This window comes from Amphiprion ocellaris, chromosome 17, assembly GCF_022539595.1.
Source record: "Amphiprion ocellaris isolate individual 3 ecotype Okinawa chromosome 17, ASM2253959v1, whole genome shotgun sequence".
NCBI classification, from domain to species: domain Eukaryota; kingdom Metazoa; phylum Chordata; class Actinopteri; family Pomacentridae; genus Amphiprion; species Amphiprion ocellaris.
In genome coordinates this window covers 21,047,768-21,118,508 of record NC_072782.1, presented here as the reverse complement: position 1 = coordinate 21,118,508, position 70,741 = coordinate 21,047,768, and the positions used below count along the sequence as shown (strand labels likewise).

Below are 70,741 nucleotides of genomic sequence, written 5' to 3'. Positions count from 1 at the left end.
TCTGTACCTCTATGGAGATATTCCATTAAAAATCAGCCATTTGCAGCTAGAATAGTCATTTACCACATTAACAATGTCTAGACTGTATTTCCGATTCATTTAATGGTATTTTCATTGACAAAAACTTCTTTTCTTTCACAAATAAGGACATTTCAAGTGTAAGAACTACCAACGTTTTACACAATTTCATTTTGGTTGTTTTGGATGATATTGAGGTTACTATAACATGCAATTTTACAATCTTCAAAAAACTTTAGGGCCCTAAACTTTTAGAAATTTTGTTTGTTTTTCCTGGTGTCAATTTGACCCAGAACATAATACATGTTACTTTTCTTGATTACAGAACTTGTTTTCCATTCCAAATGTTATAGATAACAAAAATTTGTACTTTGAAATAATATAAAGGCATTAGAACACCAAAAACATATCTTTTTCAATTTTAGGTCAGCCAGTTAGATTTTACTGTGATCTGCAAATGTCTCCATAGTTGTGTACCAGGCATTTTGGATGTATGAGGGGAGTGGATGGGAGGTTGTTTTATTGAAAGGGCTGCTTAGGTAGTCAATTAACACACATAAAGTACCTGACACATAAACTTCCATCCATTATCTATACACCGCTTAATCCTCACTAGGGTCGCGGGGTGGGGGGGGTGGGGGGCTGGAGCCTATCCCAGCTGACTCGGGTGAAGGCAGGGGACACCCTAGACAGGTCGCCAGTCTGTCGCAGGGCTACATATAGAGACAAACAATCACTCTCACATTCACACCTACGGGCAATTTAGAATAATCAATTAACCTCAGCATATTTTTGGACTGTGGGAGGAAGCCAGAGTATCCGGAGAAAACCCACGCATGCACAGGGAGAACATGCAAACTCCATGCAGAAAGATCCCGGGAAAGCCGGGACGCGAACCAGGGATCTTCTCACTGCAAGGCGAAAGTGCTAACCACTACACACTGTGCAGCCCTCACATAAACTTTGGGAACAATTTTATTTATAATAATTTTCTGGAGGTTTAAATTACTGGAGTCAAATTGACCCCAAGGATAAAAGATGTTTGTAAATTTGAAGGCAATAGGAGGGTTACAAATACTTTTTCTTTCCATCTTTCTCTGCCACTGATGGTCTTTGTGAAAGCTGCTGCTGCTAAAAATAAAAATAATAAAAAAAATTACTCTAGCTCCATCTAGCGGTTCAATACCAGAAGTACAGAAGTTATTCATGAACTTGCAGACTCAGGCTAAGGGTTATTTCAGAAATACAGTTGCTGTAACATCTCAGATTTTCCAGAGTTTTCATATTTCTTTATCCATCCATTATCTATCCACCGCTTAATCCTCTTTAGGGTCACAGAGAGCTGGAGTCTATCCCAGCCTACTTGGGGTGAAGGCAGGGGACACCTGGACAGGTCACCAGTCTATCACAGGGCTACATATAGAGACAAACAATCACACTCACATTCAGACCTACAGACAATTTAGAATCACCAAATAACCCCAGCTTTATTTTTGGACTGTGGGAGGAAGCCGGGGTATCCAGAAAAAACCATGCAGGGAGAACATGCAAACTCCATGCAGAAAGATCCCAGGAAGGCAGGGACACAAACTGAGGATCTTCTAGCTGCAAGGCAACAGCGCTAGCCACCAATCCACTGTGCAGCCCCTTATTTCTGTATTGGGCACCCAAAACATATGGAATTCTTAAAATTCAGCCAAAAATATTTTACAGAAGTGATGCAGTTTTAGGTTCCAACATAGCAAATGAATAAACTCTGAGCAACACTTTTATCTGAAATGACCCATGTTGAGATGTGTAAACATTTCCCTGAGCTGCTTTTTTGAGATGACAGAAGAATCATCCTGATGTCCTCACCATAGTCTCTAATGTTTTCAAAGCTGTTCTAGTACTTTTCTTTCTTGGTTTACCTTTCTCTTCCATTAATGACCTGATGATGTTTTTGCCAACAAAAACACACCTGTAGCTCCATCTCTCAGTTCAACCTCAAACTGCAGAGGTTGTTCCTGAGCTCACAGACTGACGGGGAAACATGAAATGAGCATTTTAAAAAAAGCTCCTACAGCTGATGGGACACCAATGACTTCCACCAAGCATTAAAACTCACTGATCTCAACACCATTAAAGATGGTGTTGAAATCTGTTTACAACTAGACTTTGAATCAAAGCACCAAGACAGGGTTTCTGAAGAAACCTGAACACATGGCAAATATGTGGCAAGGTTTTGTGCTGCTTTTACGTTTTTCTAAGAAGAGCTACAGCTGCGGCTTTATGTGGCATGTACATCCTGTGGTGGGGCCCCTGTGAATTTAAGAGTATGTATTTGTTCTTTGAGAAGCAGTAAGGCTGTAAATTGAACCCCCCGCAAGGAAAGGTATGCAGGAAGGCACAGATACAATGGAAAACCAAGAGCTGAACTTAATTCATCAAACATATATCAGTGACATGACAGAAATATCACCTCCTTCAGTCAACAGAAAGAGCAGGATGCAGGAAGCAGGAAGGAGGAAGGAAATCTCAATCAGAGATTCAGTCTCCTCGCTTTAACCTTTGACATACACATACATTTTGTTATTTTATACAAGAAGTCATTTCAGTGCTACGTCTGTGTTCTCACATGTGCAGAAGTATGTTAACCACATTCACCCTGGAGGCTGCAGGACACAGAAAAACACACTGTTCTCTAAAGAACGTCAGATTTTGATACCAGATTCTGTGTCTGTGTCAAAACTGTTGTCTACTACACTGATCAACCACAACATTATGACTACTGAATTGTCCTCAGTGCTGTTCTCCTCCTGAACTCTAAGGGGTTACAATAATTATATGTTTTGTGCAATATTGTCTCATGTGCAATATTACAATATCATTGTCAGATGGAATCTTACTTTTATTCTGTGCAATATTACCATTCTGTACATTCTGCTGTTCAATCTGCTGTTTTAATTGCCGCTTTTAATACACTTGCTGTTTTTAAATTTTAATTTATTTTTGATTTATTGCTGTACAAAATCTGCTGTTTTGCATCGCCGACACTTACGTGGACACTACTGCCTTTACTACCTCTGCAGCAACCACTCATACTGTTACTGGCAACAGGCCCCCACTTCACGTAATCTGCTGCTTTCACTGCAGATTCTTTCTGTTGCTCTTTTTTAATGTGCCGCGATTTGCCCACCTATAATTAATTCATTAAAGTTATTTTCTGATTCTGATTCTGAATAATGTCAACCATCTTGTTATAATGCAATGTTCTGCTGGGAAACCTTGAATCCTGACATTCATGTGCAGGGATGAGAATGACAAATGGAAAAAAACTCGGAAAATGTCTGCCGAAGCCGTCCACCCCCCCCCCCCAAAAAAAGCGCGTTGCAAAGCGCGTTGCAACGCGCGTTGCAAAGCGCGTTGCAATGCGCGTTGCCGAAAGATGTCGGCGGCGGGATGGCCATCACGGCGGGCGGCCATCACAAGCCTCGGCTCGCGACGCGTCGGCCGGCCGGCTGCTTGCCTACCCCTACCCCCCTACAATTTTCTCAACGGATTTACACGATTCACAAAAACTATACTTTCGGCGGAAAAAAACTCGGAATTCCGCGGATCCACGGAAAATTCTCATCCCTGCATGTGGATGTTTGACATGTACCACCCACCTAAATGCTGCAGGTCAAGCAACCCACCAACCCCACCGCACATGACAACAGCACTCCTCGATGTCAGTTTGCCACCCTCAGCAGTACAATGAACCCTGACATACTGTAAAAAACTGCTCAGGAGTGGTCTGGGGAACACAACAGACCTAAGGTGTTCACCTGGGTTCCACACTCTCCACATCCAAATCTTATTGAGCATCTGTGGGATGTGCCAGGATAAGCCTGATCTAGGTCCCACCCTGCAACCCACAGGACCCACAGAATTCACTGCCACCATCCCAGTGCCACAGGACATCCCCAGATGTCCTGTGTCCATGAACCACTGGGTCAGAGGAGGTTTAGTAGCATAAAGGAGACCAACACAATATTAGGACGGTGGTTATAATGTTATGCCTGATCGGTGTATAGTCGTAGACTTGTGAATGTAGCTTCTGGCTGTGAAATAGAGAAGCATCATGAATGAGACAGTATAAATTATGTCACATGTTGTAAATACACTAGCGTTCAAAAGTTTGTGTTCCATGAAAACTCACACTTTTATTCATGTGCTAACATAACTGCACAAGGGTTTTCTAATCATCAATTAGCCTTTCAACACCATTATCTAACACAATGTAGCATTAGAACACAGGAGTGATGGTTGCTGGAAATGTTCCTCTGTATCCCTATGGAGATATTCCATTAAAAATCAGTTGTTTCCAGTTAGAATAGTCATTTACCACATTAACAATGTCTAGACTTTACTTCTGATTGATTCAATGTTATCTTGATTGAAAAAAAGTTTTTCTTTCAAAAATAAGGACATTTTTAAGTGACCCCAAACTTTTGAAGAGTAGTGTATCTCAGTGTTACCTCAGACTCCATGCTCAGCTTTAAAAAGCACATTAAACAAATGAGCCAGACACTGAAATATAACCACTTTCATTTCAGAAGTATCAGAAACTCTCTGATTTTTGAAAGTGCATAAACATTTTTTCTGCTTTGATTATGTCATATTTCACATATTGTATCTCATCACAAGCCAACACAACAACTTTGAAACCTCTCGAATCCTTTTATAAATAAGCCATTAATATCTTGGATAAGAAGACACAACAGTATCACCGCTGTCGTGTATTGGATAAGCATGGGTTTTTTAATTTTGAAAACATGATCATGTATGCAAATGTATGATTGGTTTTCAGGGTTGTTCATGGTTATGAGCCCTCACCTCTCACATTTTTTATTCATTGCACTTCTGGAAATACTACCAGAACAACAAGGGCTTCTTCTAGGTGGCAGCGTTGTATCCCTTTATGTAAAACTGCTTTTGGACGATCAGCTTTCTCCTACAAAGCAATAACGGAATGGACAAGCTCCCCTCTGAACTAAAGACTATAGTAGATTTTAAAAAATTTTCTATACAGACAAAAAAATGTATCTGGAGAAACAAAGCCTGTCAGGACTGACAGTCCTTGCAATGACTTTTTAACCGTGTGAATGTGAGATCTTTTTAAATGTGATGTACTGCTTTTCTGCCTTTTCTGGTTTCTTTCTTGCCTCCCCCAGAGGACTGCAGATGGAAACTAGCAAGTATGCTATAATCTGGTATAGAGCATCTTTCCTTTAATGTTCTTCTGTACATGGTCCCTGTCAAACAAAGTAGCTAAAATTAAAAAAATGAAGTCAGTTGGGATAGACTCCTGCCGATGTCAAGAGCTCTGCTGAGACAGCGCTTGTGTGCAACATCCTGGATGGATGGAAGAGAGATCTCAATGGTCTTCTCTGCCATCCTCACCACCCTCTGCAGCGACTTCCTATCCGAGGCCCTAGAGCTGCCAAACCAGATGGAGATGCAGCTGGTCAGCAGCTCTCTATGGTGTCTCTGTAGATGGTAGTCAGGATGGAAGGGGACAGTTGTGCTCTCTTCATCTGTCGCAAGGAAGTGCAGACGTTGCTAAGCCTGTTTAACTAGAGATGATGTGTGCAATGACCAGTCTACACTGTCCGTAACGTGCACCCCCACAATTTTGGTGCTGCTGACCACCTCCACAGCTTTATTGTCAGTGATGAGAGGTAAAAGTCGAGGATCAACTCCTTGGTCTTCTCCACATTCAGGATTAGATTAGATCACACCACACCAGTCCACCAGTCGCTTCACCTCCTCTCTGTAGGACAGACTGTTGTTGTCCTGAATGAGACCCACTACTGTTGTGTCATCCACATACTTAATGATGTGATTTGAGGTGGATGCAAATTGGGATCAACATGTCCAGCATACAGGTGTTACCAACACTGGAAAAATTAATGGTGGCTCTACATCCTGTGGATATTTAACTATTTACATTTCTATAACCTCTACATAAGTTTTAACACTACGCTGCACATCAGTTCTTGAAAGATTTCACTTTGCTGAATGTATCTTCTAACAACTTGCTCCTTTTGTACTGTCTAAGAAAATTTTGAACTAAACTAAGCTTTATTTCTGATTGCCAAAGTCATATTGTTAGACAGTCACACTCATACAAGGCTTCTCTTAACCCTTGTGTTGTCTTAGAGTCAAGAATGACCTGGCCACTATGTTTAATAGCAGAGAAAACCCCTAAATTACTTTTTTCAACATAAAATTTAATGACTTTTCCTAAAGTCACCGCAACATTACAAAATGTGAAACAATGTCTTGGTTAATATTTTCATCAAAGTTGTACACACAAGGGTATAAAGATTGTCTTATGGTCATTTTTGACCCAGCAGTTAAAATCAGAGTCACAGTGGACTAAAACACACACCCACATCACACAGACCTCTAAAACCACAAAGACACACACAGACACATGCGTGCACACACATGCACGCATACACACACACACACACACACACACACACACACACACACACACACACACACACACACACACACACACACACACACACACACACTGAGGAATTGAGATTATGTATGCAATTGATCTCAGAAAAACTTCAACTTTCATGTGCACTGTTGTTTCCCTTAAAAAATGCATTTAAAGCTATTGTCTGCATATTTCTGTTACCTTCTTTGGATATACAAGTACTATCTCTTGCTAAACAAATGTTTTCACATTTGCCTACCTTTAGCAACAATAATAGTGATAATAAAGCTCTACTTTAGTAAAGAAAACAGTTATAACATGTAAAATGTAATAAAAACGAGTGGTGCACACTGATTAAACACAGTCTTTCTGCCCTTTGAAGAGGGAAAACCCAGACATTCACAAGTGTGTGATGCAGGACAGGTTGTTTCTTCATGTAAAATACATTTTGGGTTAATTATTCAATTAAACTGCTCTATTTTAGAGGCTAAATGGAGGTGGGTCATAAGATAAGATAAGATAAGATAAAGTTCTTTATTTCTCCCCACTCCAGGGGAAATTTACATTGTTACAGCAGTTTTATTTACAATATATACAAGGGTGGCAAAATTTTTAACAGAAAAAATAAAAATAAAAATAAAGTTTAAAAGTGCAAAGATGTGCAGTGCAAGAATGTCTGTGCAAAATGGAGGTGGGTCTGGATGTTAAGACAACACGAGGGTTAAGAACCATGTGAAAATAACCCTACAGAAGTAACAAGCAGCAGTTCACACAAAGGAATGAATTTATCAAATATACCACAATTAACTGATAAAAGGTTGCTTAGAGAGTCACAATGCCACCATCACACTCTAATTTACTATTTACAGGAGGCACTAATCCTCAGTTTTTGCTGCAGATTTTCAGATTTCGCACCGTGCTGGTGATCAGGATAAAGACACTTATTGTGTTTCCAAATTCTCCAGCTGTCTCTAATCAATGAAGCCACATGCTGTTCAGTTTGTCCCCACAGTTGTGGAGCTATTCCTGTCTGAATTTGTTTACATGGAAATCTCAAACAGGAAAGGACTGAACAGATGATCATCAGCTGCAGTTGATTTCCACATTCAAAGTGTCCCTGAGGCTGCAACTAACAACTACTTTCATTGTCAATTCATCTGTCAACTATTTTCCAGATTAATCGATTCGCTGTTTGGTCTGTGAAATGTCACAAAATGCTGAAAAACGTGTAACGTGCAGTGTTGTGCAGAGAAACATCTTATTTTGTCCATAACCCAAAGAAATTCAGTTTAGAGGAAGAAAGAAACCAGGAAATATTCGTAAAAGCTGCAATCATATAAATGTCTTCTTTAAAGTGACTCCAACTCAATCAGTTATCAGATTGTTGGCAATTCATTTTATAACCTCAGACTAATCAAAGAATCATTGCAGCTCTACTCTCAGTATTAATTATTATTAGTTTATTAATGGGCAATAACATAATACCTGCTAATAATGTAATAAATTTGGCCATTTTAAATGTAATAAAGCCAATAATTTAATAACTTGCCAATAATGTAATCAGTAATTGCATTATTGGCAAAGTGTTATTATTTTATTGGCTCAAAAACTTTATTACATTATTAGGAAGTTATTACATTATTAGCTTTATTACATTTAAAATGGCCAAAATGATTACGTTATTAGAAGGTATTGCATTAATGGCTGTTATTATGTTATTGGTTGTGAGAAGGTTCTTTAGAGCTTTCTAAATATTCTGTCTAGTGTGTCTCCAGGACTTTTATTTTCTGTGTTTCTCTCCTGAACATGACTTGCTTGACTGTCACATTCCATTTTTCTGGTGTTTGTGTTGCCTTCTGGCTCCACTTGTTATTTCAGGACAATGGATACCGGAGTGAGACTTGGACACCCAGTGCCGTTTTATGAGTGAACGGTGTGTGTTAAAGAAAACACCTCTGACTGCTGTACCGAGAGCTGTGGTGACACATACAGTACCGTTCAAAAGTTTGGGGTCACTTAGAAATGTCCTTATTTTTGAAAGGAAAGTATTTTTTTTCAATGAAGATGACATTAAATTAAAACATAAATGAATCAGAAATACAGTCTAAACATAGTTAGTGTGGTAAATGACTATTCTAGCTGCAAATGGCTGATTTTTAATGGAATATCTACATAGAGGTACAGAGGAACATTTCCAGCAACCATCACTCCTGTGTTCTAATGTTACATTGTGTTAGCTAATGGAGTTGAAAGGCTAATTGATGATTAGAAAACCCTTGTGCAATTATTTTAGCACATGAATGAAAGTATGAATTTTAATGAAAAACATGAAATTATCTGTGTGACCCCAAACTTTTGAACGGTAGTGTACTTTCAATCTAAATGACCAGTGTCCATGATGAGTCCACTTTATCGCTTGCTGATCTTCAGAACCATTTGCTGCTGCATAAACAAACAGAACTAAAATCACAGACACCCTAAAAAAAAACTGTACACCTCCTCTACAGTCACCAACACCTGACTCTGATCAGCCTGGATTTTTATTTAACATTAAACAGCAGAGTTTGACTATCCAAAATTTAAATTACAGATAACAGCTTCATATCGACTAATCAGAATTTCTGTTCCAGATATATGTAATTATAGTTCAAGATGACTTGAACTATAATTATGACTAGTTCAGAATCAGAATTAGCTTTAATGGCCAAATATGTACACAACATACAAGGAATTTGGATTTGGCTGTTGGTGTCACACTAGAAATAAGGGAAGAGAATAATAAAATAACTATAGAAAGAAAAAGAGAAAAAAAAATAACAGCACTAATAAAAATAACAAAAACTATATACAGATATCCACACATATGAACAGATTATTTAAACACAGTTCTGCACAATTATAATTGCTACAGTGATAATACAGTGCAAAAAGCAGAGAATACTGTTATTAGTGCAAAAGTAATGTATATATATATATATATATATATATATATATATATATATATATATATATATATATATATATATATACACACATTGGTATATTGTACAGGTGTTAAGGAATGGCAGTTAAAATCAAACTGCTAGTATCTGAAACTGATACATATCTAGTCAGAATTCACCATGGACATCTGTGGCTGAACTGTAGATATCAATAATAAGAAACACATGAATGCTAAAAGTGACATCATTTGTCCTGGAGGAATGTGAAATGTTCCCTCTGACTAATTCAATTACAGATATCTGGAGCACATATTAAGTCTAGTTATTAAATGTTTCCAAAAAGCTTCCTTAACTTTTTCACATACACTGCAGTTCAAATGTTTGGGATCACACAGATAATTTCATGTTTTCCATTAAAAACTCACGCTTTTATTCATGTGCTAACATAATTGCACAAGTGTAACACTTAAAGTGCTTCTGTACTGTCTTTGTACTAGGTATGGCAGTATAGTTACCTTTAACCAAAGTACTACAGTAGAAAGGAGGGTAGGCCAGATCAGAAGACTCTAAATTCGCAGGAGCCCAGGGTGTGTGAAAACAAGGGAGATGACACAGTATTAAAAGACAATTTGCATTTAATTGCAGAGTTTAACCTGTGAAGGGGTTTGTGCACAATAAAAAAAAAAATAGCGCTTTCAAAAATAGAATAAAAGATAAACAAAATGAAATAAAAACAGTCCTTTTTGTCTTTAGTGGTTTTTTTTGTTTTAGTCTTTCAGTCTTTCAGTGTCAATGGTTCAAAGTTCAGTGTTCACGGTTGTGTGTTTGTAACCAGCTGGGCTACAAGCTACCAGTTTGTTTTTGCCCAACTCTTTGGGCTGACGCTCGCCTTCCAGTACTGGAAGTTGATCCTTGGCTCTTCTCAAGATTTCCAAATCCGGTCCAAAAAAACCCCCGACCATGCTAAGCACCACGCGCAGCAAGGGGAATTCCAGCTCTCGAGGGTTCACAGCCTTGAATCTCTCAATATCAAATCTCCGAATTCCTCCACAAAAGGCTGCTACTGTGGCGTTAGCTTTTCCACTATCGGCAAAGGATCTCTCTCGGTCCAGGGCTCGAGCGTGTCTGAGGAGCACGTACAGGGCAGGCACAGCTTGGGAGCAGGACGGGAGGTGACCCCTACCTGATTGGATGATATTGACATTGGGATATACAGCCATTGGCTATTTAAGTTGTCAAGCAAAAATACCTAAGTTAATCTAAATATACATATTTATTTATTGTGTTTTTAACTATTTATCAACATCTTTAATGAATTTCTATTTTAATGTTTTAACAATAATTTTGTTTTATTTAATTTTTTCCAAGTATGAATATTTATAGTTTTAGTCCCGTTTTTAACACTGGGTTACACTATCCCCCCTTAGAATCATGCAAGTCCCTTTGCATGGGATTAGCTAGATAGTAATGACAGGAGAACCAGTGTTCATGGGAAAATTCTTAGGATCTGTGTCTATTAAGACAGGCTTAGTCCTTGAAACAGAGACTGAGCAATGAATACAAGAGGATTTCCCAACTGACTATATTGCAGTCTTTCTGGTTGGGTTGTAGTTCTCTCTGAGCGCCTTACAGTCTTTGTGGGTTCACTGTCAGTATTTGACTGACTTGGTTTAGCTTGATTTGATACATCTTTCTCCACAGGTTCATCGCAGGTAGGTTCATTAGGTAAGTTGGTTTCACTTTCAGTTTCATTGTCAATGTTTGGATTTTCCACTTTTTCATCAGTTACATCCAGGTTTCCATCATCCGGTAAGTTTCCACATCCAGGTAAGTTGTCATTTTCCGTTAGGTTGTCACATCCAAGTAGGCTGTCATTTCCAATTGAATTGTCACATTCAGGTAAGTTGACATTTCCAGTTAAATTGTCATTTGTAGTTATGTTGTCATTCTCAGGTAAGTGACTTCCAGCAGGGTCAGTATCTGTAGAGCATGTCTTTGGTTGGGGAATCTCATAAACTTGAGTGACCTTTACAGGCTCTAGAACAGGTTCTTCTCTGAACCAATAGACATCCTTATTCTCTGGTTCTTTTCACATTCCTCATTTTGTTCTGGCGATTGTCTTGTTGTTGGCTTGCGGTCACGAGTTGGTTGGACCGGTTTTTCCTCAACAGGGGCAAGAAAACCACAGGGGAGTAAGAGATCGCGGTGGACTGTGCGGACAGGGCCCTCTTTTGTTTCAGGTTTTATAGTGTATAAGGGCAAGTCACCTGCTTTGTTTACCACAATGTAAATATCGGTCTCCCACTTATCTCCTAGTTTGTGCTTGCCTCTGAGATGAACTGCACGGACCAAAACTCTGTCGCCTGGTTCAAGCTTTGAGGGTTTCACTCGCAGATCAAATCTGGTTTTGTTTCTCTCAGCCATTTTGTTAGCATTTTCTGTTGCTAGTTTGTAGCTTTCTTGTAGTGTTGTCTTAAGGTTTTCGATGTACTGAGAATGTGACTTGAACTTTTTGTTGTGAAAGGGAAGTCCAAATGCCAAATCAACTGGTAATCTTGGTTGACGACCGAACAATAACTCGCATGGGACAAAACCAGTTGTGTCATTTTTCGTACAATTGTACGCATGAACGAGTGGTTTGACATAGTTGTGCCACTGAGTTTTGTTTTTCTCCTCCAGAGTACAGAGCATGCTTAGCAACATTCTGTTAAAATGTTCTACGGGGTTTGCTCTAGGGTGATACGGTGTTGTCCGGATTTTACGAATGCCCATGATTTTGCAAAGCTCTTGGATGACGTGGGACTCGAAATCGGGACCCTGATCGCTATGTAATCGTTCAGTTATCCCATAATGGACTATGAAGTTGTCCCAAAGTGCTTTGGCGACGGTCTGAGCCTTCTGATTAATTGTAGGGATAGCTATCGCATATTTTGTGAAATGATCGGTTAATACGAGCACATCCTTCGTGTTACTTTGATCAGGCTCAGTGGACAAGAAGTCCATACAGACTAATTCAAGAGGCCATGTGGACTAATAAATTTCCAAGTGGAGCAGCTCTTTCGGGAGCAGCTTTACGTCTTACACAGCGATTACAGCTTTTAATCTTGTTTTCAATATCTGTCGCCATGCGAGGCCAATAGAATCTTGTTCTGGCGAGATCTAAAGTACGCTCAGTGCCTAAATGACCCATGTCACAGTGGAGACTTTGGAAGACGGTGTCGCTGAGCTGTAAGACAAGCTGGAAAGTAACATTTCCTCCATCTTGGAGTGTTCTGTACAGAATGTTATTGTGCATTTCAAGTCGATTTAGCTCTCGGAGTAACAGATTGATGTCAGGAAGTTCAGTACGTAGAGTTGGTGGGACTCTTTCTCCAGTTTCGATTTGTGCAATGACTTCTCCAAGACAAGGATCCGTTCTTTGTTTGTTTATGATCTGTCCAGGGGACATGTGGGGTATGACAGGAAGACCACTACAATCGTTTTCATTAGTAAAGTCATCTGGAATGGCGGCTACAGAAACGGTTAATGAGTGAACCAAAGGGATGGAGTTATGAGAGCTACTGAGAAGATGTTTCTCGCAAATGGCAGACACTACTTCAGGACTTACATTACTCTCAGGTAGGGACAGGTGAGTACGTGTGAACTGCTGTATGCGGTCGAGCTCTTTTTGGGACACTGCGTCATTTAGTAACTCGCCATGGGGCCATCTGGAAAGGCCATCTGCATCTGAGTTGAGTTTGCCTGCTCTGTATTGGAGCCTAAAGTTAAATGTAGACAGAGTAGCTAGCCATCTATAACTCATGGCATTCATCTTAGCAGTAGTTAAAATATACGTTAAAGGGTTACTATCTGTCATGACAGTAAACTGATTCCCATACAAATAGTCTGCGAACTTCTCCATTCCTGCCCATTTTAGGGCTGAAAATTCTAATTTATGAGCAGGGTAACGGGACTCACTTTTAGACAACCCTCGACTTGCATAAGCAATCACCCTAGTCTGGCCATTCTGTGCTTGATAGAGGGCGGCGCCAAGCCCTGTAGTGCTGGCGTCGGTATGGAGTGTATATGGCGACTTGGGGTCAGCAAAACCCAGTACAGGCGCAGAACTGAGCTTTTCAATGATGGTTTTGAATGCAAGATCGCAGGAGGATGTCCAACGTTCGCCAAATGGCGTCTTTGAGTCATGGTACTGGACAGGTTTAGTTTTGGGCTTTGTGCTTTTGCGCAAAGGAGGGTAGCCTGATGTTAAGTCAGTGAGGGGCGTAACGATACTCGAGTAGTTCTTTATGAATCGCCTATAGTACCCTGAAAAGCCTCAGAACGAGCGGAGCTGTTTGAGATCACGAGGTACTGGCCAGGTACTCAGGGCTTTAACTTTTTCAGGGTCTGTCTCTATCCCCTTACTGGACACAATGTGACCAAGGTATCGGACAGAAGTTTGGAAAAACTTACACTTTTCGGGGGAGAGTTTTAGCCCATATTCCTTAAGGCGATGAAGAACTTTCATTAAGCGGGCCTCATGCTCTTCCGGCGTCTTGGAGAATACAATGATATCATCGAGAAACACGATCACCTCATGCAGATTCATGTCACCCATACATTTTTCCATGAGGTATTGGATTGTGCTGGGGGCATTGGTAATGCGTTGGGGCATTGTATTGAATTCCCAAAAGCCGATGGGACACACAAATGCTGTTTTTGGTTTGTCCAGCTCCTCTACCTCAATTTGGTAGTACCTCGACTTTAAATCGAGGACAGAGAACCACTCCGAACCTGTGAGTGTGGAAAACATTTCCTCAAAGTTGGGAAGGGCATAAGCATCTTTTACAGTCTGCATATTTAGCTTTCTGTAATCAATGCAAAGGCGGACTTCGCCATTTTTCTTTCGCACAACTACAATGGGCGAAGAGACAGGGGAGGTGGAGTCTCTGATCACACCTGCTTGTTGGAGTTCTTTGAGATGCTTATGAACCGCTTTCAGGTCATTGGGATGTATGGGGCGTGCTCGGTGTTTGAACGGTGTTTCATCTGACAGTTTGATTGTGTGTTTCACTTGATCCGTTTTTCCAAAATCAATATCATTTTGTGCAAATACTTCGGCCATTTGATTTAGTTTTTTTGTTAAGTGCTCCTTCCATTCAGCGCTAATTGGGGAGGAGTCAAAGTTGAACTTCATGTTGGGTTTTTGTTCAGTTCTGAGTTTTGGAACTCCCACTGAGTGTTCTTGGGAAATGACTCTTTGATATGCATTGATTTCCCCATGACACACTTTTGAGGGATTGTCACGTCATTTTCAGATTCATTGGTAATTACTACCAGGATAAGGTAAGGTGCTCGTTCAGGTAAGTCTACGAGACAAGGTTTTACTAGGATACCACCAGGTAAGTTTGAAATTGACGGGTGTTCTAACAGGACAGACTTTTCACTGTTACCAGCTGACACAACCACAGCACCCTCTAACACTACTGTCTGGCCATCAGCAATTAACTGTGGCTTTTTGTCATGCATTGTCACTAAACCAAGGCTACTATCTTTGGACTGTTTGTGCCGTAACTCAAGGACTTTCAACACTGCCTTATAGCCATGTGACGTGGCTGGCTGCAGCTCAGAACATGCAACACATCAGAATACAGCTCGTGAAGTACATCTAATGTGTTTGTCCCTATTAGAACTGAGGACTGAGAAGATGCACGCACATCGGGGACAACTAATGCAAGTGTTGGCACTTCAGCTTCAATGCCAAGGAAGTCCTTTGGGAATGTGACATGCATTTCAATGTAACCTAAGTAAGGTACACACTGATCGTTAGCTCCTTCAACTTCTAACAACTTGAAAAGTGGCTTAATCTCGTGAGTGGACAAATGTTGTTGATAGTAGGACTCAGGGACAGTAGTCACCTGGGACCTGGTGTCTAATAAACAACTCACAGTATGACCGTTAATGTTCACTTGCGCAGTACATTTTGTCCCGATTAAACCATTAGGTAGATTAAAGATGTTTGTTCTGGATTGTGACTTAAGGTTGGCACGCTTTTTGGATTCACCTTTTTGTTTGGACTTGGTGGGACTGGTCAACTCTGCTTTAGCCTCTGTTTGTCCCACAACAGGGGCTGGCTTTAGTTTAAAGAAGAGGGACCGTGCTGACTGTCCCATATCTGTCTTTTCACTTTTAGTTCTTTTCGTTTTGCTTCTACCAGGGCAGGGTTTGGATCTCACCCACAAGTGGCTACAATATGCCCATCTTCCCCACAGCGGAAGCAATACCAAGGCTTGGGCATAGCACTGGGACGACTGGGAGAAGATAAGTGTTCATTTTTAGCATGATCAGGTTTTTGATTTGCTGGTTTCTTTGTCTGGCCTTTCTTTGATGTGGCTTGTTTCTTTTGTTTCACAACTGCAGCATATGACTTTTTAGATCAGCGACTTGCTTTCTCAGCTCTTTTAGATTGTTTGACTCTGCTTCAGCAGCACTTGTGTTTATTTCACTCACTGTTCATGTAAAACTGCTTTTGGTTTTGTGGCGCTCAAGTGTTTTTTCATTCATGTGCTTTTAACCTCTTGTCTGTTTTCTGCAGTGCGAAGGAGGAGCAACAACTCTGCATAAGAGGGCGGATCTTTTTTCTTTAGCTCTAACTGTAGTTTGCCGAGCAAGCTATCATCCCAACAGCCTCTGTTAAACTGTTTAAGAAGCTGTTTATTCATCTCATGGGGCTCAAGACCGCCCCTACACACTGTTAGACTGAGTGCCACCTGCAAGCGATGGAGATATGCAGAGGGTTTTTCTCCATGATCTTGGAGAGTGTTCTTAAAAGTACAAGCAGTTCCTCGCCATCTTCAACGGTGCCGAAAGCTGAGTCCAAAAGCTTAAGATAGTCTGCAGATGTAGCTTCAGGTCCAAGGGGGCGAATGACATCGGAAGCAGGAGCAAGAAGACTTTCAAGGATTTTGCGAGTTTTATCCAGCTCAGATAAAGAAGAGTCTTCCAGCATTAAGTCAACATGAGAACGCCACATCTCATAGTCTGCTTCATTGTAAGGTCTAGGTGTCTTGCCAGAGAAAGCTCTGATTCTTAACGTGGAGTGGGTATGTGATGGCTTTTCAGCATTTTTAACGACATGCTCAACCACGATTCTCAGAATTTCTGGTGGATTAACATCATTTGGGCTCAATAATTCGGGTGTCATGTTTGATTTCATGGGGCTTTGGAATGTGTTCTGAGTGGCCTCAGGAGGGTGAGGATTTTCAGTTTGATGCGGAGGTGAAACTCCACTTTGTGTGGGTTCTACAATAGGTGTTTGCTTTGTGGGGCTGATTTCAGTTTCATTAGTGAGGCTGATTTCAGCGACCTCAATATTTTCGATAGTTTTACCTATTGTTGACAAGACCTCCCGCAAAACTTCCTCAAAGTCTTTCCCGCTTAACTTTGCTAAAGCCTTTAGGTCGCTAAGGAAAGCGTTAGTAACACTGCCCCCTACAGCTTTAGTGTACACGTCAGTTAAACTTTGAATGCAGTACTTAAGATCAGGATTGTCAGTGGATGCAAATAGGTACGGCAAAGTGGGTGCTAATTTTTCAACAGCTACACCGGACTCGAACTTTACAACATTACTCCCGGGAAATCAAGATGAGTCATCATCGATGACAAGTATCCTACGGATAGTACCATGTTGTTCTAAAAACTCAAAAACCTCTTTGTCTTTCTCTTCATCAGTAGCACCGCTAACAATTACCGCATTTGGCACTTTAATGGCATATACCTCGACAGAATCCATTCTGACAATATGTGTAGCAACTGATCAGCAGTTGAAAGGGATTCCAATGCTCTCGCACAACACTCTAGGCTCCTGGCTGGCTCGCCACTGTTTTGTAACACTTAAAGTGCTTCTGTACTGTCTTTGTACTAGGTATGGCAGTATAGTTACCTTTAACCAAAGTACTACAGTAGAAAGGAGGTTAGGATCAGAAGACTTTAAATTCGCAGGAGCCCAGGGTGTGTGAAAACAAGGGAGATGACACAGTATTAAAAGACAATTTGCGGACTTCCGGTTATGGCGGCTACGTAGCAAGACGTGTTTCACACTGCTCTACTCATATAGCTTTAATTCTGACTAAATCTCTCCTACTCGGAACAAAAACCAGCCCCAAAGTCCCGGAGTGATCATGGTAAAAAACAAGACGGAAAAGTCGGGTGGAGAGAAAAGCAAATCGTCCAAACAACCCAAGCTAACAGATTTCCACGCACGAGGCGAAACTGACAAAACACCTGAGGCTACATCTGAGGCTATGGCGGAGAAGGACGCTGGCGGTGGAGTAGGAAAGACGGATGCGGGGACAAGCGTGGTGCTGGCTGCCATTAACGCCATGAGAATGGAGTTTTCATCTAAATTTGATGGGATTATAACAGCAATAGAAAATATGAGAAAGGAAATAAATGACTGTACTGAACGAGTGTCGCAAGCGGAGCTTCGAATATCAAGTGCCGAAGATGATGTCGTCCGGTTGCAAACTAAGCTGCTAACACTAGAGTCGAAATGTAGAACTCTAGAAGATAATGTTCTAGACCTGGAATCGCGTTCGAGACGGAACAACTTGAGGCTGGTGGGTCTCACGGAGGGTGTGGAGGGACGAGACCCATGTTCTTTCTTGGAGAAGTGGATTCCAGATGCACTGAACAACGCGGATCTGCAGTCATCGGTTGTTTTGGAGAGAGCTCACCGAATCGGCCCACGGAGAAATAGTAAGTCACCTCCGAGGACAGTGATCATGACGTTCCTCAACTTTAGGGACAAACTGACAGTCGCCAACGCGGCGCGAGCCAAAGGGGAAACTAAGTATCAGGACCAACAAGTGCGGTTCTACCCGGATTTGGCGCCAGGAATCCAGCAACTGAGGAAACTGTTTGACCCGGTTCGCAAAGAACTTCGCAACCTTGGGATTCGTCACGGGGTAATTCATCCGGCGAAGCTGGTGCTCATACATGAAGGGAAAACCCACACCTTCAAGACCCCTAAAGACGCGCAGGAGTTCATCAGAGAAATTCAAAAGGACTAGATGAACATGACTAAGGTAGAGCATCCGAGTATATATACATGGATAAGTACAATCTGAAATATAAATATGTCTATAAGTTGCAGACTGTATAATGTCCCAATGGTGCATAAGTGTTGTAAAAATTCAAAATAACTCTGTTTAAAACGTTACATATAGGAGAGTTTTGGCAAAAGAATAGTAGTAGTGCCAGTGTGTTAGATTAGTGGAGCGATAGAGTGGTTTGACTGATCCTCACAATTGTGGAACAGTCACTATACGCTATGAAGGAAGACAGAATAGTTTGGGGGGGATTACCACGCAAGTGGGGAAAGGGAATCTGTTTTTGTTTAGTTAGTTGGATGAATGTTTTATCATGCATGTTTGTGCTTCTCTATATGTTTATTTACAAAGTGCAAGGTAATCTAATATTTTTTATTAATCATAGATCAAAGTATTAATCTTAATTTAACATCATGGAATTGCAGAGGTCTACAAAAGCTTGTAAAGCTAAAAAAAGTCCTGAATAAAATAAAAGACATAGGCTCAAAAATTGTTTTCCTACAAGAAACTCATCTGCTAGAGGAGGATGAGAATAAAATCAGAAGAAGATGGCAAGGTAGTGTATTCACGTCTTCATTCTCATCCCGAGCTAGGGGAGTTATGATTCTTATACACAAAACAGTCCCATTCCATGTGAAAAATGTAATTAGAGACAAATTTGGAAGATATCTAATCATCCAAGGTTCGTTACTATCAGAAAATATAAATTTGGTGAACGTATATGGTCCTAATGCAGATGACAATAATTTCTTTCTTAATTTTTTTCTTACTTTAGCACCACTTACGGGGCAACATATAATATCAGGGGATTTTAACTGTACATTGAATCCCAGTATAGATAGATCAACAGGATTAGACAGTACTCACAATGGATGTAGAACGACTATTAAATATTTTATGAAAGAATTGAGGCTGTTGGATATATGGAGAGAATTAAAACCACAGGTCAAAGCCTACTCCTACTATTCTAATATCCATAAATCATTTTCTCGTATTGATTATTTCTTGATTTCCATAGAATTAAGGTCCAAGATTCACAACTATTTTTATGATAACATTGTGATTTCAGATCACGCCCCCTGCTGTTTAGTGTATGTGGATAAAAAATTGAGAAAGAACCCAGCTAGGTGGCATTTTCAACATAAATGGCTTCAGGATAAGAAATTTGTCGAGTACATAGAAAAGCAGATAGATGAGTTCTTTGACATCAACACTACACAAACAACTGCATGTATAAAGTTGGAGGCATTCAAAGCTTTTATAAGGGGGCAAATCATTAGTTATTCAGGTTCAAAATCTAAGAGGGCCAAAGAAGAGAGAATCCAAATGGAATATAAAATAAAAAATCTTCAAGAAAAGGTGTATGCAAGTAGTAATCCACAGTTAGAGAATGACTTACTGATTTTGAGAGCTGAATATGATAAAAAATCTACGAATAGAGCTGCTTCGAGTCTTTTAAGACTGAAGCAGACCTTTTATGAACAAGGTGAAAAATCAGGGAAACTACTAGCATGGCAGATTAAACAACTAGAATCTAAAACACCAATAACTAGTATCATAAACAATGGACAGGTAGTTGTAGATCCGATAGAAATTAATAGTGTCTTTAGAGATTATTACCAAAAATTGTACGATACAAAAGTTGAAAGTAACTCAACCAAACTGAAGGGGTTTTTAGGTGGATTGTCTATACCGTGCATTTCAAAAGAAAGCAGGGAGATTCTGGAAGCTGAAATTAGTCAAGAAGAAATTGGACAGGCCATTGATGATATGAAGTCAGGGAAAACAGCAGGACCAGATGGCTTTCCAGTTGACTTCTATAAAAGATTTAAGAATAAATTAATAAAACCACTTTTGGAAATGATCCTAGAAGCATTTCAAAATGGTAATTTACCACCATATATGAATAATGCTGTCATCATATTATTACCAAAACCAGGTAAACCTTCCAATAAATGTGAAAATTTGAGAACAATAAGCCTATTAAATACTGATCTTAAAATTATTTGTAAAATCTTAGCTAAACGCTTACAAGATATATTACCAAATATTATTGATCGAGATCAGAATGGCTTCGTAATGGGAAGACAAGGTTTACATAATGTAAGAAGGGTACTTAATGTCATTCATTTTAATAAAGAGACACCGGACACAGCTCTCCTATCATTGGATGCTGAAAAGGCTTTTGATAAGGTTGAGTGGCCTTACCTTTTCGAAATTTTACAAAAGTTTGGACTTGGAAATAATTTTATAAATTGGGTCAAGATAATATACAATAATGCTACAGCAGAAATTTTAACGAATAGGAATATCTCAAAACCAATAAAAATTAATAAAGGCTGTCGACAGGGTTTTCCACTTTCGCCCTTACTGTTTACTATGGCAATTGAACCTCTAGCGATGGCAATACGTCTACACTCTCAAATTTATGGAATAAAAATAGGCCCAACAGAACATAGAATTTCTCTTTATGCTGATGACATAGTTCTATTCTTGTCAAATCTAAAAAAAACAATTCCAACCTTGTTAGATTTAATAAAGAAATTTGGTGATATATCAGGATATAAAATAAATAAAACTAAATCTTCAATATTATTGCTCAATGAGACTCAGAGAAATCATCCAGCTCCTGAGGTAACCCAATTCAACGTTGTAGAACAGTTTAAATATTTAGGAATTCAAATCCTATCTAGGCTAGACCAAGTTACCAACGTCAATTATGAATCCTTAATGACAGAAGTTAAAGAGTCACTTCAAAGATGGAAGACATTACCAATGTCAATGATAGGGAGAATTAATATACTTAAAATTAACGTCTTACCAAAACTGCTTTACTTATTCCAAAATATCCCTTTGCCACCACCTTCGGATTTATTTTCAAGAACTAAAAAAATGTTCATAGAATTTATATGGAACAATAGGAAGGCTAGACTACGTTTGTCCTTATTGTATTTACCATTTGATCGCGGAGGTCTGAAATGTCCAAATGTAATGTTGTATTACTGGTCGGCACAACTGAGGTCTATGACGCATTACTTCGCAACAACTGATCATCCCCATTGGACTGAAATGGAGTCTTATAACTTGTCTTTACCTCTTCCCTTATTCATATACTCAGACCAGGCTAAAAAACTACAGAGACAAGTTAAAAATCCAATTATAAAACACATGATTAAGATATGGTGTGATGTTAAAAAATATTTAAAAGAGCCACACTCACTGTCACAATTTAGCCCAGTATGGGGCAATAACCAATTTATACCTGGTAGAGCAGATGCAGCATTCAAATTATGGAATTTCAAAGGAATAAAAAAAATTCAAGACTTACTTCTGCCGCATTCAAATACTATAATGTCTTTTGAAGAGTTGAGGATTAAATTTAATCTCAATAAAACACACTTTTTTAAATACCTTCAGCTTAGAGATTTTATTCGATCAAATCAAAATAATGTGCTCACTCGACCTACTTATTCACCCTTGGAAAAAATCTTGATTAAGGACAGTATAAGAAAAGGTATAATTTCAGAGTTGTATAATTTTTTGACACTTTCCTCATCTGAAAACTCACAGAAGAGGCTGAATGCCTGGAAAGAAGATCTTCACATTGACGTTTCAGAGGAACAGTGGGAAAAGGCATGTGCAGGAGTCCAAACCAAATCAATAAATGCACGTCTTAAATTGATACATTATAAATGGTTAATGCGGATGTATGTTACACCAGTGGAACTAAATGGATATAATAAAAATATACCAGACACATGTACAAAATGTATGGAAAGTAAAGGAACTCTCTTTCATTGTTTATGGCAATGTAGGAAAATTAGAATGTTTTGGGAAGAGGTGAGAGTAACAATTGAAAGAATAATTTCAAAACAAATTGTATTGAACCCTAAACTGTTTTTGTTGGGTCTATATCCGGAAAAACATAACTTCAATAAAAATGAAAGAACGTTCATAGACCTCAGTTTGCTGAATGCCAAAAAATGCATTGCACTATTATGGAAAAATACTAATAGACCAGCTGTGACTCAGTGGTTGAGACAGATGTTAACAAACCTTCCACTTGAAAGAATAACATATATACTGAAATCTAAAAAGCATGAGTTTAAGAAGATATGGCGGCCTTTTATTGATTATGTTATGAATTCAAATGTAACACCTGAAGAAGAAGGTGAATGATGAGAGTGGATCTTGCAGTTTTCATGTTTGTGATTTACTTTCTTAGATTTCCTTTTATTAAGATGTTTGTAAGGCACTTTTTGTAACAGGTTATTCAATCAAAACAGAGAAGCACTGTTGTTGGTTTGATTGTGTTGGTGGTAGTTATGATTGTGTATTTTTTATTTTTATTTATTATTTTTTTGTTGTTTTGTTTTTGCTGTTTTGTTTTTGAAAAATTCAATAAAAAATATTGTGGAAAAAAAAAGACAATTTGCATTTAATTGCAGTTTAACCTGTCAAGGGGTTTGTGCACAATAAAAAAAAATAGCGCTTTCAAAAATAGAATAAAAGATAAACAAAATGAAATAAAAATAGTCCTTTTTGTCTCTAGTGGGTTTTTTTGTTTGTTTTAGTCTTTCAGTCTTTCAGTGTCAATGGTTCAAAGTTCAGTGTTCACGATTGCGTGTTTGTAACCAGCTGGGCTACAAGCTACCAGTTTGCCCAACTCTTTGGGCTGACGCTCGCCATCCAGTACTGGAAGTTGATCCTTGGCTCTTCTCAAGATTTCCAAATCCGGTCCAAAAAAACCCCCGACCATGCTAAGCACCACGCACAGCAAGGCGAATTCCAGCTCACGAGGGTTCACAGCCTTGAATCTCTCAATATCAAATCTCTGAATTTGTCCACAAAAAACTGCTACTGTGGCGTTAGCTTTTCCACCATCGGCAAAGGATCTCTCTCGGTCTGGGGCTCGAGCGTGTCTGAGGAGCACGTACAGGGCACGCACAGCTCGGGAGGTGACCCCTACCTGATTGGATGATATTGACATTGGGATATACGGCCATTGGCTATTTAAGTTGTCAAGCAAAAATACCTAAGTTAATCTAAATATACATATTTATTTATTGTGTTTTTAACTATTTATCAACATCTTTAATGAACTTCTATTTTAATGTTTTAACAATATTTTTATTTTTTGAATTTTTCTTGATCGAAAAAACTGCTTTTCTTTCAAAAACCAGGACTTTTCTAAGTCACTCCAAACTTTTGAACAGTAGTGTACATGATAAATATCATTCTTCTAGTCACTAACTTCATCAACACCACACTGCCACTGTAGTGATAGACAGCAGGAGATTTGAGTTTATAATAGTTTCTCTTTTAATGTCAAATCCAAAGATCTTAAAATAAAGCCAGTTCACTCACGGTGAATTCACTCTCCAAGGATACACGAGCTACTTTTTGTTTTGCAAAAGTGAAAAGAATTAATCTTATCCTGATAATATGCATAACAGGGTTGCATGAGGTAGAGTGAGACATTCAATCAAGGCTGATAATGTTATGAAAAAATAAAAAATAGAAGAAATGACATAGCTTTGCTCTACTCATTCTTTTAGAAAACTGTTGGATGATGTCAATTTCAGCATATCATGTGATTCACTGTTTTCTTCTTCTTTTACCAGCTAAAAAGGTTGTGGCAACATGTTGTGGGACACATGTTCCATATATACATGTTCCTGTCTGTCTGTCTGTCTGTCTGTCTGTCTGTGCAACATTACTCAAAAATAGATTTACAGATTTGGATGAAATTTTCAGGGAAGGTCAGAAATGACACAAGGACCAACTGATTAGATTTTGGTAGTGATGCAACATATAGTCTGGATCCACAGATTTGTTAAATATTTCTAAATAAAATGAGACCAAAAAAGGTGATTTAAATTTAATTTCAACTGTTTTATTTGAGATTCAATTTGCCCATCAGGTGGGTGGACAAGAGAAAAATGGCATTTTAGGGGGAACTCCAGATTTATTTTGTATTTTAAAAATATTTTCAATTATTCTTTTCTCCTAGTTTTTTTTTTTATTTGGTCTCAGAACAAGTACATTTACACAATAACTGCATGTTTTAGTATTTTGTACATGGATTATTTGAAACTGGATGGGTGGGACATAAAATATCCTCCTATTCTTGAAAGACTAATGAATAACTTTACATGTGGATGGATCAGTAAAATATCATGAATCTAGTGCCATACTTTTTAACATAGGAGTCCACATAACTGATCCCACAAACAACTGGAACAGTTATCAGCTCGTGGATACTTTTATCTATTCACTCATTTTTCATGAATGACCCTCATGTAGTTTCTGTGATGCAGAGCAAAGGTAGGCGTTGCATTTCACAAAAGACGTGTTTTTCCCGTGCAGTAAGGGCCTCTCTCTTATCATCATAATTTGGCATGTGGTCAACCATGTCAAACTACACTTCAAATGACAAATAATAAATAAATCACTAAAGAAAGAGTTAAGCTATGAAATGCTCACGGATATTCCATAAGTTTGTTGACTTAAAGTAATAAGCTGATAAGACTGTTGTTTTTCTTAATAATAGCATTTTCCAAACCCTCTCATATTTGCAGTAAAGCGTAGTGTATCATGTATGCACATAAAACCTGCTGCCTTCACATATTACTATTTTAATAGCAGAAACTGATTTTTTTTTTTCAAATAATTGTGTATTTAACATCCTACAATTTAATGATGTACATCAGTTGAGTCATTTACGCTCAAACATTTAATTGTGTCTCCTTCAGTCAACTAACCATTTTTCAGTAAAGTTTACATGAGAGTTGCTTAGCCATAAATAGAGGAATATAAATTAGGTGGAAATAGTCTGATGGCTTGATTCATTGCTTAAACAAACTACTTCAAATCATCACAACAACAAGGCTTTTACCAGACTGACTTTCAACCTCGCATGCATTTTCAGGGAAGAAATGGAAGTCATTATCTCTCAAGATAAAGGCTGCAGTGTAGATAAAGGGGTCAAATTCCTCTTCTTCCTCTTATTAACTTCTTCTATCTGTTCACTCATGTTTAGGGCTTTCATAATTGAAGGTCAGCATGTGACACATGAGAATTACAAGAAAACTTTGCTGCAACCTGCAGCACTTGAACAAAACACATTTATTTACTTTTGAAATCAGTTTGGATGCATCTTTTTAAAGAGCCTTCTGCAGTCTCACTTTGTGCTTCTGTGCACATGCACAGACATACAGTGACATCACTGTATGTTTCACACTGCAAAAATAAATGTAAAAAATTATATATACTTGAAAAAAAGCATAACACTTTTGGAACTTGAAGACATCCAATCAATGCATTTTTTAAATTATATATAAAACGAGATGCCTAACAGCCATATATGTGTGTGTGTACATATATATATATATATATATATATATATATATATATATATATATATATATATATATATATATATATATATATATATATATATATATACACACTCACACACACAGGTAGACAAAATTGTTGGTAACCCTCGGTTAATGAAAGAAAAACCCAAAAGTAAGAATAAATAAAAATTCTGTGAAAATTAACCAATGAAAATCAGACATTGCTTTTGAACCGTGGTTTAACAGAATTATTTTTAAAAATAAACTCATGAAACAGGCCTGGACAAAAATGATGGTACCCTTAACTTAATATTTTGTTGCACAATCTTTTGAGGCAATCACTGCAATCAAACTATTTCTGTAACTGTCAATGAGACTTCTGCACCTCTCAGCAGGTATTCTGGTCCACTCCTCATCAGCAGACTGCTCCAGTTGTCTCAGGTTTGAAGGGTTCCTTCTCCAGACGGCATGTTTCAGCTCCTTCCACAGATGTTCAGTTTTGATCCGGGCTCATAGAAGGCCACTTCAGAATAGCCCAATGTTTTCCTCTTCGCATATATATATATATATATATATATATATATATATATATATATATATATATATACACACACACACACATATATATATACATATTCAGACATTTTCTTTAAAGAATGAAATAGCTTATTTCAAAAATAAATAAATGTGTTTTGTTCAAGTGCTGCAGGTTACCCTTTGTCTTGGTTTTGTTCTCGCCATGTTGTCAACAAAGCTTTCTCGTAATTGTCACATGTCACATGTCGACCTTCCATTATGAAAGTGCTGAGGATGAGTGAACAGGTAGAAGGAGTTATTACAGAGGAATTTGACCCCTTTATCTGCAATGAAATGTTTCAGTAATAGTTGTTTTTGAAAAATATATGCAGAGATTTTTTTCAATAAAAATCTCAATAAAAATGCAGAAACAGCCTGAGAATTTACCCACTTTGCACATTTGATGTAGAATAACATTAAGAAACTGTAGCTGTGAATAACAAATGTCCATTTAAATTTCACAATTTTTTGTTTGTTTTTTGTATTCAATATATCGAACCATTAAATTCAAATTCAATGCTGCAAATGTATTTCTAAAATAATGACATTCAACACAGAAAGAAGTCTAGGTTCTGTAATTTTACATCGATTTAACATTCGTTTGTTCAATGAGCGATAACGTAAACAGGGGTGGCTGTGGCTCAGGTGGTAGAGCGAGTCGTCCAATGATCGAAGGGTCGGCGGTTCGGTTTCTGCTCTGTCCTAATCATGTGCTGTTGTATCCTTGGGCAAGACACTTTACCCACCTTGCCCCCAGTGCGGCCACTAACACTGGTGTATGAATGTGTGTGAATGTTGGTGGTGGAAGGAGGGGCCGTAGGCGTGGATTGGCAGCCACGCTTCCGTCCGTGAATGAATAATGGATACATTGTACGCGCTTTGAGTGTCTAGAAAAACGCTATAGATTTCTTTTTTCTTTCTTTTTTGTCTGCATTTGTTCTCATTGTTTAACTCCACAAAAGAGGTGTCAACATTGTATGAGATTGATGCATATTTTAGTTTTGCAGCCAAATATTTTAATATTTAGTGCATGTGTGTGACCATCACCGGCCCTCCCTGAAAGCTAAGCAGATATTCTTTATTAGAATTCCCTATTAAGAACCAGGGAGGGCAGTGCTACACCTCAGTGATGTGTGGGGGAAACAAAGACTGGACAGGACGAACAGGGATAGAAACTAACAGGCAGTGCTATTGCAATTAAAGATTGTAAGGTGGTGTGTTATTCCCAACTACTAACTGTCCATGAATGAATTAAAAAAATAAATAAAAATTTGAAAAAAGAAAAGAAAACCAAACCAACACAAAAGAAAAAGAGATTCAATAAATAAATAATTAAACAAACGGTACTGAGCACCATAATTGTGGATGTCTTGATAGTATAGAATAGAATAGAATAGAATAGAATAGAATAGAATAGAATAGGCCAGAAGAGGATACTAGTGCAAGAGAGAATGAGTTTAGTATAGAGACTCTGGAGAGATTCTCAGCACATTCTGGCGGGTCCCATCATTCGCTGAAATGGGACTCGGCAGTAGCTGGTGAGACCTGATCAAACATGCAATTGTGAAGAACCCCGAAGCCCAGAACAGCAATCACAGCAAGGCAGGGCCAAGCCAACAGGGCACCCCTCCCCCCGGGCCGTAGGAGCCACAGGGCGGCGCCCCCAGAGAGCCACCGGTGCCACCGTGAACGACGCGAACCCAGAGAAAAAGAGGGAGCAGCTACCGACACCCCCAGCGCGCCAAGACCGACCCAGGCGGCCCAGGGCACGAGGACCCACCCGCCACCCAAACCCCAACCCCGCCCACACCAGTCCCCCACCAGAGGACCACAATGGATGGCTACTCTGCAGCCTACCCTGGCCCAAGTTCCCCGAGACGTCCCAGACCTACCCCTAAGGTGTGAGTGTGTGTGGTGCATTAAAAAGAAATTAGAGAGCAGGGGAGGCAAGCAAGAGGGTGATGGGGAAGAGACAAGGCCGTAAAGCCCTGCCATCCGCCCCACCACAGAGCCCATCGTTCCCGCCCCCACCTGCTCTCGGGGCCCTAACTGTAGTGTCCCTATATGTGCCTAAGAGTAGCTATATACAGTGACGTGTGAAGTATGTGAAGTGCACAGTAAGAGGCAGTCTGGTGTGGATCCGGCCCATGAGGACAGAGCAGCGGGGGAGACAGGTAGTAAGACCACTGGTACTGGTGCAGAGGGCCCCCAGAGCCCGGAGGCAAGAGGCCGAGGTGGGCCCACCCGAACCCGACCGGCCCAGCCAGCACCAAAACCCCCAGAAGTCGCAGCGCTAGAGCAGCGCCCTGGCAGACGCCGTAGCCCCACCACGGGCCAGCCGCACGCAGCACCCCGCCCCGGAGGGAGGACCAGGAAGCAAGGGCCATGAGCCCCCACGCCCGCCCCGGAGCCGGCACGTCCAGAATGCAGGGAGCCCACACTCTCAGCACCACCAAGACCCCACCCACCCCACTACTCCCCAGGACAGCACCGGGCCCAGACAGAAGCCCCCAGCCAGCAGAAACTAATCTCCAGTGGTGGCACACAGGCAAGTACCAAGGCCTGTGCCCAGATGAGCCAGAGCCACCCCCCCAGAGAGACCACCCGGCCCCCATGCCAGACCCCCAGGCAGCAGAGGGCCCCCAGCCCCCCAGGGGAGGGAGAGGGACGAGGACGAGCGGCCAGGCAGGAGAGGAGGGAGGAGGAGGGAAGCAGAGCAGGAAAGGACAGGGGAGCGACCGGCGGGCCGACCCACCCCAAACCCCAGGGCCAGCCAGGGCGCCCCAGAAGAGACCAGCCGCCGCCACCCCCAAGGCCCCGGGAGAGCGCACAGGCCCAGCAGACCCAGGGCTCAAAGGGAGAGACACCGGGGACACCCACCCCCAGGCAGAGGGGCCCGAGCCACGCCGGCCCCGCAGAGCCAGAGAGCGACCCCAAGAGCAATAGGGAAGGGACACCATTAGTGCATGCACACAGCCTTGAAGTCCATGGTGCCATCCTACTTAAAAAGGTAGAGGGTTAATAAGCTGAAATAAAGCAGAGAAAAGTCAGACCATACATACAGACAGAATAATAATTACAATTTTTATGAGGGAAGTGGCATACGCCCACATACAAATGGAGGCTATAGATTAATATTTATTGATTTAATAAATGGAGACCATTTTTCTTTGAAGGAGTCCAATTGGTTTTTTCTGATGGCAGATATTCTCTCTAGTGAAATGTGTTCTGTGAGGAGGTTCAGCCAATGGATGATGTTGAGGGCTTTCTTATCTTTCCAGTTAACTAAAATATTTTTTTTGGCAATGGCGATAGCTGCAAGTGTGGGTTGGATATGAATGTCTGGAAGGGCTGTTTGCATTAGATCACCAATTAGGCAAACGTTCGGGGAATGCGGAATCCTGCAGTCCAAAATATTGGAGAGTTTCTGTGTGATCGTTACCCAGAATTGATAGACGGGTGTACAAAGCCACAGAGCGTGAAAGTAAGTGTCCGTCATGTTCTGGGTGCATTGCGTACATGTGTCTGAGCGCGAGAAGCCCATTTTATACAGTTTATATTGCGTTATATGCGTTCTGTGAAGCACCTTAAATTGGATCAATTGTAAGTTGGTGTTTTTAGTAATTTTAAATGTGTTTTCACAGATCTGGGTCCAAAAATCAGAGTCAAAAGATTTGGATACGTCTTTTTCCCATTTTTGAGTTGGTAGGTGTATAGAGTGTGTCTTTGAGAGTAAACTATAAATTTTTGAGAGATTCTTCTTATTTCTTGGAGACAGTTTCACAATGTATTTGACAAATTCAGGTGGTTGTAAATCCGTTGGCTGTAAAGTAGTCTGAAGCGATGGAATTCTACTTGTAATCGTCTTCTTTACCTGTAGGTACTGAAGAAAATTTCCATTTCTTATTTCAAATGTTTGGAATAAGTTTATATATGTCCTAAATGTGTTATCATCCAGAAGGTGATGGAGCTGAGTGACTCCTCTCTCTGCCCATGTGCTGAAATAAAGAGCTATTTTGTTGTTTGCAAAATCAGGGTTGTGCCAGATTGGGGAGAGTATACTGGGTTTTAATTGGGAGCCTGTGATTTCCAGTGCTTTCCACCAAGCAGACAAGGTGGAAGCGATCATAGGGTTCTTGAAGCAGGAGTGATGTTTAAGGGCAGAAGTGATAAAGGGAAGGTCAGAGATTTTGATCTGGTTACAATCTAACTGTTCTAGTTCTAGCCAGGAGTTATATTCTTCATGTGGATGTATCCATTTGGTGAGATATTGTATTTGGTTGGATAAATAATAATACATGAAGTTGGGAGCCTCCAGTCCCCCTTCGGATTTATTCTTCTGGAGGGTAGTCAAACTGATTTTAGCCTTTTTATTCTTTGAGTAGAATTTACCAATAGCGGAGTCTAACGATTGGAACCACTTTGATGTGGGTTTAAATGGAATCATGGAGAAGAGGTAGTTGATTTTAGGTAATATTTTCATTTTGACTGTAGCTATTCGTCCCAAAAGGGAGATGGGGAGGTTGTTCCAACGCCTCAGATCATCACAGACTTTGTCCAAAAGTGGAGTGAAGTTCAGGTGAACTAATTCTGAGAGTTTGGAGGAAATATTTATGTCCAGATATCTGATGTTGCCAGTAGGAAAAGAATAATGCGAGTTTTGGACTGCGGGATTCCACGAGTTTTCTGTTAAAGGTAATATAATTGATTTTGACCAGTTGACGGAGTAGTCTGAAAGATGTGAGAAGGTTGTGATGAGGTTAAATACTTCCTTTACTGAAGTTTTGGGTTCTTGTAGATAAAGTAAAATGTCATCTGCGTATAGGTTAATTTTATGTTCAGACTCCAGAGCGCAGATACCTTTGTTATCGGTGTTCTGACGTACAGCTGCTGCTAATGGTTCGATAAAGATCACAAACAATAAGGGAGAGAGTGGGCATCCCTGTCTTGTTCCCCTTTGCAGACTGAAGCTTTGTGAAGTGATCCCATTAGTGGTGACTGTAGCCTTTGGTGAGTTGTACAGAGCTGATACCCACTGGATAAACGATTCTCCGAAGCCAAATTCGTGGAGCACAGCAAAGAGAAAGGACCAATTAACTTTGTCAAAGGCTTTTTCTGCGTCCAGTGACATAACAATAGCTTCTTTGTTGTGGCGTTGCGTCAAAGAGATTAGATTTAGAAGTCTTCTGATATTGTTGGTGGAGTGTCGGCCATTTATAAATCCTGTTTGATCGCTGTGAATTATTGATGGGATGATTTTCTCCAGCCTAGAGGCAAGAGCTTTTGAAATAATTTTGATGTCGGTGTTGATTAGTGACAGAGGTCGATAGCTAGAGGGAAGCGTAGGATCTTTGTCTGGTTTCAATAATAATTTAATTGCAGCTGTATTCATGTGTGGACTGATATAACCATTATTTTTAATCTCTGTCACTGTCCTGAAGAAAAGGGGTGCTAACATTGACCAAAAATGTTTAAGAAATTCAGCAGGGAAACCATCAGGACCAGGTGCCTTGCCTGCTGGCATACTGTCTAATGCACATTGTAATTCTTTCATAGTCAATGGAGCATCTAATATGTCTCTGTAATTTGATGTTAGTTTGGGCATGTTTAAATTGTTGAGAAAATTATGAATATCTTCTATGTTTGGGTTAACTGCTGCTGAGTATAAACTCTGGTAATAATTATAGAAGGTCTGGTTAATTTCCTGAGGTGACTGAGTATATTTTCCTGAGGGATCCTGAATTGCTGTTATGAAGGATTTTTCTTTATTGCGCTGGAGTTGGTTCGCCAGAAATTTTCCTGATTTATTATTGTGTTCGAAATCATTATATCTTAATTGTTGTAATAAAAACTCTGTTTTCTTGGATAGGATATTATTAATAACGCTATAGATTTCTAATCGATTAAACATCTGCCAGCATTTTGGGCAAGAATGTATTTTCAAATAGGCTCTTTTGTGTCAAAGTAAAAACAGAATTCTCCCAAGTAATGTCAAATAATTTTAAAAATTGTCTTTTAGTTGCCCCTTTGACTGCAAATACACAATGTGCCTGCAAAGATAGGTCTCAATGGACCTGACACATCTGGATCCTACAATTTTATCTCCATTCTTTTTCTTCTTCTTTGCAAAACTGCTCAAGCTCTGTCAGGTTACACAGGGATCATGACTGAACAGCCCTTTTCAAAATCTGCCTCAAATTCTAAATTGGACTGAAGTCTGAGCTCGGAGTTGTTTTTTCTTTGCCACTCTCCCATAAAGCTTTGACTGGTGAAGAACCCTTGTGACAGTTGTGTACAAAGTCTCTCCAATCTCAGGCAGTAAAGCCTTTAACTCCTTCAGAGGAGGTGTCATCTTCATAGGTGTCTTGGTGGCCTTCCTCATTAGTGTCTTTCTTTCTCAGTTTTTGAGGATGACCTGCTCATGGCAGATTTACACATGTAGAGTATTCCTTTCATTTTTTTAATGATGAATTTAACTGTACTCCAAGGAAAAGTCCGTGTTTTGGATAAATTTGTATTAAAAAAAGAGTTATGCTTTTAAATGACCTTTTCCCAGAGTTTCTTGGAGTCTGTTTTTGTAAATTGTCAAAAAAGCCAAACAAGACTCAGGCCATGACTCAATGCTGAAAAGCAATGAAAACATCCTTAAATTCCTTCATATCCATCTTTGAACATTAACAAGATAAAAACTACACATTCTGATGTAAAATGAGGGCTAGAAAAGTTGATTTAAGGAAAAAATACTGTATTTTCTATTGGACAAGCATTAAAAATACCATTTTTAAAAATCACATGATCTCATAAAATTGAAGCTAGACAAAATGTTCTTTGTTGTAATTTTAATTCTGAAAATGTACTAGATGTTAACATTATGGTTATTTTCTGGTATTTTGTTGTCTAAGCTGCAGTTACTGTTTGCTTTCTTTACACACAATTTTAAAATAAGTAATTGCATTGTTTTTATAATAAAATAGCTTTAAATTCCCTCATATCCGATTCTAAACATTAAAAAGACCAAAACTACACAGTCTCATGTAAAATTTGACGAGAAAAGCTGACTTATGAAAAATTACTGTATTTTCTATTATTTTACAGTTTGTTTTTTGGCATTCCAGCAACCAAAAAAAAAAAAAAAAAAAAAAAGAGTGGGCGACTTCACACCTCAGAACTAAAGTCATCTTTATGATTCAGTCAATAACCAACCTCATTTATTTATTTTTTTAATTTACTGTTTATTTACATCCAAGTTTGCTCCTAAAAGACAACAGAATAGAACACCAAGTATCAGACAACAGAGCACAGAGTCAGGATTTCAGAGAACAGCATTGACATAAAATGTGATCACACACAGATTAATTATTGCCTCCATGTTTCTCTTCATTCACTCATGTATAACATGGAAGTGCCTGATGCCTAACATCATCAAGAAATACATTCACACCTTACAGAAGACAGCAGTTTACAAACAGGAGTGCGTCTGCTCTAGCTGGCTGTCAGAAGAGTGTTTGTCAAATTCAACCCCTCTCCCTGAACAGCACATGTGAAAAACAAGGACCTCAAGGCCAGTGAGAGTAAACAAAGAAATGTTTCCCCTTGAAGGCACATTGGTAGTAAAATGCTGTAAACCTGGCAGCCGTGTTTAGAGATTGAGCTTTTCTGCCACTTAGTTCCCTTGTTGGTTGAAACATTTCTCTAAAATCACAGAAAAATGTCCACCACAGTAACTGTCCCCTGCTAGTCCTGGTCAAGTGATAAAAATGTTTCTATCAGGAGCAGAATGAACACATTTAAAACTTTTTTTTTCCTTTTGGTAGTGGTTTATACAAAATTAGCTTTTTAATCTCCACTCGCATTGCCTCAAGAGACAAATCAACCTCAGCACAAACACATTTAATGTCGTGAGTCTTTGGCTGAGAGCTTCACAAACTTTACAGTGCAGTAAAATTAAATCTAGTCTGGTTCAATATACTGAGCAGAGCACCTCGTGACAGTGGTTCAGTTCATGGTAGCGGAATGTGTTGGTCGTCATGAGTCCACAGCTCCAGTTGGTAGGTCTATGTGAGTGTATGTCAGTCCATCTTGTCGGTTAGTAGAGGGCTTTGCTCTTCAGCTGAAGTGCCTGTATTTCCATTTGATACGACATCACCGTCAAATTTATTTTTCTGTTTGGGGACCAGAAGGAGAAGTTAGTTATTCAGAATTCACACATTTGTCTGTTACCCAAAACTTCAGTACAAAAGTCTGAAGAAGCCAAAAAGAGTTTTACAGAGCTGAAAAATGAAAAAGAATTGCATTTTAAACTATACTATAAAGTATATTCAAAGAGACCGATATAAGTTAGTTCCACACAAAAACTGACAACTGACCAAATCTGACCCCTCAAATCTGACTACTACACATGTGAAGAGGAGTCATTCCATTCAAAATCAGTTCCCCCAGCACCACCCCACCTCAGAATCAGACGGTTTTATCACTCCGCCAAGGAATGTGGCGGAGTCACGTGATGATTGTCTGTTTGCAACATTACTCAAAAACTGACAAACGCATTTGAATGACATTTTCAGGCAAGGTCAGACATGACATAAGGACCAACTGATTCGATTTTGGCAGTGATGTGGCTTATAGTCTGGATCCAAGGATTTGTTAAACATTTCTCTATCATTGCATTTCCACAGAAGAACAAATGTACATTAGAGCTGACTGGCATGTTTTAAATAAATCATTCTATTAATGCAGAATATTGATAGATCACAAAATGACTTTCAAATGAAACAATAAAAAAAAAAACCAAAGTTGCATGACTAGGTTTTGTAGCTTAGTGTACAGTTTGCACAAAATCCTAAATTAAGAGAAATGTGCAAAATGATAAAAGTAGTAGCATTTAATATACGCAGGCTGATGTGATTCTCAAAAGTCAAGGAATCGTTTCACACTATCAAACCGCTCATGACTTTTAAAGACATTTCATGGCCCTGAAGTTTCTGCAGAACCTGAAAAATGAATGAAAATTGCCTGACTGGTTAAATGCAGGATAAAATCTCTTTCTCCCCAGTACTGATATGAATGTTGTTCACTGAAAGACATTTTAAAATCTTGAATGGGTATTTGATTTTATAACCAAACTAATATTTAGATTTTTCCATTTTTAATCTGTAATGTTATTTAGTCCAGGTTAGATGCACCAAACAAAAGTCTCACACATCATTCAGATCCATCATCGGACAGCTGTGTTTTTCCTCCAGATCTCTTTATTAAAGGCGCAGGATGTCGTGCAGACTTGTTGAACTGGTTTTTGTGTTTGTATTCAAAACATAACCTCTTAGGAAATGGTCACAACCTCAAGGGAAGAGAGAGAAGCCAAATTATGTTTGCAAACCTTTTAGCTGTCTGCAAGAAGAATACTGCAAGACCATTGTCTTGGGTTCAGTTTTACCTGTCAGTAAGCATCATGTTTATCCCAAAAACACACTTGCAGTTAAAGACTCGTGTCAATACAATCTATAAAGAATTTCCAGAAGATTGTTTCTGTTGAAGTTTGGATTGGAGCTCAACAGCGTTTTACAAACTCTAAATCCAGTTCTAAATCTGCTTCTCAATTATGAATCCTTACAAACAACAACAAAATATATCTAAAATTTAAGAAGCTTTTTCTAATCACAATTTTACTTTTTTAATTGTGATTTAAGGACCTTTTACCAAATAAACATAACACTAATAAAGGGACATAAATTTAGATGTTTTGATGCTTTCCAAGTGTTGAGTCAATCTATGAAAAAAAATCAAAATCTAATCTGAGCACTGTTAAAAGTTCAGTGAAATTAATGTTAGGTGCCACCATCATAGACAAAATGTGATTTTTGTTCACCATGATATTTCAAATAAACCAGATTTAAGCATCAATATAATGGGATATATTATATTTACAATGATATTCATACAAAAAATTGGTTATAAAAATTATGCTGAACAAAAAGCAGATTTTGTCTTTAGATTGTGACACCGGGAGTGGATGGAAAACTAATTTGGTTGCAGCTTTTTTTCTAAAAACATCATGTGTCCATCTCATGAGGCTCAAAACTACTGGAAAAAGTCAATTAAAAAGCGGGACATTTTAACCCACAAGTCTGTGCATAGAAAATCTGCTGATTTTGTGGAGGTCAGGTGGTAACTATTTTTTTTTAGATTTGATTAATTTTATATGGAATGACCCAATGCAACAGGCCAGATTAATCCCCTGCCAAAAGTATACCCTGTGGTATACTATGGCCTAGACCAGTTTATACCCGTTGACACATGAAGATTAAGCATGCTAAACTCTTAATTAAGTTATTTAGAGTTTTTTTTTTTACAAAGAGGTATGCTCAGCAAGCAAATCATTATGAAAGAACATAACTAGAATGTCCTTGAGCTAACTACAACTAAAAAAGTTCAAATCAAAGGAAAAGCTGAATTGAAAACCAAGGAAAGTTTTAAGCAAAACACTATGAAATAACATCCACATTAGCTGGTGTTGCTCAATTGTTTATGTACAACAGATTTCAGTATAACATCTCTTTGTATCGTCTTTGATTTGTACTTAAACTAAGATTGACTTGATCTGTGTGTAACAGGCGAGATTACACTCCCAGCCAAAGTTATACTTTAGCTTAGCCCAATTTATACCCCGGGGGCTAAATTACCGTAGCCCAGGCAAAAATACATCCCATGTAATATGAGATTACAACAATCAAATTAATCTTATGTTGATTTACGTACAAATCACTGAAATTAAATCAAACGTTTTAGACAAGATAGAGCTGCACAGTAGCTCGGTGGCTAGCACTGTTGCCTTGCAGCTAAAAGATCCCCGGTGTGCGTCCCGGGATGGGATCATTCTGCATAGAGTTTGCCTGTCCATGTGTGGGTTTTCTCTGGGTACTCTGACTTCCTCCCACAGTCCAAAAACATGCTGAGGTTAATTGGTAACTCTAAATTGTCCATAGGTATGAATGTGAGTGCGATTGTTTGTCTGTATGTGTAGCCCTGTGATAGACTGGTGACCTGTCCAGGATGTCCCCTGCCTTCACCCTAAGTCAGCTGGAATAGAGTCCAGCCGCAAAAAAAGTGTTGTTCTTCCAGTATTAATCAACGATGTAGAAAATAATACAAATAAATAAAAAACATTGAATGAGAAGGTGTGTCCAAACCTTCGACTGGTAGTGTATATATGGTATTTTTTCCATGTCAGGCAGAAAATCTCATGTTTCTGTGATCACCTCCAAAGCTTAAACATACATGAACAAAAGTATTGAAAACATTTATACATTTTAGCATTATGTGTGTGACCTTGCGTGTGCACCCACCTGAATAACTCATGATACTTTTCTCCTGCATGTCAGGGCAAAGTGAGCCTTTTACTGGCTCCTTATCAGAGGCCTAAACGACAACCATATTGCTTTACTCAAGAGCCAATCAGAAAATACAAAGACAATAAATTGCTGTGATTCAAGTTGTTGTGGGAGGGACAGAGTCATTTCCAGTGGTGTTCGATTGAACCATGCAGTTAATCAAGAGGACATGCGATCGGTTAATTTGGTGCATTTAACATCATTAGATCAAATTAAACTTGGAGGCAGGAGGCTAATTTGCATTAACTATCCACCTCAACAGAGTGAGATGAGAAAGATAAGACAAGCGTCAACATATAAACTCTGTTCCACAGATGATGTCTCTGAATAACAGAGACTAAAGCTTGATTAGACTAAAGCTGAAGTGAATCCACACAAGGGTCCTACACTGTTGTGAGCGTTTACACTTGTGCGCTGATGATGTTGGAGTTACCAACATTACTGTAACGCAGAAAAGACAAGACATTGAACTGATCATGTCTATAAATAGATTTCCAAAACCCAAGCGGACATATTTTGGCGTCAAAATTCCAAAATAAAAAGCAAAACGGACATACATTTGAGAAGCTAAAGCTAGTACAATTTTTTTTTTTTTTAACTTATTTTAGTATCTTTAATGTGCCACTTGTACATACTCTAAAAGTTCTGGTTTATTTTATACGTTCTTTTCTTCTTCATTTTAGAAGATGACACCAGTAATGTGTTCTATACACCTATTGTATATATTCTAACTCCCCCAAATGCAAAATATGGCTTCCAATAGCACATAAAATACCTTGCAGTGTTATTAAGACACCATACTGTAACAGTATAGCTACCAGAATACAAAACGTGAAGAATAAATTAATATCTGGCATATTGTTTCAAATTCATACAATGTGATTTTGATTCATGCAACTATTACCGTTCTGAACGAAGGAAATCTGCAGAAAAAAAGTTTAAACAATTTTGGCAAATTTGAATCCAAAGTGAACTTCAATTTCAATTATTTATGCACTGATTAGTCTCAAAGAAACCAAATGCCACAACAAACTTTGTTGATTACCATAGATGATCAAAAGTTGGCTAAATAATTTGGATCTGAATGATTGAGAAGGTTTACAAACCATAGTTTTCTCCACCTCTATGGAGACCTTTGTGCGAGACCTCTGCAAACACACAGACACACACAGACACACACACAGACACAGACACACACACAGACACAGACACACACACACACACACACACACACACACACACACACACACACACACACACACACACACACACACACACACACACACACACACACACACACACACACACACACACACACACACACACATTTTTTTTTAGTCTTGATATCAAAAACCGTTCTTTATTAAAAGCTGTGTCACTGAGTCACTGACACCTCAGAGTGTCAACCTGTATTGCTGCATTATCATTATTATTATTGTTTTATGGCACCGCTGACTGGCACCAACGTAGTGGTGAGGCTGGGACATCAACACCAACATTACTCATTAACCTTGACTGGTGGATTTTATTGTATTATACAACATCAGGTGTCACATGTTTCATAATTCCTCTCATACATGAAGGCATGACAGTGACAAGACAAATCACTAGTGAGCTTTACTTTCCTTTTCCTGTTTGAACTAGCAGTTTGATATTGAAGCGAGGAGAAATAAAGATGTCAGCTGGGAGTTCATATCATATTTCCAACATTTTCAAGGTAACATGAGGACTCCACGTTGATGTAGAACAGAGGTCAGACGTTTGCTGACTTACGAGGGGGCAGCGGTGTAAGATATGGATGACACAACACAAGACTTGTTACGTTGTCCTCACTGATAAGCACCAGCTGTTCTGTACGACCGCTAATGTAGGCATAGTAGATAATATCTGACATTTGGGCCTCATTGTGAAGATTGAAGGAGGTCATGTCAGTTGAGGAGCAAGAATGACTATGCATTAGAGTTGAAAATGATCATTTTAAGACCACTACTCTTTACATTTACTATGAATAGGTATAGGTCTAGATTTCTTTCATTTGTTGTTAAACCTCAAAAAAAGAAACGAAAAAACAGTAAAAAACTAGATCAATTCACCACTAAAAATAGTCCCAATCTATTACAGTATCTTCTCCTATCTCAGTAATGTAACAGTTTATAAAAACTACAGTGGACAGCTGACTCTGCAACAATATTTTTAACAATAAAAAAAAAAACATGTTTGTGAGATGTTCTTTAAGATTTGAGTTCTGATATCAGAAAGTATCAAAAGTCAGTCAGAAAAGTATAAAACAACACCAGACTTTTGATTAAAAGATGCCAATCTGGTTTATAGCCACTCAGATTGCCTGTGTTTTTGTATATCAGCAGTTGTAGGTAATGGATTTTCATTTTAAATCTCAGAATATACACCTTCTTTGCACCTTTTAGAGACTTTAGAAATGTGTGTTTCATACACTTTCCCCACAGTCAATCCTGCTCTTTTTCCAATCTATTTGTGAGAAAACATGCATAACTGAGTGAAATGCTACATGCAGTTAAAATGCAAACATGCTGCATGCTGTTTGATGTGTGGCAGTTTTACCTTCACTTTGTAATGCACCAGTGAAGCAATTATTATGGTCATCAGGCCGAGTGCTATGAAGCCGTACTGCATATACTCCATCACTGCGGGTAGAATCACCAGGTTCGTGTGGAATGTATTGAGGATGGGGCCGTCGATATACCCACTCTGAGGAGGAGGACAAGTAAGTACAGTTTTCATTTTATACTTGATTTGTCTCAGACAGAGAAAAGCAAAAGAGCTGTGATCTTCTGAACACCAAAACTTGCCAGTGAGTTTAAAGTCGTGATATTTAAAAGAAAAAAAGCTAGCCAAAATGACTGCCTTAATCAGTCAGAAACTCTAAAAACAGAAGCAGTTGTAAACTTTAAACATTCTCACATTCCGTGAACTAATCATGAGAGACATACATTGCCATTCAAAAGTTTGGGGTCACCCAGGCAATTTCATGTTTTCCATGAAAACTCACACTTTTATTCATGTGTTAACATAATTGCACAAGGGTTTTTTAATCATCAATTAGCCTTTCAACACCATTAGCTAACATAATGTAGCATTAGAACACAGGAGTGATGGTTGCTGGAAATGTTCCTCTGTACCCCTATGGAGATATTCCATGAAAAATCTGCCGTTTCCAGCTAGAATAGCCATTTACCACAATAACAATGTCTAGAGTGTCTTTTTGATTCACTTAGCATTTTCTTCATTGAAAAAAATGCTTTTCTTTCAAAAATAAGCATCTCATTTAAGATCAGGCTCCCTTGTGCTACTGAGAAGCCGTGACTGACTCAGCTGTGAGTCAAAAATTCAGAGTTTTCCAGAGAGAGAAGCGATGACACGAGGGACCAAGCAAAAAATAAAAATAACTGGATAAATAAAATAAATGCAGCATGGCTCAAAACCAGTATACAGAGGAGCAAGTTTTTGGAAGATACATTAAGCACAGTGAAACGTCTTTCTACAGTTCAATGGAGAAGAGGGTAACGAAGTTTGTACATTATTTTATAACGACCATTTCTCTAAAATGTGGAAAACTCTTGCAATTCTTGTGAAAAGTGACGCAAAGCGACTGTAACACAGAGATGCACGACAGGATCTGAACAACAATAATATAAGAGTGGAAACATTAACGACTGCACTTAAAATGGTACCAACATTTACAACCTACCTCCTCAAACCAGATCATGGGCATCACCACCTCAGAGATCTTGCCAGTTTCTCTACAAAGACAAACATTGAGCGTCAAACTCCAAGGCTGCAGAGCAAATGTAATAAAGGCAGGAAACATTTTGTGGCTCTTTATACTGAATGCAGGAAAATCAGAAAAACAATACATGACAAATGTCATTGCACAATAATACTTGAGGGAATGGTTTCCTTACGTAATTCCTGACACTCTCTTCATATACAGGTTGAGCTGAAGGCGGATGGACACGTTCAGAGGAACACCTGTTTGCTGTAAAGACACACAACACACATCTCACAATAGGAATAAAAAAATACAAGATGTTTCCACCGTTTAAATAAGAGGCAATCATCCTGGAACATTAAAAACTCCTACACAGACTAAACAAAAGAAGGAAATCCGTATGTTGAGTGATTGCTGGTCATGCTTTGCAAGTTTGCTTCACAGGACTTCATTCCAGATTGAACATCAAACAGATAATACTGAGGCAGGAACTGGAAACTGACAAAATAAAAATAAAAATAAAAAAATCAGAAAAGTGAAATTTAACCGAAGCATTAAGAGACAGAGACATAAAAATGCATCACACAACAGCCTGTTCCGCTGTCCATCAGTTTATGGGAGACCATGCATAATGGGAAATAGAAAATCTGCAGCAGTGACGGTATAATAGAACCAAGAACTATATGTGGTGTGAAATAAACACACATGTATTTTATGGCAAAGTGTATAGCAAGTTACTGTACTTAAATACTAAAACTGCCCATACACAAGTTTGTATGACGTTGCTGCAGATGAGTCACTGCTCGTTTCTAATGAAGAAACTGAGACCAATCAGAAAATTGAAGACACGTTATGGCATCAGTTCACACAACTGCTTTAAAGCTTTCCTTACCCACCAAACAATTATCACTGCTATCACCCTAATGCTTTTGTAAATCCCTGAGGCCAAGTAATTTATTTGATACGTGTTGTGGAAATTGAATAGAAACTCAAAGTACTGTATTTCTACATATATGAAATGTATTATCAGTGGTTGTTCTGCAAGAGTTCTACCACTCACTGAGCTGCGTAGTGGCATAATCATCAGTGAGATGGTGATGGTGCCGTGTTTTCTACTCAGAAGCACCGTTGTAACAGTAAACCTTACTTTCCTCATAAAAATGCCAAATCACCATCAGCCACACAGACAAACAGCCGTCACCTCCGTATTCCCTGGACACAGCTTTAAAGTTACAATAAGCAAGCAATATGAGTCAGTGCCTTCAACACCATCAAGCCTGCGCTTCTGGGGGACAAGCTGGAGCACACAGGAGTGGACTCTCACCTCACAATGTGGCTGCTGGATTACCTGACCAACCGGCCAGTTTGTGAGGGCAGGGGACTGCTTGTCCGACACTGTGGTCTGCAGTACGGGGGCCCCACAGGGGACTGTCCTTGCCCCCTTTCTTTTCACCCTCTACACAGCAGACTTTTCTCATCACACCACAAACTGCCATCTTTAAAAGTTCTCTGATGACTCTGCCACCGTCGGCCTCATCACGGACGGAGATGAGGAGGAGTACGGAGAACTTAACCAGGACTTTGTGGACTGGTGCCTGCTGAACTGCCTCCAGATCAATGCGGTGAAAACCAAGGAACTGGTGGTGGATTTCAGTAAGAACAGACACACTTCTCCTACACCAGTGAACATCCAGGGAACGGACATTGAGGTTGTGGACTCTTACAGGTACCTGGGTGTTCACTTAAACAAGAAACTGGACTGGACTACTAACACCAATGCACTTTATAAGAAAGGTCAGAGCAGACTCCACCTGCTCAGAAAACTGAGGTCCTTTGGGGTGCAGGGAGCACTTTTGAGGACCTTTTATGATTCCGTGGTGGCATCAGCCATCATGTATGGAGTCGTCTGCTGGAGCAGCAGCATCACAGCTGCAGACAGGAAGAGACTAAACAAACTGTTACAGAAAACCAGCTCTGTCCTGGGCTGAACCCTTGATCCTGTGGAGGTGGTGGGAGACAGGAGGATGATGACAAAGCTCTTGTTTATCATGGAGGACACCTCCCAACCTCTGCAGGGAACAGTAACATCACTGGGCAGCTCCTTCAGTGACAGACTGCTTCACCCGTGGTGTCAAAAGGAGAGATACTGCAGGTCCTTCCTTCCTGCTGCAGTCAGACTTTACAATCAAGCCTGCTCCCAGTAGCTCAGTTCACCCACCTACAAACTGTGCAATAAAAATGTAAATAATGATGCTGTGCAATTTCATAAAAATTTTGCTGTATTGTTTTGTTTTCTTCAAGAAGAAGAAAATATTTATATCGATGCCCTGTGTGCAGCTTTCCTTTTTATTCTGTTCTATTTGCTGCTGTTAGACTGTAAATTTCCCTGCTGTGGGATCAATAAAGTTTTTATGTATGTATCTATCTATCTATCTAGCTGTGAAGAAAGCAACGTCATCAGCACCAGCTGAGCACAAAATGTTCTTTTCCAGAACATGACTGAACTAATTTGTCCCAGTGCTTAAACTTTGGCACAACGCTCACTTTTGTGAAATCCTTGGAGTTTAACGTTCACTACAGAAAAATGTTCATTTCTACCATATTGTTACAGTCAAGAGTTCTATTTTCTTTTTTTTTTTTTTTTTTTTAAAGGATTTTGGTTCACGTGTCTATAGAGCAGATTAAAGAGCTCCACTGTGGACATATGGCTCTCATAAAAATGTAATAAGAACTGAAGTTGGGCGGAAATCAGTGACAGAGGATAAACAATAGGAATGTAGCTGGTGGTGATGTGGGACACCAGCAATAACTGAAGAGCTGGGCAGACATGAGAGGTCTATATATTTTCTATAATTATTAGTGGTGGGATGCGATTAAAAAAATTTATCTAATTACAGGCTTTGTAATTAATTAATCGCAATATTGCAGTTTTGTCAAATAGCAATATTTGACACAGTAAGTGAAGTTTTTCAATTCAAATAAAATTGGGGTTGACAGTTGAATCACTGAATAGACATACACATGTTTAGAATTTAAAATTTATTTTAAAAAAAAGGAAAATGGGACATATGGAAAAAAGTGATTTTGATGACTTAAAGCCTGAATTTAGTTGTTTTTTCCACTGTATGGCACATAAAATCAGCATAAGTAGTTCAAGGAGCTTCAGAAAGTTGAAAATCCAGAGACTCATTCTGTTTTCATCTTTTCTGGGTCAGATAAATGGTGGAATTTTGATGGTTCTTTTTATAGGAATATCATTTTTTATTTATGTAATTTTTTTTAGAAACAAAAAGTTTATAATGAAGTTATTAAAATAGATATTTTTGTTGTTTAGGTTATTCCTCCTCCAAAGAGGCAGAGCTTCGACGGAGTTAAAACTTAAACCACAAAAATGTTTCATTTCTATTTATCTGCATTTTTCATCTGTCTGCTACATTCACAGATTACTGCAAATCTAAGTGCAATTATAGCGATTTTATTCAACATTTTAAGACCTTCTGTAAACTCAAGCACTGTCTAGAAAAGTGGTCTATTATGGGATGGCTACACCGTTAGCCGTTAGCATGACTCGTAGCTAACGTTAGCTCTGGTGCTAACAGCAACATGTTTTACATTGAGGTGATACTGTCGGCTTGAAGTGACGCAGTGATCAGAAAACTCTTTGTTGTACAATTTGCACACAATCAGGCTTTTATTCAAGCTGCCATCGGGAAGATTTTTAAAAGAAAACTTTCTGCTCAGTCTCATCTTCCTTCACTGTTCACCAGTGCCTGACTTCACTCAGTACTTCCTGTGCTTCTTCTTCATGGCTACAAACAGACATTAGGTTCATTACCTACCTACTACTCCACCTACTGGGCTGGAGTGTTCATCAGACTTACTGGTGTGCCAGAAATGAGGGAACTGAGGAGGGTGAAATTAACCGCGTTACAAATTTTAACGCGTTATTTTCCACTATAGTTGATTAATCAAAATTAACGCGTTAAGGTCCGAGCCCTAATAATTATACACTTATTCTATACTGTTTTATATTGCCCCTCAGGCAATTTACATCTAAGGACCCTGGAAGAAGCTAAACAACACAGCACCTGTTATCAGTATTGTTCTATTTATACAGTGCAGAATATCTAAAGTGCTTCTTGAACTTTTTAAAACCAAGACATCCATTCATAAAAATGTCTTCTCGGCACACCAGGACACCTTTAAACGCTTTTATTAGTTATATAAACAGTTTCTGACTTCATGTTGAAAACCAATGCCATATGTTAACTGAGGCATACCTGAATGTTGATAAGGGATTTTCATGTCTAAATTTCAATATGTACTACTTTTTCATGTATAAGAATGCAGTTTTTAAAAAATAGTTTCCATAAATGCTGCCTTACTTTTTGTAACAAGGGGACACATTTTTAAATTCAGCAAAATAAAGAAAAAAAAAATAGTAGGAACACACTGGTTTATTCTTTATCAACTGTCCAATAAAGGCCAAAAAAAATTTAATCTTAACTAAAATGAAGTGCCCTCCGGGATGCAGCAGACCAATGGAAATATGTGGATGTTTTGACAGATGTGGATGCCCCACCACCAAGTGCCCTTCAACAGTTGAAGTGTCAGCAACCCTCAAAAAACACCGAAAGTCTGTGACAAAATCTGAGACGTACAGTGAAGTAGAAAAGTTGTGGCGCACAAAAAGGTACTGCATAAATTTAAAAAAGCATTTTAGGAATTGAGACAACTTTTGTGATGATGCACCAAGAATGATTTTTGGTTCACAAGCAGCATGAAGGACGGAAGAGACAAGGAGGCTGAAATTACTAAAATGAGATGAGCCTCGTGACATGGGCCACATGTTCCTCAGTTAACAAGAAACACAACTACTGTTGGCATCTTCCTGGCGAACACAATCATGTCACAGTTCACGAATGATTGGTGTTATCACCTCTGCACAAACTTGCGCAAAACGGACACATTCGAGTTCCTGTTTGTATTTACTTAATTAGTTACCATCATTGACCAAATTCGACTGTTAAAGAGGCAAACAAAATTTGCAAAATAAATCTATCAAGATTGCCCACAAAAAAAATGCCCAAACAACTAACAGTGGACTTAAATATTTGGGGTCACCCAGGCAATTTCATGTTTTACATGAAAACTCACTTTTATTCATGTGCTAAAATAATTGCACAAGGGTTTTCTAATCATCAATTAGTCTTTCAACGCCATTAGCTAACACAGTGCAGCATTAGAACACAGGAGTAATGGTTGCTGGAAATGGGTCTCTGTACCCCTCTGTAGATGTTCCATTAAAAATTAGCCATTTCCATCTAAAATAGGCCTTTACCACATTAACAATGTCTAGACCGTATTTCAGATTTATTTAACTTTATATTCATTGAAAAGAAAACTGCTTCTCTTTCAAAAATAAGGACATTTCGAAGTGAGCCAAAACTTTTGAACAGTGGTGTAGCTAATGGCCGACGTAGCAGTCCATTTTCCCACCCCTATTGTAAGAAATGGTTTATATCTACACAGAATATGTGCCAACTGATTTTTTTTTGCGGGGGCAAAATTTTTCAAAATCTGCACTTCAGAACTCCTTTTCAAAAAAATCTCAGTTATAGTGATCCAAAACAGCGTTTGTGGATGATTAGACCCAACTGTGGAGAAAAGTTTGTGTAGACCAGGGGTCACTAACTGGCGGACCGCGGTCCGGATCTGGACCCAGACGCCGTCTTATACAGACCAGACCTGTAATCAGTAAATTGTAACGGGATTTTAAATTTGACCGGTAGCTTCTGTTTTACCGGCACAGCTTTCCCAGTGTTTACGGCATTAGTTATTAGCTCAGGAAACACATAGACCAATTACGTATGAGTACAGCCATCCCACATGATGCTACTCAGCCAATGAAGTCTCTGCATTGCAGCTACTAAACATCACAGCTCTGCGTTCAGAAAACAGTTGAGTGGTGAGAGACAGACAAAAAAGGAAATGAATTAAGCGACACCGAGAGGGAAATAGTCCTGCACATGCTGACCATGTTTGGCTCAACATACAGCTGGAGGCACCTTTCTCAACTATGAACATAATCAAAGCTGAGTATCGTTCCAGACTGACCAATGAGCTCCAAATGTGTTTGAGACACCATTCAGACCACAATTCAAAAAATACTGGCAGGGCAAACTGCAGGTCAATTCTCCCATTAAGCAGCATGGGATATAAGGGGAGTAACAAGACAGGAAAAAAAAAATGTAAAAGTTCAATTGTTTACATTTTTTGAGATTAAGGTATTGTTAAATATGTATATAAGCTGGTTTGGGTTGTTCAGTCATTATTTTTTCCAAGTTCTGCACTTAATTTTAAGATGTACAGTTATATCAAAAGTTACTTGTTAATAAATGTTGTCAAAATGTTTTTGAACCATACTGAATTTATTTGAATTTATGGTCAGTTATTGATTACATGCACATGCTAATAAAACTTCTAGGTTATATCATCATATATCGCACTAATTGAAGTCAGACTTTATGATGTTCCGGACCTTTGCTTTAATACATTTTCTCTGACTGGACCTCTTTGAATTTTAGTTAAATACCCCTGGTGTAGACCATGCCTCACTCGTGCGTGTTGTTGAACATGACATGCTGATACACCCAAACATATTTTGAAATTAAATTCTATCACATTATTATGTACACTTTTTCCTTTACTCCCCTGTAAAATGCAACACAGCATAACTTACTCAGTACATTGTAGCTGATTTAAGCTGTGGATTTGATTGTTCACTTACTGACTATACAGAGTTTACTGAAGAGAAGCCTCCGTAGGGAATAAAGGCACACAGCTGTTAATACACTTCGAACACTAATAGGATACATTGTTTGTTGTACAACACTGTTATATAATTAAGCAACGGATATTTGTAATAATCTTTGTAAACAAACGATGGAACATCAGCAGTACAACTTTATGTTTTCATAAGTACAAGTTGTAATTGGCCACAACAAAAATAAAACTTTTTAACCCTAGTTTTTTCACACGCAACTTTATTCACAACACAATAATGATGGCGATTGCCACTGTAACTTGAATTTTTTATATATTATTTGTTAATTACCCACGAAATGCAGCAAAATCTATTAAAATAATGTTTGCTAAAGCAGCAGTAGCCACATTGTTGTTGCAGCTGCTTTGCAAATATTTTATTAGGAGCCACTTCTAAATTAATCACTAACATGTTCACCGTTCACGTTGAGCAATAACAGTCTCATATATGGTTCCTGTAGGTGTTTTATCTGCTCAGGCAGAAGAAACAACAAGCTGTGCACGGTTGAGATCTGGTGAGAAGTAGCCAGACACTCTCAGTCTCAGTGGGAAAAAAAAACATCCTTAGCTGTCAGCTAACCTTCCTCTCACAACAGAAAGACGAGTTGCAATGATGGTCTAAGTCAACTGTCGTAAAAACTAAACTAAATAAAAGGTAATATTTCAAGACGGGACCAATGACAAAATGTTTTACCATAAACTGAAAGAAAAAAGAAAAATCCATAATGGTCACTGAAATATATTGAAACTGACAAAAGTAAAAAGTAATAAAAATTTGCTGAAAACTAACTACAAACTATCAGACATTGCTTTTGAAATGTGGTTCAACAGAATCATTTTTAAAAACAAACTAACAAAACTGTACTGGACAAAAATTATGGTATCCTTAACTTAGTATTTTGTTGCACAACCTTTTGAGGCAATCACTGCAATCAAGCGATTTCTGAAACCCTCAATGAGACTTCTGTACCTGTCAACAGGTACTTTGGTCCACTCCTTATGAGCAAACTACTCCTGCTGTCTCAGGTTTGAAGAGTTCCTTCTTCAGACGGCATGTTTCAGCTCCTTCCACAGATGTTCAATGAGATTTAGATCAGGGCTCATAGAAGACTACTTGAAAATAATCTAGTGTTTTATTCTTAGCCATTCTTGAATGCTTTTAGCTGTGTTTTGGGTCATTATTCTTTTCGACAACCGATGACCATGTGACTGAGACCGAGCTTTCTGACACTGGGCGGCACATTTCACTCCAGAATGCCTGGATAGTCTTGAGATTTCCTTGAATTCTGCAGATTCATCTGGCACTGACATCCTGTGCCAGATGCAGCAAAGCAGCCCCAGAACATCAGCAAGCCTCCTCAGTGGGTACAGTGTTCTTTTCTTTGTAGGCTTCACTATTGCGTCTGTGAACATAGAACTGACATGACTTGCCAAAAAGCTCTAGTTTTGTCTCATCTGTCCAAAGGACAGTTTCCCAGAATCATCATTTTTGTCCAGGTCAGTTTCATTAGTTTGTTTTTAAAGGTTCTGTTGAACCACAATGGTATGATTTTCATGAGTTCATTTTTAGTACATTTTTAATTATTTTTGTCAGTTTTGTCAGTTTCAAGTTATTTCAGTGACCATTGTGGGTTTTTTTTTTTAACAGAAGGTAAAAAAAACATTTTGTCCACATGTGTATGTTGCTACACTGCCTCAGATTTTGTTCAGAGTTTATTTATTATCTGGTAGTTTAGTTCTCTTAACTATTTTTGGCTGAATATGAGAATGAAAATGAGAATGTTGGTACTTCCAACCTAAATAAAATCTAATATGGGAAGACATTTTAAGGGTTCAGTCTCTCTAAAAGGACATAGACAAAATTGCTTCAAAAAAACCCCAAATAATTAAATTTAAAGCAAAGGCCAAATTTTAAAATACTGGTCCTTGAAAATAGAAAAAATGTGCAAAATTTTGAAACAATGGTGGCATTGGGGCCCCAGAAAGTTCCTGTAAATTTATATATAAGGATGTGTCTATTTTTGCACTAAAAATTGTCTTTGGTCAACATTTTACCAACTTTTGAGGCTTCCAACATCAGTGGAATTTGACATGTGGCAAGTCAAGGCTCCAATTTTTATCGATTTCGATATGACAAAAGGGTGATGTGGACTGTGTTGTGTAGCAGTTCTTGTGTGTGAAATACCCTTAATATTTTTACACAACCTTGTTTTAGGTCCCAAACAGCAATTACTGTAAGTAAACTCTGAACTAAATTTAAGACAGTTCAGCAACAGCTAATAGCACAAATATATATATATATATATATATATATATATATATATATATATATATATATATATATATATATATATATATATATATATATATATATCTTCAATAAAACAAAATCAAAATCAGATGTCCAAGTTAACAAACCATCTTCCTCTAAACTAACTCTGTTTGACATGTCCACAAGTTTTTGAGAATCTAAACTTCAGAAGGAAAAAATCTCAGTTTCAGTGATTTAAAACAGTTTGTGTGAATGAGAGGCTGAAACAAAGATTACCATGTTTGTTTCGCAAAATATTGATCAATAATGTTATTGTCATATATTTTTTTTCATTTACTCCTCTAAAAATGTAAAACAGTGACGTTTGCCCGGAAAAATTTAACTGACATAATTTGTGAGGGATGATGTGAAAAAGAAGTCCAGCCGGTTGAAAGGTATGTATGTGGCTTTATCATTTTGACTTTTTCTTTTCTTTAAATAGAATAAGTTGTCTAGTTGTCTTTTCTAGCACATAAACACAGCAACTTATAATCATCTCAGTTGTTGCACAGTTGTCACATACCAGTTCGGGTTGGTCGTTCACCATGTGCAATAAAATTCATAAATGCTTAGTTCACTTAATTATTAACTTGATACTCATTGGAAAACCCTTTCCTTATTGAATCTGTTTATTGGAGCCATAGAAATTTTTTAACAATCCCTTATCTCATAAACAACAACTATGGAGATATAGCCCAATTTCCAATTACCTTATCAAGATGCAGATTACAGTCAAAGACACTGTAGGTGACATTTACACAAGTATAATTGCATAAGGAATTTAAAACAAGCTAAACCATGGCAGCGTTATCAAACTTATCAGAAAACCAACTATTATTGTGCATTTATCAGTACACATTGGCCAGTGCGTTACTGTACTGCTATAAAAGCAGATATCATCAGGGATTTTTCTAGGAATAAAAACAAATGTCATACCACATCCCTTCAGTTTACCTACTTTATCATCGCAACTTCATCTTTATGATACTTGTACAAGTTTAACAGTACATCAACACATCAAATGAACTCGTTGACTGTGCACATGGAATATAGCTCAGCAATCTTTAGGTAACCCTAACCCTACACGTGGACTCAATTTAAGCAGTAAAACTGTCCACCCTTCACCCACTCTTCACCAAAGACCTTGCTGTTGTTAGGCCTGATCAGCAGGACCCCAACATGTTTTTCTATCTGCACAAAAAAAAATTGCACTTGACCATGTGACACATGATAAAGGTCTGTGATATGCAATCAGTCCACCTCTGCTCATAATAAGGCCAGGCCTCAAGGACTGTTCCTTTTAAAGGGCCCATGTTATTTGCATTTGACATGCTTTACTGCTTAAAAAACCACACTATTCTTCTTCCCTTCTCTTTATAGACCCCTCCTGAAAAGTCCTGTCAGTTCTTATTGGTCAGATGGTCTGTCAAAAGGCAGGTAACGTTGGTTAGTAACCCCACATCTTCAAGTCCATGGATATAACTCTCGCAACAAGGGCTGTGAGGAAAATGCTCATTCTATGTTGAAAGGCTAAACTAGGTGCTGGGAAGGCGACTTTCTACATAGTGACATAAACAAGCAGAGTTTTCTGTGGTGTGACTTTGGGTTTTGTAAGATTGCACACCTTATACCTTCATAAAATAGCAGCTATAGAAAACACTGAAGGGAAGGAGGAACCAAAAAGTCAATTAAAAAATTTTTTTTCAAGTCCATGTTGCATTAACTCAGTGAACTGCGTCTTTAGTAAAACATATTGTGCCAATATGAACACAGGCTGAAGGACTGAACATGTGATTTAGTGTTTTGCACTTTGTACATAAGGATAGAATGTTTTTTTTTAAGTCTCTTTCCATTAGAGTTTTGCACTCTGTCTGAGCCAAAGCAATGGGAAAACTCCATGAAACATCAATCAGTCCCTCCTACCTGACTACCTCAGATCGGCAGTTTTTTTTTTAGGTACAATAACTCTATTATATTTAACGAAATCATGCAAAATCTAAAATAATTCAAATTAAAACTGCAGAATTCTGACCCACCCCTTTGTACTTCATAGCTTGATGGTAATCAACCTATGAATACTTTCAGAGTTAGAGGCCCTTGAAGTACAAAGGGGTGGGTCAGAATTCTGCAGTTTTAATTTGAATTATTTTGTCCAGGATTTACACCTCTGAGCTCTGTAAAAAAAAAAAAAAAACTCAGCCAAATCTGTTTTTGCATTGACTCCTGGACTTCCTGAGTTTCCAACACTTTTGCATGCACAAAAGGAGGCTATATAACACACTGAAGAAAAAGAGGAACCAAAAAGCAGAATGTGGGCTGTTTAAGACTGAGTGTGTCAGTGTGTGTTCTTACTGGGTGGATGTCTATGAAGAGGCCGTGTTCCTCCTCGTTGGGATGAAGGCCATGCACGTAGTCCAGCAGCACAGGATCAGCATTAAAGAAGTGAGGATGAGAGATGAAGACTGGAGAGTCTGAAATGGACAAAGAATGGTGAAGTTAATCAGTTGAACCTCAAAGACTCTTCAAAATCTCAGGCGTCTAAACCAGAATTTATGTAAATCCAAAACTGACACCTAGGAGTGTTGGCTTCAAGTAAGATCATCTCACAGTCACTCTTACTATAGAATCCCTGCTGCCTTCTGTCCCATCACAAGCTCTCAGATGATCTCTAAGCTTGCTGCTGACTAAAAATCACAGCAACAACAACAAAAAAAAAATGGAGATGCAGCTTTTTCAGCTCTGCTCCCAAGCTATGGAACAGCCTACCCAAAGATATCAGAGAGGCCGGCTCTGCTGAAATTTGTAAAATGCACTTAAAAACATATTTCTTTACCCCAGCCTTCTTCTAGTATCATCTACTATATATGCATGTAATTTTTTTTTTATACCTGCTTGCTTTTTATTATTGTTTATATTTGCTACTTTTATTGTTTTTATTGTTGGTATTTTGTACTCTTATTTTGAAAGTATTGTTCTATTCAAATAAACTTTGCTCTTTTCTGTTGTATATGTACATAGTGTAAGCACTGATAAGGATTCCAGGTACTTGCATGCATGGTGCTGATCTAATCAGTTTAATTTAAATTACATAGCCGACATAGAGGATCGCGATGCTAAGCAAATAGGTTTCCCTAACCTTTGCTTCATTACTTCTAGGAATGCGGCGGAGTTCTATGACGATCAGCATACATTTGTCTGTCTGGTTGTTAGCAACATTGCTCAAGAACGGATTAACGGATTTGGAAGAAATTTTCAGGGAAGGTCAGAAATGACACAAGGACCAAGTGATTAGATGTTGGCAGTGATGTGACTTCTAGTATGGATCCACGGATTTGTTAAAGATTTCTGTACCATTGCCAGATAGAAGCATGGCGTCAATGTAACTATGACTACAAGTGAACACTATGTCAGCTGCCTGCTGACAATCGCATGATTGTGATCCTACTACAATTCCATCGCTGTGGACTTAACCGTTGGAAATGATACAAGGAACAATTGATTAAATTGTGGGGGTGTTTCTGAGTCCCATCAATTCCTGCTGTCTGTGACATATTTAGATCACACGATTCGATATTCGTACATAACGTAGACACGCATAACACACGCCTGTGCTCACCGTAAGGTAATTTTTTATTAAAGATTTCATCAGTCAGAAATGATACGACTGAGCAGCCTTGGAGGAGTACTGCGCTCTCTAAGTGCTTTTCTTGCTTTAGTGGGGATTTTCTGGATTGTTGAAATTCTTAAATTCTCTGAATATTATTTACGTACACAGAAAAAAAACATACAAGTTAAATTTAACCCTCTGATACCTAAGCAGGACCCATTCAATTTTTACTCCATGTGGGCTCGCAGATTTTCTCAATTTTACAGTTGAGCAGACATTAATTTTCTTCTTAGTTCTTATTAAAAATATACTGAATTTTAAATATTAACGTCTTTATGATCAAACATTGCATTGTTGTCCACTTTCAAAGAGAAGTTTGAATTCTGCATTAAAAAAAAAATCATGAGTGTGGTTGGTCTCATCCAAAATCAGTATTGCAAATAATCTGCCATATTTATCTCAGAAACAATTAACAAAACAATATTTTGATAAACACATTTGAGCACAAGATGTTTTCCTTGTTAAACAGAGAAAACATCTCACCAATTTACCCTCTATTTTGAGAGTAGAAATAGGTCACATTGTAGGACACATACACTTAATGCTACCTCAAAACCCTCTGAACTCCAGGCAGTTTCTTGGTGATTTATTTCTTTTGCTCCTTTTCAATATGGCATCATGTAGATAGAATCAATATGTACAATTTTTTTCGCTCTCCTCGGTACATCAACTCTAGAAACATGCTTCACCACGCTGAATGTACCTTCCAACAACTTGCTCCTCTGTGTACCGTTTCTGAGCCATGCCTCATTTCTTTTATTGATCCAGTATGTTTTATTTTCCTCTCAGTTTCTCTTGTCATCTCCTCTCTGCTCTGTGGAAACACAGCCTGCAGTTCAGCTGAAAACTCCCTACATTTTTGACTGTTTGTCACAGCTGAATGAACCATGGCATCTCAGTTGTGCCAACGAGTGCAGGATTTTGTACTTTTTGCAGAATCTGGTGCAAATTTTATATTTTTGGTGAATTTTTCAGTGAGACATGTAGAATGAAGTGATTTTGACGAAATTTCATGATTTTAAGCTGACTTTTGGTCATTTTTCCTGACTCAACCATGCGTCACACAGGATATTAATTATATTCCAACTGCAATATTTCAATATTATGTGCAGTATTGCTTACAATATTACTACTTCAGTATCATCACAGTAACGCTTTTTGATTTTCTGTTCTCGTCTTATTTTCGCATGGCTTTATTTAAACTTTTACTAATGTATCATGTTATTGTCATTTCTTTTGAACAATATCTGGCACAAGAATTTAATTCAAAATTAATACAGTTCTATCTTATCTCATCGTATCCTATGTACAAGGTCCTTCGAAAAGTCGAAAATCTTTAAATTCTTTCTGTTTTTACAGTTTCTGGCTGATTATTCTACATTCACAGACAACAATCCTGTACTACAAAGCAAACATTTGTAATGTTTGTGAGACAGTGTTTGCATATATACTCACTGTGGCGGCAGCTGCTAACGTTCAGCAGGCCAGACTGTCTGCATGGGCAGAAGCCTTCATTGGGAGTGTAATCTGTGCCATTGGCAAACAGCGTTTTGGGTGCAACATATCGATATAGAGGGATACCATGCATCTCTCCTGGACGCTGGTAAACCAGTTCCATAGATCTGCAAAAGGAAGGTTTGTAAGTATGCAGAACCTGGTTGAGAATAAAATCTGAAAAAAGAAAAAATGGAAAAAAGCATTTTTACCTGCAGGCATCAGGGCTGTAGAAAGGCAACGTGCTCTCTTTTGTCATGAAAGGAGGCCACATCTGCCCAGCTGTTCCATTGATCATGTTGCACTGCGGAGTCCTCCAGTAGTTTAGCTGGTAACAAAGAGAAGACAGTCAGACTTTGGTGAAAAACAAACATAAAACAGCCTCAGATGTCATGTCAGTGTCTCACCTCCGTCAGGCCGTTCCAGGAGTCGACTTTGTGCACATTCCTGATGTCGTCTTTTCCAGTGAAGATGGTGAACAGACCAGTGTTGGAGTTGTTGAACTAACCAAAGACAATATCATACTTTATCTGCATTTGTTTAGAATTTCCTGACTGAACAAGCAAAAAAGCCAGTCACACAGAACAAAAGGTAACTTATTTAAATGTTACTTTATGTAGAAAAAAAATTAAAAAAAAAAAAACAAAACACAGCAGCAAAGTTCCAGATTTGAGAGACTGGAATTAAAACCATTACAATAGGATAGCATATATCTTCAAAAATGGGAAAGATGAGCGTTTAGTGCCTAACTGAAATGATGCCATAATTTTAGTCACTGAGGTGCTTGTTCACAGTAGCCTACTTGAAGAGAAGGCAAACCAGGTCAATGTTTGATATGTTAATATCCATGATTGTGCTGCGAAGATAGCAACATTCAGTGCCGTGTACAAGTACTTTCAATCATGATTTCATTTATTGAAAGAAAAATGCTATCCAGCCTACTTTGCCCTATGTGAAAAAGCAATTGCCGCCTGAGCTACCAATCTATCAAATGATCCAATTAATTTGTCAGTTGGGTTCAGTTTCACCAGCCACACCCACATATGATTATTGCCATGCTTGCTGAACCTAAACATCATTAAACAGAATGTGTCCGACATTGTGAAGTAGATACTAACATGTCTACGTAATGATGAGCCTTCTAATAGCAAAACACAACCTGGCTCAATATTTGCCACAAGACACTGCAAGCACTACAGAGGTTAATGAGGGTCTTTAAGCTGTAGCCAATAGGAAATCAACTCCAAAAAAGGTCAAATCCTGTCTGATTTTGCACCTTTGTGGATGGTAAAGGTGGGCACCATGCTGCTCTAAAGTCTCCAGTTTCCCCTGGTGAAGAACTGGCCCAAAGAACGCCCAAGCCAATCATTTTCATTTTGTGCCATAAAATCAAGAAAAAACAAATTCATTACTTTAGCATGCATGCATGCAGGCATGTCGTCTCCATGCTGTCCTCTCAGACGTGAAAACCATAAACCTGAACCCCAAAATCATGAAGCATTTCTACTACTCACCTCTGCAAAGAGGCCAAACTTTCCCGATGACGGCAGCATGCCGGGCAGGTATGTATTGAGGAAATCAACCAGACCACTGTCGTAACCCCACATCAGCTCCCCCACCGTCTTGGTCAGGAAGGGCCCCTCGTTAAACGTCTTGAAAGAGGCGCTGATCATCAAACGCAGTGCGAACGGCAGGTTTTCCATCATCACCGCTGCGCCCTAAAAGCACAGAAGCAGATGACTGAAGAAAGACCTGATCTAAACAATACATGCATATTGAGGAGGTAGGAACAACTTCTTACCAGCACCAACATGTTTGGAATGGTCACAACATCGGACTCGTTCCCTTTAGACATGGTGGGCTCGAAGAAGTACTTTCTGTATTCTCTGTAGGACACGGTGTTGTTGGGGTGAAATGTGATGTTGTCTTTCTGGCATCGTTTTCTGAAAGAGGAAGAAATGTGTCAACCCAACCTCTTAATCAGATGCTGATTTTGGATAAGCTCTGCCTGTTTGAGGTTCATTTTATTGACACATGAGCAATCTCTCTAGTTGTGGACGTGATCTTTAAGGTTGGCGTAACATTGTTAACATATATATCATTTAGCTTGACATACATTCATGCTGCAGAAACAGCTAATGGCAGCCAGATGGTGATGGTGCATCCTGCGCATGTCCATCACTGCAGCTAACCGGTAAACACAACAAGTGATTGGACAGTACATCAGCAGAGAGCATACGCCCCCACCTCCGGTATCCTGGCGCCACCCCCCACGAGGTTGCCAGAAATCACTTTGAATTGCAGCTGTGTCAGCAGATGTCTGAAAAGTGGCCATTTTAAACTGAGAACAGTCTGTACTAAGAGTGTAACTATGTACTCGGCTTTCAAAATCAAGATTGGCCACATCAAAACCATTTTCCTTGACAAACGTGCACAAATTTGCAGATCAACATTTACAAGATTTCAAACCTGGAAAAGAAACTATTTGAAATTTTAAACATTATGTTCCATTAGGAAACAATCTTTCCTATTGAAACTAATTGCAAGCCTTGAGAACTTAATTTTCAATCTTGTAAAACCTTGGACAGACAGTGAGATGTCCTACACCATATGGAAGGAAAGTGAACTGTTCATGTATTTAAATCAGTAAAAATATTATTTTACAGCCATCTGCCAAGCAACACATTTGCAGGTTGCAGGACAAAATATATAAGTTAAACTGTGTATTTGAGCTTTGTGCTGTTCTTTATTACCTTCTTAGAGTGATATTAGCACTATTAAAATATTTTTGAATTTTTTTGATGAAAGTTAAATGTGCTACAATATACTATTATAAATGAAGCAACAGGGATGCCCTGTCCAACAAATCTTATTCGATACAGATTGCAAACCAATTCTGGCTACCGATGTAGCCTATAGAGCCTTGTGACAACTGCACACTATTCAAGCCAAAGCTGTTCATGTTTTATTTTCATTTTCTGGCAACATTTCAAAAGTCTGCTTTTACGTTTACCTGACAATTAAATGGAAACGCAGTTACTGTCACACAAGAAGGACGACATGAATCTGTAAAACCACTGACACCACAGCTTAAAAAGGGACGTCTACGCTAAATTGCAATCTTTGTGATGTGCTAACGACAACAGCTTTGGAAATTGATTAGTCATCGAGTTGTATTTGCCACTATGAATCCAACAGCCACTTTGAAATTATTTACCATATTGAGAGCTCGCAGTAGGAGTTTGTATCTCTGTCTAGCTTTTTGCTTTTCACTGCTTTGAACAAATGTGCCAGTTTCCTGTATTCTACATATTCTGGTAAAACATTGTCTGTACTTTGATTCATTTTATACATTACTTTGAAATCCTTAATTGTTCTGTACTTTTAAGAATGTCTTTACATATTGTTGATTGGTTTTCTTTTCATTGGCAGTTTTTTTTTTTAATGCAAGTCAAAAGTAGCCATCTTTTATAGTCTACATGTCTGCAACCATAAATAAGACCACACTCTTACTCTTTATTCTTTCTTTCCTCTGCAAAAAGGTGAAAACAATACAGAATCATGTCTGTAGAGATTAGATTTTTCTAATCAACTGATTAAAACAATACATACAAATCTTTAACACATACCTTCAAACTTGTAAAACTTGTTGTTTACACTTCAAGCATTCAAACACTGAGTTCCAACATTTTGAAGCTATTCAGTTTCAAAATATGATATGATCTTTATTGCTTACTCTGCAATTTGGCTTTAAATGACTCTGCAACAGTGAACTGGCAGTCTCTGAAGAAACAGATGTGTAAAAATCAGAGTTATGCAATTGTTCTCCTGCTAGAACTTTTTGTGATGTACATTATTCCTCAAATGTAGGTCAGGAGGTATCCCTCATGTTACGCAACAGCTGGGGCTACTCGAATGAACTACATATGGTACACAATGCATTCCAGACAGGGAGCCAAGATTACATAAAGCCACAGTTTTATGTGACCTATATATTGTATACATGTTCCAGAGAGCGGGTCCACTTTACGTAAAGACAGTTTTATGTGAATGACCTACATATTGTATTTATGTTCCAGAGAGGGAGTCCAGTTTACCTATAGACACAGTTTTACTTTACCGAGTCAGATGCTCATGGTTGACTGGTTCCAGTAAAACCGATGGCCTTCAGAATTACTAAATATCTGAATTTTTTTCAACTAAACAATCACCTCAAAATGCATTTTTGCAACATAGTGGCAGTTTACAGGACAAAATGTCCTGAAATATAGTTCAGCAGAAATGTGTGACTGCAGGTGATTCTAGTTAAGTTCTCAGGGAGGGTACAAAACGTACCTGTACACATAAGGTCCTTTCTGTTCCACCATGGGCTTCTCTCCCTTTAGGATCTCTTTTGGGTTGAGGACGTTGAAGAAGTAGACAGACATGTAGAACGGCACAGGGATGTCCTTCCACATGGTGTAGGACATCTCATTCTTTGGGTCGATCATTGTGTTCTGACATGAAAAAGACAAAAGAAAAGACAAAACTTATTCACGATCAATTCATATGCACATTTCTTTTTCTATGAATGTTCTTAGCGTACAATTTCACCAAATAATAGCTTGATCAACAGTACAAAATGCAAAAATATTGTATTAATTATCATAAATGTTAAATATATGAACTGCAGTCTGTTGTTTTCATGCTATTTTCTATTTAAACTAGATTTTAGAGATGAATATAATACTTTTACTCAGTATTGTTTTAGTTAATTGACTGTTTCAGTTACAGTTGTTTCATACAAAACATACGAAGAGCTTTGTAAATACTGTTGAAGGCGTTAGTCGACAGATTACATAAGTTTATTCTTCTTTCTGCTCCTTTCATTCAGAAGTTTTAAAATTTTTGTTTTTGTATTGTACTGAATTGCTCCTTGTTTCTTTTTTGTTTGTTTGGTTTTTTTTTTTTTTTTGGTCAATCAATTAAATAAAAACTAACTAAAAGATTTCCTCAATTTTCATGGAAAATTTCCAAATCTTTAATTATTCTAGATTCTCAAATGTGAGAAATTTATGTTTTTCATATCAAATGTTTGAATAATTTAAATTTATTCTCAGTAATGTTGACTTTGGACTACTAGCCAAAATGCCAGATATTCATTGAAGAACGTATCACTTTGAGCTTAATTTTTCACATTTTTTTCTGATTTTTGCAGTCTGTATGAACAAGATAAAACACCAACTGCAAGCTCAGTTTGCCATTTTCTTAAAATTCTTGTATCAGGCAGTGGAGAAAGCAGCCTCCACGTGCAGTGAGAATCAAAGATATGGACAGTTTGCTTGTTCGTACCTCATTTATCAAGATGGCAATTTGATGTCAGGGACATTATCTATCTTATTGGCATTTTGCATTTGTTTCCAGTGAGATATCAAACGGTTGTTCTGTAAAATGACTGTTGCTGCCCTAGAAACAATATATATTTTTAGATTTACAATATAGAACAAAGTCTAACTTTAGGTCTGAATGAAGGATTACCTCAGAATATTGTGTTTTTTTCTTGTTATATCTGTGTACTGTAAAGAACTACAACCTGTACTGGTTTTTGAATAAATATTGTACTATATAAATACATTCAGAAGTCAAATAACATCACATTTTCCCTGAACACTATCTGGCACTGGAGTGTGCCCCAGGTATATAAAAGCTCGACCTGTAATTTCAGACCTAAATTGCCCTAAGGATAGAAATTCTTCACATTTCAAATAGTTCTGAATGTTCTTCCCAGGTTTATTTTCATATTTGTACTTTTAATTTTTACTTGTTAAAAGTAGTTTTCGGAAAACCTATTGCTACTTTAAGTACCGATTAGCAGCTAATTGAAGGAGCTATCAGTAGCTAATTTCGCTGCACTCGCTCGTTATAATTTCATATTGTGCTCAGCTGCGACAAAAGGCTGAACTTCGTTGACTCAGCACAGAAAGCTAGTTTTAAACATGCTAAACATCGCTGCTTACCTTCACTATCTGGTCGTCGATGATTAAAGGTCCCACAAAAGCAAGAACTGTACCGAAGAAGACGGTGAGGACACCTGCCACTACGAAGCCGACGGCCACTTTGGATTTATCAATAGTCATATTGACAGCTGAGTCAGTGTCTGTTTGTTTTTGTTTGTGTCCTCTCCTGTTAGCTGTACGGCTAAACACGCTGAGCTAACTCCCTACAAATGACTACAAAAATCTGTCAGCGTGAAACAAACCGTCTCCTCCGAGCTGCACTCTGTGCTCCTGCCGGTATATTGATCTTAGTTATCGATGTTGCCGACCAGCTGCGACTGTTGCCATATTTATAATCTGCTGGTCACGCCTCCGCTGCGCAGAGTACTCTGGGAAGTGTAGTTCTCAAGCAGGCGCACAGATTTTTGAGTGGTCAATGTTGAGGATTTGGGACACTGAGCTTTCAGACTAGTGGAAAGGAAAATATACGCTAGGAAGCTTGCTTTTTTTTTTCTGTTTTTAACGTCTAATGGACATTTATCCAAGTTTTTTTTTAACAAGATAGTAATGTATTTGTGTATTTGAACATTACATTTCAGTAATTCTGGAATAATCTGATCTTAGAAATAATCTCCTTAAAAATTGTATATTTTTCCACTACAGTTTTGTATTTTGCTCAAAGTGGAAATTAAAATGTTCATTTTGGTGTTTTATATTACTTTGTCTACTGTCCAGTTTTAAAAATTTGCAATTTTTTTTTAAATCAAGGTAATACCTTTCTTGTCTATTCAAACAGTAAAGTGCATAAGACTTTCAATAAAATTATTTTAGTAATGTAAGCAGTCAACCATGGAAGTTTCTTTGTGAAATCTTTTAGCTAATATTTAAAATTTTACTGCACATTTGTGCATTTTCAACAAGATAGTACCTTATTTGCATATTTAAATATTAAATTCCAGGAAACCTTCTTCTTGGTCTCTGATCTTTTTAATATTTTTCTTAAAAATTATATTATGGGTTTTGTCACTGCAGTTGCGTATCTTGCTTAAAGTGAAAAAGAAATGTTCTTTTAGGTGTTTTTTTGTAGTTGTTTTGTTTTTGTTTTTTTCCTTTGTCTGTTGTTCATTTTTACAAATTTGCACATTTTTAGCAATGTAATACCTTCCACGCATATTTAACATTGAATTTCATGAAACTTAAAATTAAAAAAAAAAAAACATTCTTTTAAGGTAAGTAATCAATTGCAGAAGCTTCTCGTGATGTCTTAGCTTAAAGGGTCTTTCATTTCATTAGGTTTCATGGTTTCAATGTCCTTAGCTAACATTTCCACCATACTGACATACAGTGTTTTACCACAAGAGTGAACAGTTGTGTATCTCACACAAAATTGTACGATTTTTTTTTTAAAAAAAATCTAATTCTAGTGTGCTGAAGATTATTAAAAGTGTAATTCCCACTCAGATGCACAGATTTTCAAATGTACACTAGCCGATTTTGAGATTTTTAATATCTTACTTGAAACAATCAACTGGTTTCATGGTGATATCTGTTCGCCTTTAGTGCTTTTCCTGGACTCATGATTTGGCAGTCAGTGTTATTTTCAAATAACAACAAGCTGTTGAACCACTATACTGACAATGAGATGATTGATAAACATGCCAATCTAAGCAGTCTTCCTGAATGCTCACCATTTCTTCTGAAGATGTTTATTCAGTAGAAAATTACTTGTTTGTATGTCAAGGTAAAATACCTACCTAACTCCTTTAATAATTGGTATGCTAGAATGTAATAGAAAATAACTGGAATCGATCATTATCTCCGTTAAGATCACATTGCACAAATAAATCTGAAAAAAAGTGAAAATCTGGCAGCAAGAGCGCCAAAAAAAATACAATAAAAATAAACATGGAATACTGTAACATTCAAAAATTGCAAAAATTGTGAAAATAATGGCAATGATCTTTAAAATAATTATGTTTTTAGCTGACTTATGTATAGTAAAACAGTGTAACTCTATGATGACACACAGAACAAATTAATAATTAGTAAATCCAAATCCTTCACATGAGCTTTTAGTATGGCTTTGGTCTGTTGTTTTAAAGTCAACATGTAAATTGATTTTTTTTCTGTGTTTTTAATGGAAATTATCTGCATTTTGACAAAGCACAGACAGCCTGTAAAATAGCAGCAAATTGTTTACAGTGTAACTTACCTTTGTTATTTGGTCTTTCATTACAGCTGGACCCACAATCACAAACATCAGTCCAAAAGACAGCATCAGAACCCCTGCCACAATAAATCCAATAGCTACTTTGGATTTATTGACTGCCATGGTTTGTACTGATCAGTGTTGTCTGATAACAGGAGAAAATGTTGAGTCGTCTCGCCACAGGGTGAGCAAACAGGCTGAAATATGAACGAGTGCACAGTACATTAAAGCCCTGCCATGCAGCAGTCAGGACGTGCACCCGGTGTTTATACTCTGCAGACCCTGCCCACACATCCTGACTGCTTTCATCACAAATCCATGCAAATTCATGCAAGTCACATTGCAGTCAGATGACAGCTCTGTTTGTCATTTTAAGGATGTAACTTCAAGCAGCAGAGCAGTGAAAATATACTTAACAGAGACTATCAATGCAATAGATGTCCTGTAAAGAGGAGAAGGTGCACATACCATCAGAATCAGAATCAGAATGTCCTGTCAATGTATGAGAACAACAAAATTGAAAATGCAATCTTTAAAGTGCATAAAATTGTGTCCTGAGTTTAGTGCATAAGTGGCCTTTGCATCGAGACTGTTAATCTTTGTGTTCAAAGCTCTGTAACATCTGCCTGACGGCAGAAGTTCACGAGGGTGATGCAGGTGGGAGGGGTCTCTGATTACATTTTATGCCTTCCTGAGGCTGTACAGTTCATCAAAGGAAAGCTGAGGACAACCGGTGATTTTCTGGGCTATATTGACGACCCTCTGGAGAACCTTCCTGTCTGCTATTGTGCTCCTGGCAAACCAAACGCACATGCAGTACGTGAGAATGTTCTATATGGAGCAGCGATGAAAGGCCACCGCAGTCTTTGCAGCAGGTTGTTGCTCCTGAGGACCATCAGGAAGTGCAGTCTCTGCTGTGCCTTCTTCACTGAGGTTGTTATGTTAGCGCTCCAGGTCAGGTCATCCTTAATGTGCACACCCAAGAAGCAACCATCAGAAACCCTCTCCACAGAGTCCCCACAAATGACCAGTGGCTAAATGTCTGTCTTCATCTTTCTGTAGTTGACAATAATTTCATTGTTTTGGTTGTTTTCAGGATCAAGTTATTCGGTTGACATCACACTGACAGTCGTTCCACCTCGTCCCAGTATGCAGTCTCATTCTCCCCAGAGATGAGCCCCACGACAGTGGTATCATCCGCAAATTTTATGATGCTATTACTGTGATGTAGGGGGGCAAAAACATGAGTGTAGAGGGTGAATAGCAGGGGGCTCAGCCCTGGAAGGAGTCAGTGCTGAGGCTGATGGCTGAGAAGAGGTGGGGGGCTTATTCTTATCCACTGGAAGCACTCTGTCAGGAAATCCAAAATACAGAGGCAGATCAAGTGTGATACTCCCAGGTCTGACAGTTTAGTTACCAATCTGCTGGAGAGGATGGTATTAAACACAGAGCTAAAGTCCACAAAGAGCAGCATTGCTCCCCTGCTGCTCCAGAGAAGGGTAGAGAGCTGTAGCCACAGCATCCTCGGTGGACCTGTTAGCTCCATAGGCACACTAGGCTCCATAGGTGAGGGTCAAACTCAAGGGGAAGACAAGAACTGATGTGGGCCCAGACCAGTTTTTCAAAGCATGTCATGACTATGGGTGTAAGTGCCACTGGGCGATAGTCGTTCAGTCTACCAATGGTGTTCTTCTTAGGGAGGGGACGATGGTGGAGGGCAGGGAGGGACAGCAGCCTGGCTTAGGGACTGTTTGAAGATGGTGGTGAAGACCCCAGCCAGCTGATCGGCACAGTCCAGAGCACCTGTCCTGAGATGCCGTCAGGACCCACAACTTTCCCTGGCTTAATGACCCTCAGCATCTGCCTCACCTGCTGCTCCTCCAATGTGAGGACGTAGCTGCTGCGGGCTGGTGGGTGTAGGATGTCCATCTCTGGTGGCTGCACCTCAAAGCGGGTGAAGAAGGTGTTGAGCTCCTCCGTTAATGAGACGTCCCTGTGGTCCATTGTCAGGCTGCTGGGTCTGTAGTTAGTGATGTGCTGGATGCCCTGCCATACCTACATGAAATCATTGCTCTGGAAGGAGATATGTATGAATTCTTCTTTCTTTTCAAAAACATTTTACAGCAATGTAACTCATTGGGATTGAGGTAAAATGGCAAAAATGCTATTTCAACACAGTGAATATATATATATATATATATATATATATATATATATATATATATATATATATATATATATATATATATATATATATATATATATATATATATATACACACATACGCACACTATATTGCCAAAAGTATTCGCTCACCTGCCTTGACTCGCATATGAACGTAAGTGACATCCCATTCCTAATCCATAGGGTTCAAAATGACTTCGGTCCACCCTTTGCAGCTATAACAGCTTCAACTCTTCTGGGAAGGCTGTCCACAAGGTTTAGGAGTGTGTTTATGGGAATTTTTGACCATTCTTCCAGAAGCGCATTTGTGAGGTCACACACTGATGTTGGACCAGAAGGTCTGGCTCTCAGTCTCCGCTCTAATTCACTCCAAAGGTGTTCTATCGGGTTGAGGTCAGGACTCTGTGCAGGCCAGTCAAGTTCATCCACACCAGACTCTGTCATCCATGTCTTTATGGACCTTGCTTTGTGCACTGGTGCACAGTCATGTTGGAAGAGGAAGGGACCAGCTCCAAACTGTTCCCACAAAGTTGGGAGCATGGAATTGTCCAAAATGTCTTGGTATGCTGAAGCATTCAGAGTTCCTTTAACTGGAACTAAGGGGCCAAGAACAGCTCCTGAAAAACAACCCTACACCATAATCCCCCCTGCACCAAACTTTACACTTGGCACAATGCAGTCTAACAAGTATCGTTCTCCTGGCAACCGCCAAAGCCAGACTCGTCCATCAGATTGCCAGATGGAGAAGCGCGATTCGTCACTCCAGAGAAGGCGTCTCCACTGCTCTAGAGTCCAGTGGTGGCGTGCTTTACACCACTGCATCCGACGCTTTGCATTGCACTTGGTGATGTATGGCTTGGATGCAGCTGCTTGGCCATGGAAACCCATTCCATCAAGCTCTCTGCTGAAGCATTGTTCTTGAGCTAATCTGAAGGCCACATGAAGTTTGAAGGTCTGTAGAGATTGACTCTGCAGAAAGTTGGTAACCTCTTGGCACTATGCACCTCAGCATCCACTGACCCCGCTCCGTCAGTTTACGTGGCCTACCACTTGGTGGCTGAGTTGCTGTCATTCCCACACACTTCCACTTTCTTATAATACAGCTGACAGTTGACTGTGGAATATTTAGGAGCGAGGAAATGTCATGACTGGATTTGTTGCACAGGTGGCATCCTATCACAGTTCCACGCTGGAATTCACTGAGCTCCTGAGAGCGACCCATTCTTTCACAAATGTTTGTAAAAGCAGTCTGCATGCCTAGGTGCTTGATTTTATACACCTGTGGCCATGGAAGTGATTGGAACACCTGATTCTGATTATTTAGATGGGTGAGCAAATACTTTTAGCAATATAGTGTATTGTATTGTATTGTATTGTATTGTAGACATAGATAGATAGATAGATAGATAGATAGATAGATAGATAGATAGATAGATAGATAGATAGATAGATAGATAGATAGATAGATAGATAGATAGATAGATAGATAGATAGATAGATAGATAGGTGCGTGCGTGCATGCGTGCATGCGTGCATGCGTGCATGCGTGCATGCGTGCATGCGTGCATGCGTGCATGCGTGCATGCGTGCATGCGTGCATGCGTGCATGCGTGCATGCGTGCATGCGTGCATGCGTGCATGCGTGTGTGTGGTTGTGTTTCCACAGAGCAGAGAGGAGACAAAAAGAGAGCTTGACTCAAATAGTTTAAAGAGGAGCAAGTTGTCAGTGACTTGATGGATTAATAATAATAATAATAATAATAATAATAATGCCTTTAATTTATAACGCACTTTACATACAGAATCTCAAAGTGCTACAATAGTGAAAGTACAAGAATACAATATAAAACATTTCAAAAACAATAGTGTGACACCTAGAAAGATATTTGTTTGGTGTATAAATATTTAGTACAACCATTTTACATGTTTTCACACTTTATGCAGTTAGTAAGCTGAAAGTAAGCTCAATTCCTTCTCCCACATGTCTCTAGTCCAGATTTATTGAGTTTTTTTCAACAGTGTCTTTGTCTTTGTCACTGTATCATTAAGCTTTGACTGATAAAGAACAAACAACAACAGCTGCTTTGTACAGTCTCTTGCATCTCAGCCACTGAAGTTTGTAACTCTTTAGAGAAGTCATGGTGTCTTGGTGACCTCCTTCACTTGGCAGATAAGTGCATGTACTATATTCCTTCTATTTCTTAATGATTAATTTCCCTGTACTCCAAGAGATATTCACTAACTTGGATTTTTATATTCATGTGTATATACACTACTGGTCAAAAGTTTTAGAACATCCCAATTTTTCCATTTTTTTGTTGGAAACTATGAATGCTAATGTCTCATTGTACTATGAAATAAAAACATAGAACAAATAAACAAATGAACTTAAAAAATAAAACAATTCAGAAACCAAAATGTATTCTAAACTTCTGACTCATCAAAGTTGCCACCTTTGACAGATATAACAGCTGAACACCCTCGTGGCCTTCTTTCCACAATGGAAATCAAATATTCTTCAGAAAGTTCTTCCCAACTCTATTGCAGAAGTTCCCATAAATGTGTGGCACTTGGAGGTTGCTTTGCTTTCACTTTTCTGTCCAGTTCATCCCAAACCAGCTCCATGGGGTTTAAGTCTGGAGACTGTGCTACCACTCCATGTTTTTAAGCTTACCATCTTGTTATTTTTTTCCAAAGGTAGTTCTGGAACAGCTTGGACTGATGTTTTTGTCATTGTCATTATCTTGCTGTAGGATGAACCCTTGATCAACTAGGTGCATACCAGAGGGTACTGCATGGCGCTGCAAAATGCTGTCGTAGCCGTTTTGGTTCAGGGTACCTCTCACTCTGTACAAGTCACCGACCCCGGATCCATCAAAACAGCCCCAGACCATCACGCTTCCTCCTCCATGTTTGACAGTTGTCACACACTGTGGAACCATCCTTTCTCCTACTTAATGGCATCCAAAAATCCTGCGTGATGAACCACAGATTTAAAATTTTGATTCATCAGTTCATAATACCTTCTTCCAGTTTTCAGTATTCCATTGGTGGTGTTTCATGGCCCAGGCAAGCCTCTTTTTCTTATTCTGACGTCTTAGCGATGGCTTTCTTGCTGCAACTCCACCAGTCAAACCTGCAACTTCAAATCTTCCCTTCACAGTCGAAACTGAGACTTCTTCCTATGACCACTATTAAGCTGTGCTTGAAACTGTTGTCCGGTGAGCTGCCTATCATGCAAGCTGTTGACTCTCAGAAACTTGTTTTCTGATTTTGTTGTGGCTTTGGGTCTTTCAGACCTCTTCCTGTCATGAGTTTCCCCCAGTTTCTGAGTGCCTTTTAATGAAGAAAACTGTACTCACTGACACCTTGACTTTCTTTGCAATTTCTCTGTAGGAAAGATCTACATTTTTAAGAGTTATGATGGTCTGTCTCTCTTCTATTGTTAATCACCTTTTCCTCACCATTTTAATAGCAACACATTACTTTCTGGCATACAATACTGTTCAAATAATGCTCTCGAGAGTATGGGTGCCGCGTTGTGTTCCAACACTACTTTTATGCAGAGGAGTTGTAAGTAATGAAGAAAAGTTGGGACACCTGTAGGATTTGGTAGCACCAACTTTCAAGGCTTGATCAACCTGGGTGACCTTACCTTTTGTTAACCTCTGGCAGTTTACCACTTACCTTTGTACCATTTTAAGCTATTCATTGGACTTGACCTTCTTGAATTTCAGTTAAAAACTGGAAAAATTTGGGCACTCTAAAACTTTTGACCGGTAGTATATGTATGTAGTCATCCCCTGGCTTATGCTTTTAAATAACCTTTTAATGGAGTTGCTTAGACCATATTTTTGTCTTCATCATATAGTTAAAGTCAGTCCTCCTGGCATTAACTAAGTGAATTGCAAATTGTGCCTCCAAATACAGGTGTTTTCATACAGCAGTAAATCGAGAGACACTGCTGGAGGGATTACATATCTCATCTGTCCTGGAAACACCTTAGGATGCCCCAAGACGAGCCACAAAACATTAGTGGAATGAGCAACATCTGGAATCCCCTCTTTAGCCTGCTGTCATCAAGATCCAAAATTGGATAAGCAGAAAAATATACATGGATGCACTTTACACAATGGTACACTGACAAGTACATACAGCTAAATGTTATAGAACTAGTAATTGGAGAACTAAACATCTGCAGTTGAACAGGTTGACAGTTTTAGTAAACTCTGACTCACTACAAGCAATAAAGTCACTTCTGGCCTATGCATCACCAACATCCACAACTTACAGCCACCACCTGCTGCAACAGTATCAAAACATGATTCAACACTTTCTGGTTTACAGATTCTTCTGCTTTTTCTTCATGCTGACTGCATCCAATATAAACAGATATCAGATACCAAAATTATAAAATCCCTACACCTTACAATGGACCTGACCAACACAGCCATGCTATGTTGTTATGTGAGCC

At 38.7% G+C, this 70,741-nt stretch overlaps 1 protein-coding gene across 6 annotated transcripts; it reads right to left on the bottom strand.

Moving 5' to 3' along the window:
- Positions 1 to 33,674: 33,674 nt before the first annotated feature.
- scarb1 (scavenger receptor class B, member 1) lies at positions 33,675 to 64,323 on the bottom strand. 6 transcript variants are annotated; one of them, XM_023279003.3, is made up of 14 exons: positions 61,896 to 62,209; positions 60,235 to 60,395; positions 57,701 to 57,842; positions 57,414 to 57,617; positions 56,307 to 56,402; positions 56,112 to 56,227; positions 55,861 to 56,027; positions 53,091 to 53,209; positions 41,796 to 41,869; positions 41,582 to 41,633; positions 40,435 to 40,581; positions 38,961 to 39,002; positions 37,810 to 37,882; positions 33,675 to 34,629 (listed from the first exon to the last, which is right to left on the bottom strand). In XM_023279003.3, exons 1-14 carry the CDS (start codon positions 62,013 to 62,015, stop codon positions 34,622 to 34,624), a joined length of 1,521 nt encoding a protein of 506 aa, XP_023134771.1. In that variant the 5' UTR covers positions 62,016 to 62,209; the 3' UTR covers positions 33,675 to 34,621. The 6 variants fall into 6 exon arrangements, with proteins under 6 accessions (XP_023134771.1, XP_054860014.1, XP_054860013.1 ...); XM_055004039.1 differs by lacking the exons at positions 37,810 to 37,882; positions 61,896 to 62,209 and adding an exon at positions 64,087 to 64,323; XM_055004038.1 differs by lacking the exon at positions 37,810 to 37,882.
- Between the last annotated feature and the right edge of the window lie 6,418 nt (positions 64,324 to 70,741).

Coding starts and splice junctions, on each gene's coding strand:
- scarb1 (XM_055004039.1), bottom strand. CDS start 64,206: ATGGCAGTCAATAAATCCAAAGTAGCTATTGGATTTATTGTGGCAGGG. Junction 53,210..55,860: donor CGTTAGCAGCTGCCGCCACA/GTGAGTATATAT, acceptor TGTCCATTTCAG/ACTCTCCAGTCTTCATCTCT. Junction 40,582..41,581: donor CCATGATCTGGTTTGAGGAG/GTAGGTTGTAAA, acceptor CCTCCTCCTCAG/AGTGGGTATATCGACGGCCC.